Below are 60,948 nucleotides of genomic sequence, written 5' to 3' on the forward strand. Positions count from 1 at the left end.
TTAGTGTCATCCGCAAAAAGACAAACCTTACCTTCTATCCCGTCCAGCAATGTCGCTCACAAAGATATTGAACAGGACCGGTCCCAACACCGATCCTTGCGGTACACCACTTAAAACCGCTCTCTCTTCAGAGAAGGTTCCGTTTACCGTCACACATTGTCTTCTGTCCGTCAACCAATTGCAATCCCAGGTCACCACCCTTGTCACTCACTCCCAAGCTTCTCGTTTTATTCACCAGTCTCCTGTGCGGAACCGTATCAAAAGCTTGCTGAAATCCAAGTATATGACATCGAGCGCTCTTCCTTGGTCCAATTCCTTGGTTACCCAGTCAAAAAAGTCAATCAGATTTGTCTGACAGGATCTTCCCCTGGTGAATCCTTGTTTGCCTCTGGTCCATCAATTCTCCGGACTGTAGATAGTTCACTATTCTCTCTTTCAGCAGAGACTCCATTACTTTCCCACCACCGAAGTGAGGCTAACCGGCCTGTAGTTGCCAGCCTCCTCCCTGTTCCCACTCTTGTGAAGCGGGACCACCACCGCTCTTCTCCAGTCTCTCGGCACCACTCCCGTTTCTAGGGATCTATTGAACAGGTCACACAGCGGACCCGCCAGAACATCTCTGAGCTCCCTCAATATCCTTGGATGAATCCCATCAGGCCCCATGGCTTTGTCCACTTTCAGGTTCTTTAGCTCTTCCCACACATTTTCTACTGTAAAAGGATTTTCATCTATTCCACTTCCCTCCAGTTTCTTGTTGTGTAGAGATGGTCCTTCTCCAGGGTCTTCTTTAGTGAACACAGAGCTGAAGTATTCGTTTAATATTTCTGCCATTTCTTCGTCTGTCTCCACACATTGATCATTACCACCTTTCAATTTCACTATACCACTTTGGACCTTTCTCTTTTCGCTGATGTATCTGAAAAATGTTTTGTCACCATTTTTTATCTCCTTGGCAATCCTCTCTTTCTGCTTGATTTTTTGCCAACTTGATTGTTTTCTTTCTTCGTCTCCCTCAGTTGATACAAATATTCTTCTTTGTGCTCCTCCCTTTGGGATCCTTTATATTTCTTGAATGCTGTTCTTTTAGCTTTAATTTTGTCAGCCACCTCCTTTGAGAACCAGATAGGTTTCAATTTTCTTTTGCTTTTCTTTATGTTTCTAACATATAGAGCAGTTGCCTTGGAGATTGCTCCTTTTAGATTGGTCCACTGCTGATCCACATCTCTCTCGTTCTCCCATCCTTTAAGTTCTTCCTCCAGGTACTTTCCCATTTCCTCAAAGTCTGTGTTTTTGAACTGTAAAACTACTCGGGTCTTTGTGGTTCTTTTCCCTATTCTATTAGTGATATTAAACCATACCGTTCGATGATCACTGCTGCTGAGGTGGGCGCCCACCTGGACATCTGAGACATTATCTGCATTATTGAGCAATAAGTCGAGTATAGCACCTTCTCTCGTGGGTTCCAACACCATTTGTTTGAACAAAGATACTTGCATGGCATCCATTATTGCTCTACTATTTTTAGTTTCTGCAGATGGGATTTTCCAGTCTACATCTGGCATATTAAAGTCACCCACGATCACCACTTCTCCCTTCTTACCTATCTTATGGATGTCTTCAATCAGATCTCTGTCCAGCTCTTCCTTTTGGTTTGGAGGCCTGTAAACCACTCCAATATAAATGGACACTCCGTCATCTTTTTTTAGGTCGACCCATAGAGCTTCTTCTTTACCCCAACTTCCTTGTAGCTCAGATGCTTGGATGTTGTTTCTGACATAAAGAGCCACACCTCCCCCTTTTCTATCCTCTCTGTCCTTCCTTAATAAGTTGTAGCCTGGTATTGTATCCCATTCATGAGATTCTGTGAACCATGTTTCTGTGATAGCAACAATGTCCAATTCTGCCTCAGCCATTAGGGCCTGCAGATCTGGGATTTTATTTCCCAAACTATGAGCATTTGTGGTCATAGCCTTCCAGGTACTCTCTTTAAGGTTATTGCTTTTCCTGGACTCCTGATGAGATATTAGTTGAGATTTGTTATTCACTTTACTCTTTCTGTTTGTAGTTGTGCCACTGTTGACAGAGTTATCCATCTCAATTAGATTTTTCTTTTGGTTATGGATCTTGAAATACTGCATGCATTGTGTTTTTTCTCTCTTTTCTGGTAATACTGCAATGTTTTTCTCAAGAACTTCCTCAGTTTTTAATATAGAGAGGGCTTGTTCTTTTTGCATTTGGTACATTGTGTGTCTCCTTATCACAGGTCTAATTCTACCAGAGCCCACTGTAATCCTGGATTGTAAAGAATTTCTTAATGACGTGTTTGAGTGGGAGGGTGTACCTGTTGGCTGCCCATCTGTCAAGAATGGGTGACTGTGGGTCCTACCTGAGCCTAATGGATCTCCTTTTCTTGACTCCTGGTTTTTCTGTGATATTGGGGAATTATTATCTGTGTAATGCAATGTGGGTGTAATACTTTTAATTGAAGCTAATTGAGCTTTTATCTCAGTCAACTCCATTTTCAAGGAAGAGAGTTGTGCACAAATTGGGCAAGCTCTAAGTTTCCAGATGCTTTCCCTCAGAATAAAGGCTCTACAGCAGTTACATTGGATAGTCCTCATCTTGGTAGTTTGTGATTTGTATTTCCTTGACTGTTACCAATGTACTAATTTATCTCGCTGCCAATGGGAAGTTAGGCAGTCTTTATTAGAAAACAAGCCCCAGGGGTGGGTGGGTAGAGGGGTAGGGAGGGAGGGAGTCAAACAGTTTAGCCTGGGACAAGCTGGGTAAAGTAGGGCACTTCTGGACTGTTGCCTTTGCTTTGGTCAATTGTTTTAAAAAACAGTCTTTATGCCCCAATTTTTTAGTTTGAACCGATTTTTTGTGCCAACTAACTCCAAGGGAGAGTTTAAAAGGTGTTTTAAAAGCTGGAGAGCTGTCTACTTGGAGGTTTCTTTTTTTGGTTTGTTTTTTTTTTTTTTTTCCTTCTAGCTTTATTCAAACAGCAAATCAACTACTAGATTAATAACTTACTATAAAGAGATGAAACACAGACTATAGGCTCCCGAAGAGCGGGTACCTTAAGTTCAATTTCAGTAATCAGGAATGAGTACTGCGAAGTGAAGAGAAGCTCTCCACAGGCGTGGAATCAGACAAGACGGAAGTCCTTGCTAACTCGCTGGATGGTAGAAAGCGTAGGGTTTAAATACCTCTTGGTGGGTGATGTCACAGGTGGGAACGCCCCAGAGGTTCCCGCCTTAAAGGAAATTTATTTATTTATTTATTTAGCATTTTTATATACCGACGTTCTCGATACAAATATCAAATCAGGTCGGTTTACATAAAACAAAACAATCGCGGTGAGGCGTTAAAATAAACGGAGTTTCAGAACATGAGAATAAATATTAAATAAACAACAGTGACTCATCAAATGACGAGAATCTATATAGTAAATAACATGTAATAAAATAGATAATGGTGTAAATAACTAACTTGAAATAAAATAAATAATAAATAGAATAGTATAAAATATATATGTAAAGACAACAGTAACTCGTTATGATATGTGAAACATGTAGAGAATAACTAAGAATAAATGATGTGTTAATTTGGGATATACAGGTATCAGGGACCAAAGTTTATGTGCCTGGTTATGAGTAATGCATGGGCTAAAGAATTAATGCATCCACAAGTGGAACAGTCAAACAGGTGGGCTGTCAAATAATGTGGATTCATGTGGAGATAACTAAAAATAAATGATGAGCTGAACAGTGACCAATGTTTATGAGTTTAGATATCAGTAATGCATGAACTAAAGAATTAGTGCATCCACGCGGGAGGCTTTCCCTACAGGTGTGTTGTAAGTGGGTTGTCCAGATGAGGTGGCTTTCACTACAAGTGGGTTGTAAGTGGGTTGTCCAGATGAGGTGTAATCGGGCCTTGAAGAGGTGTGGGCGGTCGTGGAACTTGAGGTGTGGTCATGGAACTTGTAGTGAACTAATTTTACTCTTTTGCTCTTTGGCCCGTGTCAGAGTGTTCCTGCGATTCTGGAAATGCTTGCCGGAAGAGCCACGTTTTTAAATTTTTCTTAAAAGTTATATGACAGGTTTCTTGGCGTAGATCCGGTGGTAATGAGTTCCAGAGGGTGGGCCCAGCTGAGGAAAGTGCTCATTTAGATCGTGAAGTTTTGATCGGGGGAGCGTATAAGGAACCTTTGTAGTTGAATCTGATAGGTCTTTGTGATGTGTGAGGTCGGAGTTGCGAGTTTAGGTTTAGGTGTGCGGTGCCCGTAATATCCTTGTGGATCATTGATAATGTCTTGAATGTGATTCTGGCTTTTATGGGTAGCCAGTGCAGACTGTAGAGAATAGGTGTTATGTGGGCTCTTTTATTTGTGTTGGTGAGTAACCTCGCGGCAGCGTTCTGCACCATCTGTAAGGGTTTTGTAGCTGTGATCGGTAGACCTAACAGGAGCGAGTTGCAGTAGTCTAATTTGGATAGAATTATAGACTGCACTACTAGACGGAAGTCACTGAAGTGGAGGAGAGGTTTCAGATTTTTGAGTACTTGAAGTTTAAAATAACATTCTTTTGTTGTATTGGAGACGAAGGATTTAAGGTTGAATTGATTGTCGAGACGCACCCCTAAGTCTCTGACGGAAGGGGAGTGGTTAATGGATGATTTTGCGAATTGAGATGCGCTTTGGGAGTTGATGAGAGTATGGTTTTTTTCGTCAGGTGAGATGATGAGGATTTCTGTTTTATTTGAGTTGAGTATGAGGTTCAGGCTGGATAACAGAGTGTTGATGGATTGTAAGCAATTGTTCCAATGTGCCCATGTTTTTTGTAGTGATTCTGTGATGGGGAGGAGTATCTGAATGTCATCAGCGAAAATATAATGCTTTAGCTTAAGGTTGGAGAGTAGGTGGCAGAGTGGGAGCAGGTAGATATTAAAAAGGGTAGGGGAGAGAGATGATCCTTGTGGTACTCCTCGGATTGATTTAATGGGAGGTGATTCTTCGTTGTTGATCTTGACTTTATAGAATCTATTCTCCAGAAACGATTGAAACCAGCTATGAGCCTCTCCTTGAATTCCTATATCGGATAGCCGCTCGAGAAGGATGGCATGATTGACTGTGTCGAATGCGGCAGATAGGTCGAGAAGAGCGAGAAGGTATGGTTGGTTTTTTTCAAGATTGAGGAGTACGGTGTCAGATAACGATGCCAGTAGGGCTTCTGTGTTTTGCGATTTCCTAAAGCCGAACTGGAAAGGGGAGAGTATATTGTTCTCCTCTAGGTATTCAGACAGTTGCTTGTTGACGAATCTTTCCATCACTCTTGAGATAAGGGGAAGGTTGGCGATGGGGCGGAAGTTTGCGGGGTCAGCCGTGGAAAGGTTAGGTTTTTTTAATAAGGGTTTCAGAATGGCTATTTTGAGTTGATCTGGGACCTTTCCTTGAGTTAAAGAGCAGTTGATGATATCTGCTAGTGCTTTGGATATAGTGTTAGGAGTTGATAGTAGAAGGTTGGAGGGTATGGTATCCAGTGGATGCGATGAGGGTTTAAGCTTGTTGAGGATGGTTTCAATTTCCAGTGATGATGGGGTCTCGAACGATGATAGGCTGTATCCTTTATTATGTTGTGTGGTGCTGAGGGGTGTTGGTGTTGGCTGTTGGGTAGAGATTGGCTTAAGGAGATTGGTGATCTTTTTATCAAAGTAGATTGCTAGTTCCAAAGCTTTGTTGGCTGCTTGTTCGTCTGGGATGATAGGTGGAGAGGGTTTAGTTAAAGATGATACAAATGAGAATAAGGCTTTAGAGTCAAATGCGAAATTGTGAATTTTTTTTGCAAAGAAGTCTTTTTTGGCCTTGAGGATGGCTAGTCTGTATGAGTTGAGGTGGGATTTGTAGTTTAGGGTTGTGATGATGGAAGGGGACTTGCGCCAACTGTTTTCTTTTTTCCGAAGTTCTTGTTTAAGGATTTTGAGTGTTGGAGTGTACCATGGATGTCTGTTGGTTTGGGGTGATTTCAAGGATTTGGAGATGGAGGGGCAGGATAGGTCTGCGACCTCGTTTGTAATCTTGAGCCAGGAATTGATTGCTGAGGATGCGTCTGTGAGTTCCAGTCTGTCAAGTTCTTTAGAGAGCAGATTATTGAGACTGTCTATGGAGCAGGGTTTCCTGTATTGTATAGTGGTAGTTGGGTAGATGGGACGAGGCTGATCTTTGATATGAAGTTCGGCAGAGATGAGGTGGTGGTCAGACCATGGGACAGGGACGCATTTAGGGTTATTATTGAAAGTTATGCCGTTGTTGAGAAATATTAAGTCTAGGGTGTGTCCCGCTTTGTGCGTGGGGTCTTTGACAATTTGATTGAAGCCAAGGTGATTGAGTGCTGTGATAAGTATGTCGCAGTTATTGGTTGGACGAGCGCTGTTTACATGTATGTTAAAATCTCCCATCAATATAGCTGGTTTGTCCTGCTTGAAATGTTTTGTTGTGAATTCTATTAAAGGTGAGGGGTCTGTGGCTAAGGTTCCTGGTGGTGAGTAGACTAGGGCTATTTGTAGATGGTCCGATTTGAAAAAGGCAATTTCAGTGTTGTTTATAGTAGTAGATAGTTGAAGTGCGAGTCCAAGGCCCTTTTTTGTGGCTAGCAGGATCCCTCCACCCCTTTTTTTGATTCTGGGGATTGAATGAAAGTCGTAGAGATGATTGGGGAGTTGGTTTAAAAGAACTGTGTCTGTGGGTTTGAGCCATGTTTCCGTAATGGCGCAGATACATGTTTCCGTAATGGCGCAGATATCCGGGCTGTTGTCTGTCAGGTGGTCGTTGAGGAGGTGGAGTTTTTTGGTGATAGATTGGGCGTTAAATAGAGTGAGCGTGAATAGTGTTAATCCTAGCATTTGAGATATGGGGGAGATCATAATTGGAATCAATCTCTGTTGTCGGAGACCTAGAATCCTGGGTTTGTTAGATGTGAGTTTGGGAGTGTAAGGTATTGTAGGTTTAGGGATAGGGTGCATGATGAGGTGCTTGTGTGATGGGTTGTGTCCTTATTGGGAGTCGGGGTTGTGATCCTTGTTTGAAATCCGGAAGTGTGTCTGCTGGATGAAGGATGGATGAGTGGCTGCTGGATGAAGGGTGGATGAGTAGCTGCTGGATGAAGGATGGATGAATGGCTGCTGGATGAAGGATGGATGAGTGGCTGCTGGATGAAGGGTGGATGAGTGGCTGCTGGATGAAGGGTGGATGAGTAGCTGCTGGATGAAGGATGGATGACTGGCTGCTGGATGATGAAATAAGAGAAAGGCTGATGTGCGCGCGCCCTAGGTAACTCCGTCATCAAGATGGCATCTGGGCTCGCCCATGCCGTCCCAGGGATGCCAGGGAGAGCGGCGTTTCCAGGCTTAGGCCAAAAGAATCCTTGAAATCACTGGAGCAGGCAAAAGAGAGATGAGCAACAGAGGTTGCAGCCGTACCCCCCTTCTTAGGGCTCGTTTCGGGTGGTTTTGGCTTTCTTGGATGAGTTAAGTGAAATTGTCGAAGAAGATCCTTGTCAAGGATGTTAGTGGCTCGCTCCCAGGTATTCTCTTCAGGTCCATAACCTTCCCAAGATATGAGGTATTCCCAAATCTTTCCTCTCTTCCAGACGTCCAAGATACCATCAACTGTGTACGCGATGTCCTCTTCAGCTGAAAGAGGCTGTGGGTCTGGAGTCTTTTTGGAGAATTTGAAGAGGATGAGTGATTTTAGAAGTGATCCATGGAAGGCGTTGTGTATCTTCATTGATGAAGGGAGCTTTAGGCTGTATGTTACTGGTCCCAGGCGGCGCTTGACAGCAAAAGGGCCAATGTAGTGAGGAGCGAATCGGACGGATGGCAATTTGAGATGTATGTATCTGGTACTGACCTTGTGTCGCAGTTGGAATTGAGGTGCAGCTCTGTGATGAGCATCATAACATTTCTTGGCCCATTGTTCTGCCATCTCCAGAAGGCCTTTGGTCTGTCTCCATAGTTGATGAAGTTCTTCAGCAGAGGCCTGGGCATCTGCTGAAGAACTTCATCAACTATGAAGATGATACTGACAAGGGTAGTGGTAAAGGTGGTAGTGGCTGATGGCCATATACAATCTGGAAAGGTGAAGATCCAGTGGCAGCAGAAGCATGAGAGTTTAGGGCAAACTCAGCCCATGGTGTTGCGATCCCCCCTGCTGCTGCGCTACAGGAGGTCTCTTACCTTCCTCCAGAGGCCGCTCTGAAGCCAGGGCCTCGCCTACGTTCCATACGGGACTTGCTCCAGGGCCTGAGAGGCCTAGCTGTGCCTGTGGCTTGCATGCCTCTGCATTTGGACTTCCTGTCTGGCGACGCCCTTCTTCTAGGGGCTGGCCCGCAGCTCTCTTCCCCAGTTATAGGACCAGCGGTGGGCGGTCCTGGCAAGCTCCTCCCAGGGAGTTGCCTTCTACCTCCAGTATTTAAGGACTTTCTGTTCACTTGCAAAGGGCCTTCGGATCGGGCTCTACAGTCGTCTGTAACTTTGCCGATCCAGGTCCCCCGGTTTCGCCTATGCCTTGATGGGTTCCTGTCCTGTGTCTCTGCCTAGATGTATGCTCCTGTTCCTGCCAGCCGTAGGGCTTCGGATGTCAGTATCCCAGCATCGGAGTTCCTGTTCGCCTGGGCCTTCCCCGCACCCTTCTTCTCAGCGTGGTCCGTGACCAGCCTTCCTGGGCTGTGAAGGGCGCGTCTGGGACAGGGTGGTCCGCGACTCAGTCCCACAGGTGGGCTGAGTAGGGCGCCCTGATGGACAGTGCCATGTTTCCGTCCAGCCTTGTCTACATGTTTTGCTTCAGCCCTTGCCCGGATGTCTTCGTGTCTCTGCCTTGACCTACGTCCTTGTCTGGTTCCTGAGCCTTCTGTCCTGTTGGGCCCTGGAGTGGCCAACAGGAGGGATTCGTCCCACGGGCTCTTGAGCTTCTGCCAGCCGAAGGGGCTTCGGATGTCAGTATCCCAGCATCGGAGTTCCCGCTCGCCTGGATCTTTTCTACGTCTCGCTTCAGCCCTTGCCCTGATGTCTCCAACGTCTTGCTTCAGCCTCTCTTGGATGTCTGCTTCAGCCCTCGTCTCACGTCCTCAGTGTAAGGACTCTGTCTGCCCTCACCTCTGTCCGGCCTGCTGCCCATTGCCGTTCCCTGCGGCAGGTCCGAAAGGGCCGGGAACAGTCGGAGGACCGTTCATTAGTCAACTTCCCCGTGTTGGCTACCATGGGCATGCAGGTCCGGCTGAGGGTCGGACTCCCTGCTTCTGTTCCTGCCTGCCTGCCTGGCTCACCAAGCCTGCTCAGCTCACCTCCCACGGTGTGGCTTGGGGCTCCTCCTTGAGTCCTGCTGTGGCCCAAGGGCTCACCGCGCGCGCTCGTAACACATGGAAGTAGTTCTGCCCAATCATTCTGTCTTGAGTTGACGTATGAGTGTAAGAATTGCTTGAGAGTTCTATTTTTTCTTTCGGTTTGACCATTCGATTGAGGGTGGTATGCTGACGTTAGATCTAGAGAAATGTCCAACCTCTTGCAAAGAGCTCGCCAGAACTTGGCTGTGAATTGCACACCTCTATCTGACAGGATGTGCTTGGGTATACCGTGGAGGAGGAAAATATGCTGAATGAACAACTTAGCCAATTCTGGGGCTGATAGTAATCCTGGCAATGCCACGAAGTGCGCCATCTTCGAGAAGTGGTCTACCGGTACCCATATAGTGTTATTTCCGCTGGAAAGAGGCAGATCAACAACGAAGTCTGTCGCGATGTGTGTCCAGAGTTCCTCGGGTGCTGGCAAAGGCTGCCATTCTTGAGCCTTTAGGACTTTAAAAATTCAAGAATAATGGGAGTTCAGTGCCCTCAGTCTGAGCTCCTTCAAACTGAATCCAAAAACCAGCAGAATCGGGGTTAAACCATTCCCGCATACAAGATGACCTTGTAGCCCAATAATAACAGTGCAGGTCCGGCAGACCCATACCACTTGCCCCTTAGGTTAAAGTATTGGGTGGTAGATCATAGGGGACATGTTAAACAAATATAAGAGCTTGGGTAGTCTGCACATTTTAACCAAATTGATACAGCCAGAACAAGGGAGAAAAAAAATCAGGCCAATCCTTTAAATCCTGACAAGTTTTTGCAATCATAGGAGTATAATTAAGTTTAAAAAGATCCCACAAATCAGGGAAAACACAAACTCCCAAATATATAAATCCTCCAGCTCCAAGTTGGAGTCCACCAAAGCATTCAGGAAATTTATTAACTGAACTAAAAGGGAGAATTTCAGATTTAGTGTGATTCAATTGTTATCCAGACAACCTTTCAAATTCGGTTAGTAAGTGCATCAGGCTAGGAGGACAACCTATTAAGATATGTTAAATAGATCAAGACCTCCTCAGTGTAATCTAGAAATCTTATTTTTAACCCCATTCACCCTTACCCCCTCTGATCCCAATACTTGCCCTTACTTCCTGAACTAGGGGTTCTATAGGTAGAACCAAAAAACAGCGGAGAGAGAGGGAAACCATGGTACGTACCACTAGATATCAAAAAGCTTTCTGATGGGACATGCTGGGGGAGCCAAGATGGCGGTCTGACCTGGCTGAGCTGAGCGTCTCTCTATTTTCCTTGTGTAATTTTTCTTTTCTTCAAGCATTAATGCCTCATTCAGGCCATAAACGCCGGGCCTGGGAGAGGTTGGCTTCGGAAGCTCTCCCAGCAAGTCGGGTGGTCGGCCCGCTGGACGCTCTCATTATGTGTGGAGCTACTTACCCAGGTGAGAAGCAGTCACTAGACGAGGGCCAAGAAGGCATGGGGACATCGGACTCTCTTCTTGACTCGATAACCTCACCGTCCCCGGTGCAAAGAACACCTCCGGAGAAGCCCGCGGTAGTGAGAACAGCCACTTCGACGGCTATCCTGTCGCTCCCTGATGAGGTCAGCGACATAGGAGTCCCGGGACCAACTTCGAAGCTCACTGCGGCTGAAGCCACTAGCAGCAGCGTCTCTGGAGAAATCACAGAGGAAGGACTGTCCCAGTTCCATGCCGATATCGACAGCACTTTGCCAGATTCTTCAGAGTCTGAAGCGAAATCACTACCACTGGTAAGACCTTTGGTCTTTTCGTTAGAGGCACTTTGGGAAACTCTGGTAATTCTTAATAGTAACTTAACATCTCAGCTGAAGCCCTTAACAAAAAAAGTGTTGGATATTGAATTTCAAGTTAAAAAGATACAAGAGGAAGATATAAAGCGGGATTGGGCATTAGATTGTATTAGCCAAGATACAGTGAAATTGAATGAGCAACATACAACCTTAATAAGGGAAAATCAATATTTGACTAGAAGAATGGAAAATCTAGAAAACCAGCTACGTGGAAAAAATTTAAGACTGATTAACTTTCTGAAAATGCCACTAACCTCAGCTAAGGAGATGTGGATTAAGTATGCAGTGGAAGTTCTAAAAATTCCTCAGCAAGCACTCCCACCACTGACGAAAATTTACTGTGTACCTTCGTGGAAGATAAATCCTAAGGAAGGACAGGATTTTCAAGTATTAACACCTTTGAACGTATCTGAAATATTAGAGTCTTCGGACTCACTATCTGCCCAACCCGCCACTAAGATTGTTTGCTTTTTACTTGATACTAACAGGGAATGGGTATTAATATATTTTAGGAATCGTAAAGAAAGATTTTTTCAACTGAATGTTCAGATATTTCCTGATGTATCTAGGGATACCCAAAAAAGAAGAAAGTTTCTAATTATGAGACCTAAAATACTTCAAATGGAAGCCTCATTTACTTTGAGGTTCCCTTGTAAATGTTTTATTATATATCAGGATGTAAAATACATTTTCTTTCAACCATCAGACTTTAATTTTCTTTCAGCCATCAGACTTTAATCTGCATGTAGACGCCATTCCCCTATCATACACCTGTGAAACAATCTTAGCCTCTCTCCATGCCATGGGATTCCAACAGATCATAACTAGTCCCACGCACAAAGCAGGTCACTCCCTTGACCTAATCTTTACAAACTCCTTAATCCTTCCTGACCCCCCCCCCCCCCAATCCTACACCCCCATCCCTTGGTCCGATCACTTTCTCATCCGCACCTCCTGCTCTATAAAAAGCAATGCACCCAGGTCAAACACAAAAACTTCCATCCACTTTAGAAAAACTTACACCAAAGATGAGCTTATAGATGCTCTCTCTGACCAGCTTGAAAAACTTGACTTAACCAATACAGAATCTGCTCTTTCATCTTGGAACCACCTTATCTGCAACACTGCCAATAAGATCTGCCCCTTAAGAACAAAAGAAATAAATCCTGCACACAACACCAAAAAAGTCCTGGTACACCTCAGAATTAAAAACTCTGAAACACAATCTGAGAACACAAGAAAAGAAATGGCGCAAGGAACCCTCACCCACCCAATTAGCGAAATACAAATCCCTCCTACACTCCTACTGTGAAAATATTCTTAAAACCAAAAGAGACTTCTATGCGCTAAGAATCCATGACCTACAATTTAATCCCAAAGCCCTCTTTTCATTTGTGGCCGACCTCACCAAAACCTCAACAACCTCTATCCCAAATGAGGAAGCCAAAATAAAATGCGAAGAACTGGCAAAATACTTTGACAATAAAATATCAAAACTCACAACACGATTCCCCACAGCTACATCCCCTATTAAAGCTCCCACTAAAACCCACAACGCCGAACTAAACATCTTTGAGACCACTGCCTCCACTGAAATAGAAGCCATTCTATAAAAAATGAGATCATCCACACACCCATCACACACAATCCCTTCTAAATCCCTCCTTTCCATCCCTAATATAATTGCCAAACCCTTAGCCAACATTATCAATAGCTCCATCACCCTTGGAATTGTGCCTTCCCCCCTCAAACAAGCCATTGTCAAACCAATACTTAAAAAACCCAAACTTGACTCGACGAACCTGGCCAACTACCATCCCAATCCAATCTCCCATTCTTAGCAAAAGTCCTTGAAAAAATTGTTAACCATCAACTAACAGACTACCTAGAACAACACCACCTTCTCTTTGCATCTCAACATGGATTTCGCAAACATCGTAGCACAGAGACACTTCTGACTTCCCTTACTGACTATCTCCTGAAAGGTCTAGACAAAGGACATTCGTACATACTGGTCATGCTCGACATTTCCTCAGCCTTCGATACCATTAGCCACAACTTGCTAATCAAATGGCTATCTGAATTAGGCATCTCTGGAATCCCACTGCTCTAGTTTAAATCCTTCCTAAGCAACAGGAATTACAAAGTCAAAATAGGCACCAGCGAATCCAAGGCAATTAACATAACTCGAGGTGTACCTCAAGGTTCCTCTCTCTCCTCTACCCTTTTCAACATTTACCTACTGCCCCTTTGCCACTTCCTCTGAGAGCTCTCTCTTCCACATTTCATATACGCAGATGATGTGCAAATAGTTATTCCCATCAAAGATTCCATACATTAAGCCCTCGAGACGTGGGATTCTGCCCTGTCGGCCGTCAACAACCTCCTTACCAAGTTCCATCTTGCCCTCAACACTAACAAGACAGAACTTATGATCATTGCCCCCAACACAACTCTATTAATATCATCCCAACCAACACTCGCCTGCCCACTTTCAACTTCTCCCCTCACTTACGTGATCTAGGCGTCACCCTTGACACCCATCTCTACTTGAAAAAATGTATCAACTCCACTCTAAAAGAATGTTATTTCAAGCTGAACACTCTAAAAAGCTCAAACCCCTACTGCACCCAAATTACTTCTGCTCTGTACTTCAATCCATCATTCTATCCAAAATTGACTACTCCAACAGCATCCTCCTAGGCCTCCCCAAAATCACTCTAGCTCCTCTACAAATGCTCCAAAACGCTGCTGCACGCATCCTGACCGGTACACACAAAGAAGAGCATATCACCCCCATCCTCAAACAACTTCACTGGCTCCCAATTTCTGCCAGAATTAAATACAAGACACTCTCCCTCATTCACAAAGCGCTTCACAATCCCAACATACATTGATTTAACGACTCACTTCTATTCCGCCCCACCAACAGACCCACTAGATCACAATACTTAGCAACACTACAAACTCAATCATCCAAACTCACCCACCTTACGTCTACAAAAGAATGCTTCATATCTATTGCTGGACCCATATTACGGAATACCATGCCCCCTGATCTACGACAAGAAGCATGCCCCAAAAAATTCAAACAAAGACTCAAAACATGGCTGTTCATACAAGTCTACAGAAACAACACGTAACCCACTTTCTCTCCCTCTCTCCGGTCACAATCTTAAATAGATTCTCCCTGCTATAAGTGACTTTCCGATCTTATGTGAGCTATTTGCCCTACCTTCCTGCCCCAATTTCAACCTATCACTTTTCACTAAACTGTAAATAGCCCCCGCCCCTGTAATTAGTGATTCACTATTCTGTAAATACTCCCAGTCCCTGTTAATTAGTAATTTGATGCTCTTTATGCAACCTTTTTGATCTTTGTAATTGTTATGACTTGCTTATCCCATTATTTTCCTGTGATTGATTGATGTGACTGACCTGAATCACCTTTTACATCTTTCCCAACTTACTTTCTGCCTACTATAATTTGCTATCTGCTTTCTATAATCCCCTCGGTTATAGTTTCAATAACTTGTTGTTGCTTGTTATAATTACCATGTCATAGTTTTAAATACCTCTCCCCACACCCCCCTGTTTCAAACTTGTTCGTTGTAAAGCTTTGTTACGCTGCATTACTAGTTCTTTGTTGTTGCATTACTAGTTCTTTGTTGTTGCTTGTTATAATTCCCATGTCATAGTTTTAATTACCCCCCCTCACCCCCTGTTTAAAATCGTTCATTGTAAAGCTTTATTACACTGCATTGCTAGTTCTATGGAAACTGATGTGATGTTCCGAACGAATGTCGATATATAAAAATGTTAAATAAAATAAATCTCAGCGTACAAAATTTATAACTGATAAAAGTGTTGTCGATGGACGTGATTTGGAGACTCCTTAGAAGTTGTGATGTTCTTTATAAATGAGAAAATTGTAACTCCACTCAGTCGGGTCAGCTAGAATTATTTTTGTTTGTTGATTATTTGAAAAAATTTAGCCTTCTATATGTTATTGGATACCCCCATTAGAGGACTTTGATATATAATGGCTTGATATATTTATTTTTATTTTATTTATTTAAACGGTTTTATATACCGACAGCCGTTTGCACATCGTGTCGGTTTACAAGTAACTTACAACCAAAGTATATATAGGCATTGCCTTTACAAAGAACATTAAACAATGGAACACAATAACAAAGCAAGGCTAGCTAAATTAGAAAGGAGGAATTCAGGTGGGGGTGACAAAGGTGGGGGCAGGGGGGGGAGTAAAACAATGACACAAGGGGAAAGGATATGTACAGAGTTAAGCGAAACATTCGTTATATACAAAGTTGTGTACACTGTTATATAACCCTGTATATAACACTCGTTACACAAGAGGTTATATAGGAAATTATATAACATACGTTATTTACAAGGTTAAGTAAGGCATTTGTCTTTATTGTCGGTTCTTGCTTAGAAGATACTATATATGTAAGATTGAGATATCTTTAAATTGCCTATGCCATATAATTTCTGTTCTTTCAAGGATGTACTTGATTGTGAAATTGTTAAATTGCAATAAATTAAAAATTAAAAAAATTAAAAAAGCTTTCTAATAAACGTCCATTCACCATGATAGGAGCTCTAAGGGGGTCATTTTCAAACACTTATCGCATGTGATAAGCTGTTATCGTACGCGAAAAAATCCCTTTTCGTGTGCGATAGCATGCTGGGGGCGGCGAGGGGAGGAGTTGGAGTGGCAAGGAGGCGGACTCCGCGGTGTCTATGCTGGTGGCGATAAGGTAAGAAACTTTGTCGTAGACAGTAGCGCGCCCAATACCACCACCTTTCACAGTAAATCGCAGTAATCCAACAGTTAAACTCTTCTGGAAACCCAAACTCTATAGAAACTCTTAACAAGGAAGGCCATAGCACCCTATCATAGCACTTTATTGGCATCCAAGGTAATAACCTTAAGTAATTTGGTAATATGAAGAATGTTAAATAACCTCCTAATATTATATACAGACTACCTTCCCTTCATAAATCTTGATGTCTTTGAGATGAAGCTATAAGACCTTAGCCAGAATTTTATTATCAGTGTTAATTAAAGAAATAGGCCTCTATATATTTGTGTCTTCAATTCCTCTATGCCATTTGAAGACTTTGTCTTGATTTTTGTTTTGATAATTCATAAATAAAAAATAATAATAAAAAAGAAATAGACCTATAAGATCCCCCATCTTGCTTGTCCCCTTTCATTTTGTGTATAATATGAAACAAATTACAGAAGACGGATTGAGTTGTAAAACATTTAATAATTCCAATATGGAAAGGATAAGTAAATCTATCCATTTATTACAGAAATCAGCATGATACCGGTCTGGACCATTGCTCTTGCCGGCCATCGCTCTTCTAATTTCACTCTGTAATTGGTGACAAGTTTTTCTGCTATTTCGGATATGGAAATGGCAGTTTTAACATGAAAAGATGACCCAGTGCAAACATTGCAGAGAGAAATGTAAGCACAGCCAGAAAAGCTGAAAACCTGTTTCTTTAAAGTTTGATGAGGATTTCTGTGCAAGCTGGGCTGGGTCAAGCCTGGGGGGGAAGCTGATATCTGCCCTTCTCCTCCAGCCCTGCACTCAGCAGGGTAAATAAGGGATTTTTCTTTTAGGGCAGTGTGGGGGAGGGAGAGAATGAACTAAAAATCTCAAAACTTGCTGAACCTTAGGAACTCTGCTGGCAAGTCCTTAATAAACTGGAGTAATCAACTTGGCCATTACGTTGTAATAAAGAAAACAAATATTCTAGGAAGATCATCTCCTTGCGACCTCTGAGAAAAAGAAACTCCTGCTACAACGTAAAACATCCTCTGTGATGTCATCAGTCTGCGTGTGCTAAAGCTCTTCTTCTGGTATGATGTCATCACTGTGCTCTCAGTGTACATCTCCCCCCATTCTCCAGCGTGATGTCATCACTCTGTAAATCTCTCCCCGCCTCCAGTGTGATGTCATCAGTCTGCGCCGAGCTGGAGGTGGAGCTGTCCTGCTCATGTGCAACGGTTGAAAGTCAGATCCCGGAAGAAGAGCCTCGCTCCCTTCGAGCTCTGAAGCTCTGATTCTCAGCTTTCCTCTTTACCTGTAAGAGCAAGAGGCAAACAGCTCTTCCCCAGCCCAATTAATTTCTAATTCCGAAAGCAGCAAAAGCAGAGAGGAAAATGCCTGCAGGAGCTTCTGCTCAGGTAGGAGATTGCCCCCAGCTTCCTGCTCGCTCTATATAAACAGTAAGAAAATAAATGCCAGACGGGTCAGAGCATTTCTCCATCCAGCCCTGCACGCTGTCTCCAGCAGTGTCCCCAGAATCACCAGATGAAAACTAGAGTTCAACTAAGTATTCCCTGTAGATCTATAAAACTGTGAAGCTGTAACCGTCTGTTTTTAATCAGTAAGGAGGTCCAGACAACTGATCCGCAAAGATAGACTTTTATTGCTAGCAAGATGCAGCTAAGACAAAGGCTCAGTACAACTGCATGCCACGCCCCCTTCGGAGCAAACCCTTATACACTTTACAGTTCTTATCTTTCACACATGCGTTCTGGTTTTGCTGAATAAACATTTTACAACTGCTGAGCGAGCATATTCCGGCTGAAGGGGCTACTGACCCCCTCCCTAGACACCCTGGAACTTTCGTGAAACTTCTCCCATGTTCTGCAGGAGAGGCTGCTGGGACTTGCAGTTCTGGAAAGGAATTTGCGAGTCTGCAGTAATACAGCCCATCACATAATACATCCATTGTTCTAATCTAGGTTACAGCAGTGAAAGCTTATCAGAGAATAAGAACAGCGAAGCCAAAAAAAAATGAAAATGTGCAATGTGCTGACAGAGAGTTTCTCAATGTCCTAATTACAGCTGTATTGCAGACTGTAAGTAAACCCGTCATGAAGCAGGGAATTCTGGTACATGAAGTCCTTTGTCAGGTTGAAGCGTTCAGACTCCTTCATTCCCCCCTTTGATACTTCAACTTCGGTAAGAAGGCGTAAGTATCACCTTCATATGTGAAGTAACTGAAATGACAAGAAAATAATTAGTACCATAATACTGAGTAGGGCCCTAAATTGTTTGCCAGGTCGATGGTGTCTTCACCGGTTTGAGACGGATGGGCCCTATTGGCTCCACCCCCCTTTGTAGCCGGACTTCACCTGAGCAAACAAGGTGGCCGTATGTTTCAAATTAAAAATTAGTGTCATAGTAAACTGAAGATTCATCTTCTGAGTCTGAAGAATCACTGAAGGGTAGCGAAGAAATTGAAGCGTACTGGTTCAGCATCATAATTTGGGCTGCTGCTCGTCGATCAGCGATCTTCTCCATCATAGACGAAAGGCTCCTGAGGAAAAGAGGGAAACACATAGGGAGGAGTGCACAGGATAGTAAGAAAAATAATAAAGGGAATAAAAGTTCCCTGAACCCAGGAATAGATGTAAGCCAGGAAGGTAATGAAGCTGTCCAATCCAAGGCTCCGGACCAGGATTGTACCGGAACATGAGCCAACCGCACCATACGGTCTGTGATTTCTTCGATGACTTTACTCTTATCATCGATCTGCAAACAACAATTGGAAAGGTTAGAAGGGCATATGATAGTTAGAGCGGTTACCAGGAGGGTACTGATAACCCACTTCCAGAGCATTGAGATCATATGCTTTTGATGCCTGCGAGAGAAGAAAGAAACAAACAGGTTATTAGTATTTCTGTGACTGCATTAGTTTCTATAGTAGGTTGACCTTTGCTGTATTTCTAGTAAAGCGCAGGGTGCTGTCACCGGTCTTGGAGACCTGCCAAGTTTCGGTGGCTGGTTTAACTCGGGTCCAGTGGATCCAGGTGGGACAACCGGATACTTTGAGAGCGGAGGGTGTGGTTAACAGCACAGTGAATGGTCCCTTCCATCGAGGTTTAAGGAAGTCTGATTCGTCCCATTCCTTGATCCACACAGAGTCATCCACCTGGAATTTATGGATAGGATTGATTAAGATTAGTGGCTCTGTCTCACAGGTATATTTGCGAATTGCTTCCACAGTATTGTAGAGTCCTTTCATTTGGTTGCTGAGTGACATTTCCCCTTGGACTTGTAAGGATTCGGGGAAAGAGGGCAACGGTGGCGGTCTTGCGTACATCATTTCATAAGGGGTTAGTCCTGATTGTCGTGGAGTGCATCTGATGTTGAGCAATGCCAATGGTAGCATTTTGGGCCATTTGGTTCTTGTTTCTTGACATAGCTTGGCTAATTGACTTTTCAAAGTTCTGTTAGCTCGTTCAACAGTCCCGCTACTTTGAGGTCTCCATGTGCAATGGAGATGCCATTTGAGGCCCAATATTTTGGTGAGGTATTGAGTTGCCTCGCTTGTAAAAGCTGGGCCGTTGTCTGAGTTGATCTGCCTTGGTAATCCATATCGTGGTAAGATTTGGTTCAATAAGAGGGAAACGACTTCCTTTGCAGTTTCTGTTCGCGTAGGCACAGCTTCAATCCATCCGGTGTAGGTGCATACTGCCACCAGCATGGCTTTGTAACCTTGTGCAGGGGTCATGTGGGTGAAATCAATTTGACAGACTTGAAATGGTATAGTTCCCCGGAGAACGTGTCCCGGTGCAGGACCAGGTCCATTGCGAGGATTATTTCTTGCACACGTAACACATTGATTAATTGCATGTTTAGTCAATTGTGTGATTCGGTTTATATAGTATGTTTTTGCAGTAGTTTTGCCAATGAATCACGTCCCAGGTGTGTATGACAGTGTGCTTCTCTTACTATTGTCCACGCAATAGTATCAGGTATCCATATCGTCCGTCTGATATGATCCACCACCCATTCTGTTGATGGAAATTTTCAGCTTTTGCCCAGTCGTTTTCTTCGGCTGAGTAGGTGGGTACTTCAGTTGGAAACTGCAAGAGGGGACATATGGTCATTTTTGTTTGATAAGGGTCTTGGGCTCCTGCTTTGGCGGCAGAATCAGCTTTCTGGTTTCCCCGAGCGATAGGATCAGATTTTCCAGAGTGTGCTTTGCAATGCATTACGGCCACTTTGTGTGGTAGCCATACGGACCTTAACAGTTCATGGATCTCTGGCGCATTTGCCAATTGTTTTCCTTCGGCATTGAGAAATCCTCGTTCCTTGTACAATGCTCCGTGTACTTGGATGGTTAAGAAGGCATATTTAGAGTCTGTATAAATATTTACAGTTTTCCCTTCTGCCAACTGAAGAGCTCGAGTAAGGGCAATTAATTCAGCTTTTTGTGCAGACGTTCCTGAAGGCAAGGGTCCAGCTTCAATGATATCATCTTCAGTTACTACTGCATAGCCAGCCACTCGTACTCCATCCTTTACCTGACTACTTCCATCTGTAAATAAGGTCCATGCGCCTTGCCAAGGCTGATCTCTTAAATCAGGTCGACTGGAGTGTACTGTAGCCATGACTTCTTCACAATCATGGCTTACTGGTTCAGGTGCTGGCATTAGAGTGGCTGGGTTTAAGTTTTTACTGTCTTGTATTTGAATTTCAGGAGTTTCACATAGTAAGGCTTGGTACTTTACAAGACGTGAGTTGGTCATCCACTTTGGTCCATGTGTTTCGAGCAGTCCCTGAATAGTATGAGGAGTTGTTACTTGCAAAGTTTGTCCAAATGTCAACTTGACTGCTTCTGGAATTAGTAAGCATGCAGCCGCAATGCTTTGAAGGCAACCAGGCCATCCTTTTGCAACATTGTCCATTCCTTTTGACAGATATGCAACAGGTCTTTCCCATGAGCCTAGAGTTTGAGTCAATACCCCAATGGCCATGCCTTTCTTTTCATCGACGAATAGATGGAATGGTTTCATTACATCTGGCAATCCTAGAGCAGGTTGTTCAATCAAGGCATCTTTCAGTTGTTGTAAGCTTGTCAGCTCATGGGTTTCCCACTGAAAAGGCTGAGATTCTGCCTCCTTTCCCCGCAGCTTGTCGTACAGGGACTGGGCGATAACAGCGTAGTTAGCAATCCACAGCCTACAGTATCCTGCAGCTCCAAGGAACGCTCGGAGCTCTTTCTTGCAAGTGGGTACAGGTTGACCTCGTATTGAACTGGTACGGGATATTCCAAGGCAACGGGTACCTTCCCGGATTTGGAATCCCAGGTATTCTACTTCCAATTCACAAATTTGCACCTTCTTTTTACTTGCACGGTATCCTTTTGAGTACAACGTCTTTAACAAGTGGAGTGTGGCTATAGCACATTCGTGATACGTTTCACGAAACAACAGAAGGTCATCCACATACTGTATTACTGGCCCATACGTGACTTGGTACATCTTCAAGTCTTTTGCCAGTTGCTCCCCGAACATCGTGGGTGAGTGCTTAAATCCTTGCGGTAAGCGAGTCCATGTGTACTGCTGCTTGATTCCAGTTTGTGCATTTTCCCATGTGAAGGCAAAGATCTTCTGGCATTCTTCTGCTACTGGAACGGAGAAGAAAGCATCTTTGAGGTCAATGACACTGTACCACTTGGAGGTAGGGGAAACTTGAGCCAAGATTGAGTATGGATTTGGTACGAGGGCTACTAGATCTGCTACTTGATTATTCACTTTCCGTAAATCTTGTACAGGTCGGTAATCAGAAGAACCGGGTTTCTTTACGGGCAGTAGAGGAGTGTTCCAAGCAGATCGGATTCGCCGGAGAATTCCCAAATCATACAATCTCTGCAGGTGTACTTCAATTCCTTCTCTGGCCATGTATGGAATGGGGTATTGAGGTTGATTGATCACCTGTGCATTCTGTTTCATCTCTATCCATATGGGGGTAGCGTCGATAGCTATTCCTCCCGGGTTCTGCTCGGACCATACTTGGGGTACACTATCCATCAGTTGTCTGCGCTGTTCGTTAAGAGGGGTGTTGTTTTCATCTCGATGTTCGATGGTTCGTTCGACTATGGGAAGATGTAGTCTCCATTCTTCTTGGAGGGGACAGATGAGTATCACTGGATGGTCCCCGAAGGAGGCTTTAACTTCCCCTGTTGGTTGAAATCTCAATGTGGTCTGAGGCTTACACAGCAGGTTCCATCCGATAAGGGATACCATAGTCCCGCCTACTTGTATACTTCATTCTTTCTGCAGAGGGGCAGTGAGTACCTGACCTGAGGCACCCACTATAAAAACAGTCTCTTTCGTCGGGGGGGCCGATTGGTGCAGTCATGACAGATCGTTGGCCTTTGAGTCCAACAGGCCCCTGATTTTTGTTGTGTTACCTCATGGATCTCCACCAGAGGGTCAGTGGGGATTCTTCCCTCCCGATCTCTTCAGGCTGTATGCTCCTTGTCGCCTCCCCCGCCATCTGCCAGTGGGGGTTGTCCAATCTCCTTCCTCCTCGGCCCCTTTGTGTCGGTGCAGGTCCATTTTTGTCGTTAGTATTCACTGCAGGGCTCCCGTATTTCTTTTGCCATTCTTCACAGTCTCTCTTCCAATGGCCTTCATTTTTGTAGTACGCACACTGATTCTTTCCCAAAAGGGGGGGGGGTCTTGTTCCCCCTCCTCTTCGCGGTCTGCCATTGTCTTGGCTCCTTCCCGTCCGCGTGTCCTCGAGAGCGGCGGCTAACAGTCACTTTCTCCTTCATGTCTCTACTTGCTTCTCTCTTTTCTCTTCCACTTCTCTATTTCCACATACTCGGTCTGCTATAGCTTTTAACTGGCTGAGGCTCATGCCCTCAAAGCCTTCGGCCTTCTGCAGGTTCTTTCGGATGTCAGGTCTATTATTAAGTTCCTGGTTGCAGGGACGGGCCCCTTTTCTTCTCTTCCTGATCCTTGTTCCCATACATCTCAAAATACGATGAAAAGATCACAGTCCATCTGGGAATTGAATAGGTGACCTGCGCCTGGAGGCAAATCAATTCTGACGAGGCTGAGAAGCTGCAAAACATTGCTTCCTTCATACTTGTAAGTTTGGCATTGGGTTAATTCAATAAAGTCAACCTGGATCTGCAGGCAAGGATCCAGGGGGGGCGCTTTAGGTGTGCAGGAGTGATGATCAAACCCTTGGAAGCCTTGTACCAATTACATTGCAAACACTAAGAACATATGGTAATAGCCAGAGCCCAGCCCCCACCAGTGGTAAAAGAACATAATTGCAATATATATATATATATATGTGTGTGCTACTACTTTATCATTTGGGCCGACTCATATTTGCTCTTGTTCCTAATCTTGCATAGTGGCCCCTTTTCTTGCCCACAACTTCCAATAATCCTTATCTTGCGCCTGCCACTGTGGATGTATCGAGTGAAGGCGCAATGAATTTGCTGCTATAAAATGTCTTAAAAATAGCCCGCATCATAAGGCACTAAATGATTTGTAAGGGACCCTTGGTTCTGGTATTTCTTTGCAAGTAGCAATCCTTTGTCAGATTACAGACAGTTTTAGCAAGGACCTTGGAGAATAAATTTAATCAGCAGAAACTCGGAGCTACAATCTTCCTTTCTTTTAATTAACATACCACAAGTCTATCGTTATTCACATACGCACACCATGAACTAACTTTCAATAATGTTCTGTTAAAACAAACGAAACAATTTTCATTCACCCAGGCTAGCCAAATGTCCTTTTTTTTTTTTTTTTTTTTCTCTCTGGCTCGATCCCCGCCTCTCTCCTGTAATTATCTCTGCCGTTAACCCTTAACTGCCATCAAGTTCTAAACTTCAACACCAGTAAATGCATTCTCAGTAATCAAATCAGTATTTTAACTTAACATTGTAAATTAATTTGTTGTATAGTAGTCTTGTGCAGCATCTGTAAACCAAAATCTCTTCTTATTAGGGTTTAAAACAATTAAAACAATTAAAAAAATCCCTGGTACATGTGCTTGCAATTCACAGATAGCAGTTATCAAAAGAAATAATGCATTTGATCACAAAAAGAAATTTGTCTAACCGATCTACCACAGTAGAATTTTTTTTTTTTTTTTTTCAGGTACCTTACAGACAGACAGACACTGGGGACTTCCGGTTCCCCAGGGCAACCCGGGTTCCCTTCTCGTATGACTATTTTATGGACCCGTGTGGCCGTTTGGAAATTAAAAGTTCCTGTAGGAGGCCAATTTACACAGAAACCGGGCCATTTATGGGTGCATCGTTGAATCATTCCGGGTTTTGTACATTTATGTTCATCGAACACTTCGCTATAGTGTTCCGTCATGACTTTTAACGGAGTCGACCCGCTCCCTCCCATTAGGATAGAGTTCACAGACAAAGGAGGGAAGGGAAGACGGATAGGTAAGGGGTCCGTATCCGTCAGACACAAAGGGTCACAATTGCCCCGACTAGAACTGCGAGGCCATTCACTCTCTTTCACACAACAAGAAACCTATTCCCAAGATTTCTTTCTGATTCCCAAAATTCAAAAATTTCCGAAATTCCAATTCAGGTTTTCAGTAACGAGGTCTTCGGAGGGGGAGCTCCTACTAACCACGCTGTGGGGTTTGATCAACGCCCCCTCGATCCATTTCAAGATCGGCTGGTAATTTAGCTGTATCTGGTTTCTAATTCAGGTTCCCCTGTTTCTTATTCCCGTGCAGATAAAAGTATACTTGCCTGAAACGTTCTCTCGATCGCGAAGAAAGCCTTCTTTTCGAATCACCAGCCCAGAGGTCTCAAGAAGTTCCTTGTGGAACGGTCCCCTCAGAAACCTGATCGCTGAACTCAGCGGTGGCCACTCACCAAGTAAGTCTGGGGGATCGCTCCGCCACCAAACCACCGGACCAGCTGGGGGGCTAAAATAGCGTCCCCGGCACCTCCTGGCTGGCTCGCCAAATGTAACCGTCTGTTTTTAATCAGTAAGGAGGTCCAGACAACTGATCCGCAAAGATAGACTTTTATTGCTAGCAAGATGCAGCTAAGACAAAGGCTCAGTACAACTGCATGCCACGCCCCCTTCGGAGCAAACCCTTATACACTTTACAGTTCTTATCTTTCACACATGCGTTCTGGTTTTGCTGAATAAACATTTTACAACTGCTGAGCGAGCATATTCCGGCTGAAGGGGCTACTGACCCCCTCCCTAGACACCCTGGAACTTTCGTGAAACTTCTCCCATGTTCTGCAGGAGAGGCTGCTGGGACTTGCAGTTCTGGAAAGGAATTCGCGGGTCTGCAGTAGTACAGCCCACCACATAATACATCCATTGTTCTAATCTAGGTTACAGCAGTGAAAGCTTATCAGAGAATAAGAACAGCGAAGCCAAAAAAAAATGAAAATGTGCAATGTGCTGACAGAGAGTTTCTCAATGTCCTAATTACAGCTGTATTGCAGACTGTAAGTAAACCCGTCATGAAGCAGGGAATTCTGGTACATGAAGTCCTTTGTCAGGTTGAAGCGTTCAGACTCCTTCAAAGCCACTTGGCCTCCACCCAGTCTCTAATACCAGTTTATGCTCATGTTTTCCATGAAGTTGTGTGCTATGCTGTGACAACATTTTAGGACAGCAGATTCCACAGTTTAGCCACCCCTTGGACTAAAGAAATAGGGGTAGATTTTAAAAGATGTGTTGATTTTATAACTTACACGCCCAATTTTACGTGGTGCGTAAGGGGGGATTTTCTTAAAAAGTGCACAATGCAATTGGAATATCCCCAGTTCCCTAACCTTCCTTCCTCCCTTTTCCCCTCTCTTCCCTGATCCCTAAACCCTAGCTATCTACCCTAATTTTTTTTGTTGAAGAACTTACCTGCAGAGACAGCCGGGACAGCACCATTAGGTGCTGTCCCGGCAGGCCCCTAGCCCGCCCCTTTTTAAACCCTCTCTCTTCTGCACGTACCAGCAGTTAAGCGCATGGTCGGGCTATTTAGAAAATGCGCGCAGCCCGGCCACACGCGTATCTGCCGGGATTTGCGCGTGCCGGGGATTTAAAATTCCCCCGATAATTTCTTGAGGTCATCTTGAAATTACTACCATGGGATCTTCTTGGTGTCTTCTTGGGTACTTGCCAGGACAGCATAAACAGCTGCTAGCTTGTGGTTTGTTCTTTTGCATTCATGATTTTGTAGACCTCTATCATGTCCTGCCTCAATCTTCACTTTATCAAGGTAAAAAGCCCTAATTTGTTTTAGCTTTTCAATGTTTGAGATGTACTCCAATCCTCTCCCCATTCCGGTTGCCCTTCTCTGTACCTCCTCACGCTCTATCACATTCTTTTTGAGATGGGGTGACTAGATCTGTACACAGAACTGGCCATTCAGTCCGAATCACTGCCACCTTTATTTTTGCCGGCTAGTCCAGAAGTTTCCAGCATAATCTCTCAAATACCTTTTTAAAGTCCAGATATATTAGGTTGACTGATCCACCAGCTTTGGTATGCCTAGTTACCATTTCAAAGAATAAGACATGACTCGCCTTCCCAAAACCCATGCTGACTATTCCTAATTTGACCATTTCCTTCTATGTTTTTTAAGATTTTGTTCTTGATAATTGCTTCCACTATAGTATCTGGTATTGATCTTAGGCTTATAGGTCTATAATTTTCTGGTTCCCTCCTGGAGTCACATTGGCCACCTTCCAGTCCTCTGGTACAGTAGTTGTTTCTGACAGATTGTAAATCAGAATAAGTTTGTCTGCAGTTTCTAGTTTCACTTCATTTAGAACTCTGGGTGGATTCCATCCAGCCCTGGCGACTTCCTTATTGTCTTGCCAAACCAGTCTAGACAAATGGGTTATGTCCTCTGACCAGCAGTCAGAGGCAGAGAACAAAAAGCTCAATGCTGATGTCCCTCCCCATATAAGAGTCTGGTGCTGCCTTAGCTCCCCAATTTTTTTCTCTGCCTCAGCAGATGTGCAGACGTATGGATTGGTGCTGGAGCTACACAGAGCAAACATGGAAACGTGGTTCCAGGGCAACAGCCTTCCTAAGGTCACTTTCCCTAAGATAGCCGGGGCTGGGAGGGGCCCCACTGACAACAGTCCTCATAGAGCTGATTTTCCCTTCCTCAGAGCAACCAGGAGGGTTGGCTCACCGGGGTCTCATGGAGCTTAATCACTGAAAAAGGAAGGCTGCACTGACGGCTGCCTCTCCTTCCCTTCCCGTGGAACCTGCTCGGTGGAGTTTGCGTTCTGGTGCCCAGGAGCGAGCAGTGGCAGGGAGTTCCCAGTGGCAGGAGCAGCAGATGCTTCCGGGGCGACAGGCCTCACGTGACTCTGGTTTCCCCTGGTGGAGGGGGTGACATGGTCAGTTATGGCACTGTTTCCCTGGTAAGGCAGGAGCGGGGGAGGGATAAGGAAAACCCTGCATGTAAGTCTACACAAATCCTCTTGCTTCTCCCGTGACCGGGTACATGGCACTTCACCCTCTGTTAGCATGATGTATGCTCTATAGCTTAAGCAAGGCTGGGTGCGCTCCCCAGTTCATGCTGGCACCCTGTAGGGAGACAGCAGGGCCAGTGCTGGTTTCATAACTGATTCCGGTGAACCAGAGGGCCTCAGGAAGGAGCAGGGTGGTGGCTAGTTGTGTAAAGCACCAGCCCTAATAGACAGGAGAATCCTGGGTTCAGATCCCAGGAGTGTCTGTCTTCTCACTTCACAGCAAAGAATCTCATATTTGGTGAAGAAAAAACAAACCCTGGAAAAAAATGACTCATTGCAGGGTCTGAAGCCATTGATTGGCACCGCTGTGAGAATCTCCTTGATGACTGGATCACAGCAACAGCAGGCAAGCCCAGTTAGGGGTGGAGCAAGTGAATAGCAACCCTAATTATTGGGCTTTGCAGCTGGGGGCAGGGGCCGCTACCTGCCTTGCACTCCTGAACAGGTGATTGGTAGCCTTGGCTGCAGCTGATTTTTGGGAACCTGGCTTGGCTTCAAGGCCACCTCAGATATCTCCCTACCCACCAGGGGTAGGGAGATATCTGAGGAGTAATAGAAAGAACTAAACCTCCAAACCCCGGAAGGTAAATGTACCAGGCTCAGCAGTTTCTGTACTGTTTCATTGAGGCTATCAATAAATATGTGGATATATATATATGTATGTATATCATCTACAAACAGTTATGTAGAGGTTGTAAGAATGTATTTTCAGGCACTCTCTCCCTATTCCCTCCCACACTCTATTGGAGAGGAGCCATCAGGAGGGCGACAGTCTGGCCTATAAGGACAGACGCCTTACGGCCTGCAGCTGGCGGATGCCAGGCACACGGGAGCGCTCCTCTCCCCCTCTCCTTGGGAAGGAGGCAATGGAGGGTGCTGCCCGTGGAAATTAGCGGTTGACCCCTTCCTAAAGGGGCTCTTAAGATCATTATTTCAAGAGCTGTCAAATGAATGTAGGTTATGAAATATGGCAATCCACTTTGAGTGGAGGTTGGTAATTGTGCAAAAAGATTGAGGAACCTTGCATCAGCAAGGTGATTGAGGGTTTGTTTTTTTCTGACTTTAGCTACCTGTCTACCTATGTCTAACCAGCTGGTATTCTTGTTCCAATAGGGAGAAACTGGAATCAATAAATGAGCGTTGCCTTCATCTAGGGAGATTATAGCTGGCAGAGAAGGGTGGACTGCTCATGGATGCCCAGGCCAGATAGGAGACTCCGCTTAACCTGGCTTTCCCCCTCTTATTCTCTCCCCAGGCTACTTTGGAGGAAGGGTTTGCGTCTTAAATCCTCCTGTGTTGGGTCCAACATCCCTCAGGGAAGGCCGGAGTGAACTTCCCCACAGGTGTGATTCGACAGAGAGTGCGTATTTGCGTGGGTACTTGTGTGCGTAAGGCCACGACTTAGATTGGCGCGCATATTTGCACCGGTACTTGTGTGCTGAGACTGCAACCTAAACCTGAGCACAACCTAAACTTGTGCGCATACGACCATGGCCTGCATGAGCGCACATTTGTGCACGTGCTTGTGTGCATACAACCGTGACCTGGTCTTGAGCGCGTAATTGCGTGCGTCCTGGAGGGAGTTTGCATGTACGCCCGGGTGACATTAGCGTGCGCGCAGGAGGCCGCCTAGAGCCGAAGTTCAGGAGAGCTGAGCACTGGGGACGAACAGGTCCAAGCGCCCTTGCTGTCTGTGAGGCTTTCTATCTGATAGTAATTTAATCCTCACTCTTATCTTTGTTTGTGTCCGCGCTGTTTACAGGCTCAAAGTGATTTGACTACTATAGCTTTTGCCCACGTTGGGACATCCCCTCGGCCTATGGTGTCTCTGGAGTGGGAGGCGAGGCAATGGTCAGTTCTCCTCCTCCCTTGTTCCCAAGGGCAGAAGCTTCCCCAAGAGATAGGTTGGAGAGCAAGTTTGGGCCTGTGGTCTCCGGTATAGATGCATCCTCCTCCTCCTCCTCCAGGGCCTGCAGACTTTTCTGCAGGGGCGCCCAGCGAAGGCGAAGCAACCAGTATGTAGGGATCCCGTGCTCGGGCCTCCCTTTTGTCAGTCACGGTGGGCAAATGTCACAGGGAGGCCGCCCCTGGTCATGTTCAAGGGGATGTGGATCATGCGACATCGGAGGATCCTGAGGGAGAATTGGCTTTCTCACCTCTAGAAGAGGGAGAAATTGTATATGACTGAGAGCTTCTTCAGACTCTGCTCAGATTTTTTTTTCTTTTTTCACAAAGATGTCTTGCTGGGTTTGTTGGCTCAGACCCTGAACGTGCTCGGCATGGCCCGAGTCTGTTGGCTCAGACCCTGAACGCATTTAATGTGGCCAGAGGTCAATTTTAAGTTAAGCGTCCTGTTTCTATCCCTCCTATATCCAGTTCAAGAGATATTGGATTCTAAGAAGCTTAACTGCGTCTTTCAAGGATCCCTGTTTCTGCATGGAAACTCTGAGGTCCGTCTTAGCGGCGGTACGCAAGGGAGAGTCCTTGGCATCTCTCGACTTGACAGAGGCCTATGTGCACATAGCCTCAGGCCGGAGCACCAGAGATTCCTGAGGTGCATGGTCCTAAGGGAATGTTTTTTGGTTTCGAGCCCTTCCCTTTGGCTGGCCACGGCTCCACAAACCTTCACCAAGTTGAGGGTGGTGGGGGCAGCCACATTGCAAAAGGAGGGGGGGGGGGTTGGTGCATCCGTATCTGGAGGACTGGCTCATTCGTGCAAAACCAAATGATCTCTGTCGACAGTCGGAACAAAAGGTACCGATGCGCTTGAAGGTCTCTAGGATGGGTGGTGAACCTGACAGAGAACCATTCAGTCCGCTTTCAAACTCTGGGGTATCTGGGAGCTCCAGTTCAATGCGCTGGTGGAGAGGATGTTTCTCCTGGATAGAGAGATTGCTGGAATTGCAGCGTCGGATTAGGCTTCTGCTAGAGCTTTCGGTGCCCAGGGTCTGGGACCGTTTTCAGGTCCTGGGTTCTATGGCATCGGTTTTGGAATTGCTGCACTGGGCATTCACACGTATTGCGGCCTCTGCAGGGGGCTCTTCTCTCCCGCTGGTTTCCCTGATCGGAAGAATCTCATCTTCCTCTTCCATTAGAGGGGGAAGCCAGGGACAGTCTTTCACCTCTTTGTAATGCGGCGGGGTCCAAAGAAGGGGAAATGACACGTCTAAGGCTGCAGTTGTGCGGTGGCTGAGGGAAGCGATGGAGTCGACTCACGTTTCTAAAGGGCGGCCCTCGCCAGGCAGTTTAGGGATGCACGCGACGCGTTCTCAAGGCACGGCCAAGGTTAGCCGCAGAGTTTATGCCGCCAACTCTGCTGCTCCCCGAAACGCCTCCTGCCTGACCCTGTAATGCCCCCAACTTATGCGGCTAAGGGAATGGATGTAGAAGCTTTACGTATCCTTTCAAAAGACGAGCTCCATTTGTCCTCCGTCACAGCCTGACCCAAGTCCTTTTCTCGGGGCCCTAAGACGCGTCGGGGTATCAGTTGAGTTCGCATTCAGAACCGCATACGATTTGGATACTGCCTCCCTCATTTTATCAGCTTGCTGACAAGTACTTTCAAACATGGTCTTCCCCAGGGAAAGATGAGCGCTCTGTCCTTTAATTTTCAAAGAGCGCCGCGGTTATGTAGCTAAGAATTCATCCTTAGATTATACCTTGACTGTGGTTTTTTTGAAAGACACCATTTCCTCCCCAATTCCCAGATGTGCTTCATCTGAGTAATTCCACAAGATTTCCAAACTTGAAATTTATTTATTTATTTATTTATTTAAGTTTTTTTATATACCAACATTCAGGACGATAGTCCCATCATGCTGGTTCACAAGAAACAGGGGTGTAATAATAATAAAACTTTACAATTTGAACAATAGTGCAGAAAAAGCAGTTACATATAACAAGGAAATCAATAACTTGGAGTGAGAAGGAAAATGAAGATCAGATAATTATATATAAGTATAGATAGCATTGAATAAATAACATTTATTAACGTTATTACTAGCGAAACGTGTTGATTGATGGGAGATTAAATAATGTTGGAGTTAGGAAATGCCTGCGTGAACAGCCAGAATCCTCCCCGGAGAGAGCGCCGTGTCAGGAAATAAGTCCTTCAAGTAGAAGTGCTCGCTCTTGCCCCCACTCCCGTTAATCCCCCTCTCCTGTATATTTAAAATGCTCCCGGTACTCGGAGCCATCCCTGCCCAGGGGTGCCAGGTGCGGGGTGGCTGCCGTAATAAAGCCGATAGAGGCCCAGTGCCCGTCCAAGCCTGTTCCGTGGACACCCGAGGTTTCATGTCTTTTGTTTTGTGCCAGTCTGCTGCCACGTAATACCAGCCCAAAGGAGGCTCGCTAGGACCGCCCGAATCCTTTTACGCAGCCGGAGGGGAGTTCTCCTTCTCCAGATAAAATAAAACATCTTTGTCTGCCATCCCTTCAGCATTCCGTTAGGGACGCCAGTAGGCAGAGTTTGGAATAAATATCCTGTCCTAGGCAGAACATTTCATTTTTTTGTATTTCCGCAGGCCTTCCCAGCCAGGAGAGCGATGATCTCTCCCTCCTTTCGAGAGCCTTCCAAATTGTATGTATTAAGGGGCGGGTAGTTCAATGGAAATAAATCTTCTGCTTTTACCCCCAGATAGTTAATTTTATGAGAAGCCCACTTAAAAAAAAGATGAGCCTGCTTCAAATTATCGGGACACCTTATATTCAGAATTTCTGCTTGGCCCCAATCACGTTTAAGCCCCGAAGCCTTACTAAAGGTAGCCATTTCCTTTTCCACCCTGGGGCTCCATTAAAATTAAAAAGAATATCATCGGCGAACAAAGATAGATCATACGTTTCTTTTCCTAAGCTAAATCCTGATATGGTCGGAATTGCTTCTTATCTGATTAGCGAAAGGTTCAAGGAAAATAGCCAAGTTCCCCTCCCATCCGGGAAATTGTTGGCGCAACCCCCCTTAACTTTAATGCAGGCCAGAGGCGAACGGTATGATTTTTGCAACCGAGTCAGAAATTCACCACCAGAACCAGTTTTTTCCACAGTGCAAAAAAGAAAGGGCCCCTGTACCACATCGAAAGCTTTTTCCACGTCAGCAGTAACAGCGAAGAAATGTTTTCCTGTTGCGCCCACCACGCGATATCGGTTATTTTCCGCACGTTATTGGAAGCCATCCTCCCTGGTTCAGAGTATGTCTTCTGCCCACTTCAACCTATCTGCTAATATTTTAGCCAGTTTCTTTAAATCTAGATCAATTCTCTTCGGTTTCCTTCTAATCAGCTTCCTCATTCTTTCATAAGCCCTCTTCTTGAAATTCAGCTTTGTTCAGGACTTTTATTCCAATATGTGTTTGATATTCAGTGGATGCTGCCCACTGACTCCACCACTGTAACTTCCTGCACCCCACTTGAGGGCCAGGTTTAGGGTAGCCCCTTGTGTTGCAGGTCATCCTCGGCACCGACAGTTTATCCCAGGTAGGAGCTCACCACAACTATTCCTCCCGGGGGAGCCTCGCTGTAGTTTATCCCTTATGAGAGCTCCCTGTTACACACTCTCACACATACTCTTGCATGTTGAGATTCCAGGTAATAGCAGCTGGTTTATTATGAGCTTGATTAATAATGTATACCATGGTGGTAATGTAATAATTTATTTATTATATGTTTTTACCTTTATCCTGCCTTTCAGGCACTTCAGAGCGGATTACGTTCAGATACTGTAGGTATTTCCCTACCCCAGAGGGCTTACAAGTCTGTCTGTACCTGAGGCAATGGAGGATGAAGTGACTTGCCCGGGTCACAAGGAGCAGCAACGATTACAATAAGTCATATAGCAGAATAAATAAAAGCTTACACTGTTTACTGATCTGAAGGGCCCAAGGAAATCTGTCGCTTCTGGAAGTTCAGGATAGCAAATGTTCTGAAAAGTGGCAGCACTGTCCGCTTTTATGTGTGTCCGTGATAGAGCTGAGAGTAAGCCACTGGAGGGGGGGCTTTCTCTCGGAAATCTAGTTCAGTTATTTCATTTGGTAGGTTTGAACTACCCGGGATACATCCATAGCTTCTTCCTCGTTCCTTGGAGCTGTTTATTCTCTTAGCAGTTCCTCTTATATATTTTGCAAGCATTGGCAGTTAGTCTTATCTTATGGGTGTGATACAAGGTGCTCTAAGGCCTGTTGCTGTGGATTCATTCAGTTAATCTGGAGTTGGCCAGACCCAGACGAATTCCATTACGCCTTCCCTCCTGGGCTTTCAGACCAACTGCTCCAAGAAGCAGAGGAGACATTCTTGCAATTGATGATTGGGTAATTTATTATTGTGTCCTCACTTTCTCAGCTCATTTGCTCTCAGCATACATTTCCTTCATTTGGTCTGGAGGATGGTAGTATACCCCCACTACTAAACTGTAGTGCTCTATCCTGGGGAGCTGCAGAGGAACCCCGAGCAAACCTGGGGTGCAGAAAAGGCACTTAAAGAGAGAGATTTTATAACCTGGGTTCTGTGTGTAACTGGTTTCTACCTGCTATAGTCCTGCTCTGGAACTGTGCATTCTGTGACTGTGATTTATATACACAGGAAACCCTCCCCCTGCTCCACTGAGCCCCAGCGCTGGGAGGTCTCCTGATGTTTCTGGTTTGTGTTTCAGGACCCAGTAACCTTTGAGGACGTCGCTGTCCGTTTCTCCCAGGAGGAGTGGGAGGGTTTAGAAGAATGGCAGAAGGAGCTTTACAAGGAGGTGATGAAGGAGAATTATCAGACCCTCAGATCACTGGGTAAAGGAATTTTCTTTTTTTATTAAGTTACTTTCGGAAGGGAAGGAATAGAATATTATTTCATTATAAACTGAATAAAAGGTTATAGTAAACAAAGCCTTTATCCATTATATTTCTCCAAATGAAAGCTTGAGAGAGAAAAGAATGGATGACATCAATGACAAGAGAGAGCAGAAGGGGGCAGGGAGAGAGAAGGAGACAGCTCTGGGGATGGGACGGAGATAGGGGACAGGTCAAAATTACTGAAAGGTGTAGAGAAAAAGAGAAGACCACGTAAACCAGTAACTAAATGCATGTTAGAAAAGCCGTCAAAAGTCAAAGATTAAGAAGAGTATGTACCCAGACCAGGCCACTAAAATATCCTCAATTAAAAGTCTGTCAAAATAACTCATTCTTCACAATCCAGGGACTTAAAATAATCACTCACTACGTAGTCTTTTCTTGGCCTGGTATTCCAATAACATTGGAAAAAGAAGGGGTATGAGGGAGGGCCACTTGTCTTAATCTCATAGTATGAGCTGGACTACTTAAAACCAATTGTTGTCTAAGCTGGTCTAGTCCTGGCCCATTTAGGACTTGTGAGTGGTGCTCTGAAAATCAACGAGGGATCTTGCATGTTTTTCTCTCCCTAGAGGGTATGGGGATGCAGCAAGGGATGTCCCGGGGTTGCAGAGTAAGAATTTTCATGCATGCATTTGCTTTTATAAAGTGTAGCTGTGTTACTGTACTCGCAGATCGTTTCTCCTATGCAGGGGCAGGTGTAGCTTGATGCACGTAGGTGCCTGCACGCACCGGGACAACCCTGAAAATTTTCCAAAGAGAACTTTACCTGCATAAGTGTGCAAGCTGTTATAAAATCCCCTTCTTAAAGCTTTCAAAGTGAAAATGAATGCTTAACATTGGGCCTGGAAATGGATTGAGAGCCAGTGAAGCTAAAGCTGCCCCTGAACTGATAATTTGAGAAAACTCTTACCCCGGTATTTGGAATCGCTCGTCCTTCCCCAGTGTTCACAACGTTGCAGTCGTCCAGTCCTGAGGTCATCAGAGCCCCCATTGCAGTCGTTAAATCTGATTGGCCTAAGGTAAGGGCCAAGTCTCAGCATCATACACAGTGACCCAAAGACTGATCCTAGAGACCGCCGCAGTCTGACCAGATGGGCAGGCAAGACAGGATCCCCCCAGAGTATCTTTACGGTTGGGCTGGGGTTACCTGTCTTACCTGCCCAGAGAATCTTTGTTGTTTTAGTCCAGAGTTGCCCAAACTTTTCATGTGAAGAAGCGTACAGGGAATTTAAAATCACAGAGAGGGGAGGGAGGAAGTGACGTCACCCGCCGAGATGGCTGCCTGAAGCCCGAGCTCCTCCACCACCAGATGCGATATCGGTGAACATCCACTCCCAAACTTCATCAAAACCCGGCGAAATTGCTGTTTATACCAAGCAGGCACCCCCGATGGCTGTGGAAAAAAAAAATCACCGACCTGAAGCAATTTTCGTTCACAGCAGCGGCGGATCTCCTAAAAACCAACATGGCCGACCACGTGGAACCCGAAGACTCTGGCGATTCCCCATCGGTCTCCGAGAACGGAGACACACTCAGGTCAGCTGGGGAGTCTAGTATAACTCGTGCTGACTTCCAAATATGGTTTGGAGAGCTTAAAGAGGGGATGGGGAACTTAAAAAGTGAGATACAGCAAATAGCTGCAGATCTCCGGCGTGACTTTGCTGGCCTGGGGGAACGGGTGGAAACCCAGGCGGAGGAGCAGGGCTCAGCACTTTTAGGCGTACAAAAAGAAATGGAGCAACTAACCAAAGGCTTAAATGATCAATCTTGCTGGTTGGAGGATCTGGAAAACCGTTCCAGAAGGGGAAACCTTAGATTTAGGGGAATACCTGAAGGTGAAGGATTCCAGGACTGTGACAGAGTTATCAAGGACATATGTGACCAGTTGCTACATCCTCTGTGTATAGAGGGCACAGTCCCAGAGATCAAATTAGACAGAGCACATAGAGCCCTATCCAAACCCAGGGGCAATTTACCAAGAGATATCGTGGTGTGCTTTCACAGCTATGCACAAAAAGAAAAGATCCTGCAACAAGCCAGACAAATGGAGGACTTTCAGTGGCATGGAGCCAAAGTGGAGATTTTTCAAGACCTTTCTCCCATTACGATTAAGAAACGGAGGGAGTTCCGTGAAGTGCTTCAGATATTAAGAGAAGGAAACTACAGATACAAGTGGCTATTCCCATTTGGACTTCAATTCGCAGTACAGGGTGTCTCCTCCAGAGTGAGAACCGTGGAGGAAGCAGCCAAAAACTACTTCAAGCAGCTGGCCTTATGAAACTTCAACCAGGTACTGATCGCCACCGAGATGGAGGTCACCAGCCGGGAGCATCACAGAAATGGCAGAGAGTTACGCATGGAGGCAAGCGACTTCGCCGGCAGTCAGGAGACAAGGAGCCTTCAGAGACGCTGTGTCGTGAGACCTTTTTTTCAGACCTTTCGCTGGTCTTAGATATCATCTTGCCAGAGTGGGATAACTGGAGATTGCAGTTCTTTCGTTGAGTTGAGACACTATTTACTGGGTTTCATCATTTGCAGTATTTTCATTATAAAAGTGTTCCCTTGGGGGCCTTGGAGGCTGGGAGCAGGTTATAGTTCAGGTTTTGTAAATGTTACCATGTTCTAGATAGAATGTTTACAAGGAGGGGAGGGGAGCGGCTTGGGGACGCTGGACCGGACTGTTATGGCGTTAGTCCTCCCAATGTGGGAGAGTCCTAATTGGAGGAGGGAAGGGTGTGTGGGGGTGGTGGTTAGGGGAGGGGGGAGACCTCAGATGGAAGAGTGGATGTGCGACGCGTTGTGTTACACTTTTTAGCTATGCAATGGAGGCAGGGGTGACACAGTTTCATACACCAGGGTCAATAGTGTGCGTTGTAGGAACGGGGAGTCTAATACCCTGATGGGGGACATACGTCTATTATCTTGGAACGTTAAGGGGTTGAACTCCTTTCACAAAAAGGAAGCAATTCCTGCAAGATGCAGTCAGGGAGAAGGTACAAATACTACTCTGCCAGGAGACTCATCTCCGAAAGAAATGGGAGAAATTGATGGTGTCCCAGCAGTTTCCATCTCAGTTTTACGCTGCGGCGACTGTGGGACATAAATATGGGGGTGTGGGGATATTATTCTCTGAAGACTTAGCAGTAGATATTGTTCTCTGTTATACGAGATACCGAGGGTAGATATAGTTTGGTTAAGTTTAAATTAGGACAACACATTTTCTCGGCTGTAAATGTTTATGCGCCCAATACAGGTGGTCAGGGCCCTTTCCTTGAAAGTCTTTTCTCGTACCCTTCAGCAATGGGTGGAGGGCTCCCTCCTGATTGGAGGAGATTTCAATTTAACTAGATATCCCTTTTTTTGGACTCCACTGGGGGAGGTGGGAGCTACTCATGTCGACATAGGAAGGGGCTGAGAGCCCTCATGAGGGAGTGGAATCTGTTGGATGGGTGGCGGCTTCACCACCCTGCAGATCGTAATTATACTTTTTACTCAAAGACGCATAAATCATATTCGCCCATAGATTACTTTTTGGTAGACAGAGATCTTACTAATAAGACTAAAAGCTCAGAGATACTCCCTATCGCGTGGTCCGACCACGCGGCTATCTCTATCGCACTTCATAAACTAGGAACTCAATCAGGAGAGAGATTTTGGCGTCTCAATGACAGTATTACTCACAGACACTGAATATAGTGCACAATTGCAGAGGGAAATGGAAACCTATGTTAAGGAGAATGACACAGGGGATGTCTCTGCGAATACGCCATGGGACTGTTTCAAGGCGGTTGCCAGGGGTAAACTGATTTCGCGAGCCTCTTTCCTGCAGAAACTTAGAAATAGTAGACGCATGGAGATAATGGAGAAATTAGGTAAAATAGAAATTAGGCATAAGAGGACAAGAGAACCAGGCCTCGCAGATCGGCTAAAAGAGTTGAGGGAAGAGTTGCAAAATATATCAGTGGGCGAGATTGCTTTCCAGATGGATAGGGCCAAGCAAGAATTCTTCGAGGGAGGAAACAAAGCTGGGAGACTTCTGGCCCGTAGGCTCAAAGCCCGAGCCACCCAGAATCAAATTTTAAAAATTAAATCCGAAACTGGAGAGATGCTTACTGATACGGATAAAATACGTCAGAGGTTTATACAGTTTTACCAACAACTTTATACCCGGCAGGAGGAGATTTCCCAGGTAGACATAGACTCATATCTTGAGGACATTTCTCTAACACAGGCGGATCAAAAACAGCAACATTATTTAAATAAACCTATTTCTGAAGAGGAAGTTTCTAAGGCGATTGCAGGCTTAAAGGTGGGAAAGTCTCCGGGAATTGATGGATTCACGGCAAGCTTTTATAAATCCTTGGCTTCCACGGTCGCTCCCCTGTTAGCTGCGGCCTTTAATAATTTACTGGTGGGAGGGGAAATCACTACGGACACTAACAGAGCGGGGATCACCATACTAGCCAAACCGGGGCGGGATACCACTTTGTGTGGATCATATAGACCTATATCTTTAATCAATCTAGATCTGAAGTTATTAGCGAAGATTTTGGCCACACGTTTAGGGCATATAGCACCATCCATAATTCACCCAGACCAAACAGGATTTGTACCTGGGCGGTTGGCAGGGGACAATGTTAGGAGGGTCATTGATTTGATATGGCATGCACGTTCAAACTTACAACCCCTAATTTTGTTCATCGTAGACGCAGAAAAAGCGTTTGATCTTGTGCACTGGGAGTTTCTATTTTCAGTTTTACATAGAATGGGTCTGGGAGGCAACTTTTCAGCTTTGATCCGGAAACTATACGCTAACCCAAACGCCTGTATAAAAGTAAATGGGGGCTACTCGCCCTTATTCCTGATTGAAAGAGGAACTAGGCAGGGTTGTCCTCTCTCTCCACTACTGTTTGCTCTTTATTTAGAGCCATTAGCTGAGATCATAAAGAAGGGAAGGGGAGATAAAGGGGGTCCAACTGGGAGCTCAAGAGTACAAACTTTCTCTATTTGCAGACGATGTGCTCTTTACGGTAGCAAAACCTCTGGACTCGCTACCACACCTAGTAAGAGCTTTGAATCGGTTTAGTGGGGTTTCGGGGTACAAACTGAATATGGACAAATCAGAAATACTTAATATTTCCCTAAGTTCTACCGAGGTGCAGAAAATACAGCAACTTTTTCCTTTCAAATTAGTCAAGCGATCCCTCAAATACTTGGGCGTGCGAATTGGGGCAGATCTGGATGACCTATATACTTTAAATTACGACCCTGTAGGGCACAATATTAAGGCTGATTTACAGAATTGGGAACGAATAGAACTCTCATGGTTGGGCAGGATCTCTACCCTTAAAATGAATGTTCTCCCACGGCTCTGTTACTTATTTCAAACCCTCCCGATACCGATTCCTCAGGTAGATCTTAGATTATGGCAAAGACATTTGTATCGTTTTCTGTGGAGGAGACGGCCTCCTCGGGTTTGTGGCCGGGTCCTACAGTTACACAGGGATAGGGGAGGTTTAGGTGTACCTTGCTTACAATACTACTATATAGCCGCGCAATTGCGTTATATTATAGATTGGCATATGGCAGGCGCTCATAAGCGCTGGGTACAACTCGAAAAGGATAGTCTGGATGGTATTCACCCAAAAGTATTTACCTGGTTACCCTCCCAAGCGAGAGCATTGCCGTCACAAGTTGCTCCTTCCATTGCTCATACTCTACGCACCTGGGACAAATGGAAGGGTGATATTGTAGGAGATAGGATCATCTATCATAAATCCTCTATTTTTCATAATAAGGCATTTACACCAGGCATCTCCAGAGATGGGAATCTCTAGGCTGTACTGCTATTGAACATGTGTGGGCCCGGGGGAAAATTAAAGAATTTACGGAGCTCGCAGAGGAGTTTCATATCCCAAAATCTGATCAGTATTTTTATATACAACTTAAACATTATTTATCACAGCAAACAATTAGACTTGACCTCAATAGAGGCAAATCACTTTTTGAAGGCTTCTGCGACCATGCAGACAACATTAAGAAATCTCTTTCCAAGATTTACACCTTACTTAATAGGGATTTGGAGACTCCACTCTCACATATTGTACAATGGGAAAAAGATATAGGCCATAAGCTTACCTCACAGGAGTGGACAGACTGTTATAATGCTGCTAGGAAAGGGATGATTTCTGCTACCATTATGGAACAAAATTATAAAATGTTGTATAGGTGGTACTTAACTCCAGCTAAATTGCATAAATTTTACCCATCGTTAACCGATAGGTGTTGGAGGGGATGCGGAGTTGAGGGCACCTTTCTGCACATCTGGTGGGATTGTATCCCTATCCAGGGTTTCTGGGCGATGATTAGTAACCTTATTTCTGATATTATGCAGGTACAAGTACCCATGCATCCGAAAATATTTCTCCTGAACATTTACCCTTCTGTGTTACATGAACAGAATATTTACGTAATACAGCAGATTATCCAAGCTGGCAGGGCAGAAATTGCAGCCCTTTGGCGGCAAAAGGAGATACCTTCACGAGCTCGGGTGATTCAACGTTTAACTAAAGTTTGTTATCTCAACCATTTGACTGCCGTCAAACGGAAATGTTTGAAAAAGCATCAGCTCCAATGGTCCAGTTTTGAGCGATGGAGGGAGATACAGGCGGCTACTCTGCTGCCTACTTCAGGCCCATGAAGAACCAGTTATGTCTTTAATTGATATCAGATTCTTACTAAAGTGTACATGGGTATTTATAGGACAATTGCCTCCCTTTACTTGTTACCTAACATTAAGTTCCATGTAACCCTTGCACAATTGGCCTACTGACCACATATATCAACCTCTGACCTTGGATATGTACCCCATTGCAGTCATGGTGTGGTCTACTTTAGATCTAATGGCTAGATAGTTGGTCACTTAATCAGTCTCATTTGTTTTTTCGCTATATAAGTTACAGCTCTTGGGTAAGGTCCTCCGGGTGGGAGGGGAAGGGGGGGGGGGGAATGGGGGAATAAAGAAAAGACACACTACGCATATTCTTGTATATTTGCATATTTATTTGTTCGACATGTTTGCAATGTTTATATCATATGTACGATATGCAATGCTCAAGTTATTTGTAATCATATGCTTAAAATATAAATAAAAAAAAAAATCACAGAGAGGGTTGGATTTTATTGGGGGGGAGTGGGGGAAACGCCCCTTGAAGGAGTGTTTGCTGAGCAAGATGGTGGGGACTGTAGGGAGAGGGCTCGAGAGGGAGAGTGTGCGCCCCCCCACACACACACTCCACTCTGTCATTCACCCCCTCCACCCCTCACTCCCTCAGAGGGGCATATGTGGGGGGAAGGGACGAGGTGATCTGTCACAGGCCTGTCCTCCGCCTCCCCTCTCCCCCAGCGTTGCACATCAGCAAAAGGATTGGATGTAGTCCTTTCCCCTTCGAGGTGGACGCCAAACCAGTCCAACCCCCCTTGGTGATGTGGGAAGGGAGGATGCAGAAGGCAGGGTTCCCAAGGACGTGGCAGGGAGGCTGGGAGATGGGGGGGATGGTTGTGTACATGGGGCGCTCACTCTCACACTCAACCACCACATATACTTCCCTTCTCACACAGTCCCCTCTCTGCTCACCACCTCTGCCTCCCTTTCTTTAATCTCTCCTGTCCCCTCTCTCACTTGCAAACCCCCCCATCCTACAGTCCGGGAGGCCAAGGGAGCCAGAGGCCTCCGTGCACACTCCTTCTGCATAACCAGGGGCAGGGAGACCCAACAGAGCCCCACTGAACGCCCCGGAGCGGTGGAGGCTCAGCTTGTAACAGGCGAGAGCTGGGGCCTGAGCTGCAACCACAGGGACAGGAGAGTTTTGGGCAGGCCGGCCTTTCACAGACACCTCGTTCAGTAATCCAGGTCTCTAGAGGGTAGTGGCTGCTCCTCTCCCTTCTCCCCTTCTCCCTGGAGTCGCTGCCACTTTCCCAGGAAGGAAGAGGATCAGAGCAGTGGGAGAGGAGGAGGGGGAGGGCCATCAAGACTGAGGCTGAGGATCACCGGGGCAGTCTGTGGCAGTGGGGTTTGTCTCCCACTCTGAAGTTATGGCACACTGCTGGGGGTCACGGAGAGGTCTTGGTATCCTTCCACCACCTAGGAGGCACTTTCTTATTGTGGCTGCAGCAAGATGGCCTTATAGCCTCTCCAGCTTCCCAGTTTGCCACCTGCCCCTTCTGACGGCCCGGGCAGTTTGGGCTGAAATGCAGGAAGACAGGTGGGCTGGATCTGACCCGTGAACAGGGCAGGCATGGAGGGTCGGAAAAAACGTTCTTCCTGTGCTGCAGATTGAGGAACCATGATTTGGTCTCTCCGTGTTATCATTAGAATTGTCCTCCAATAGTAAGCAAAGGTGAATATCATAGGCCTAGCGAATTTCTCAATAACGTCTCATGGATATCTCCAATAAGCAAACAGAATGTTAGGAATTATTAGAAAGGGAATGGTGAATAAAACAGAAAATGACATAATGCCTCTGTATCACTCCATGGTGAGACCGCACCTTGAGTACTGTGTACAATTCTGGTCGCTGCATCTCAAAAAAGATATAATTGCGATGGAGAAGGTACAGAGAAGGGCAACCGAAATGATAAAGGGGATGGAACAGCTCCCCTATGAGGAAAGACTAAAGAGGGTTTGACAGCCGACGCTCAATTTTGCTGGCATCCGGTTTTCAAGCCGTGGGCCTATTTCAATTTTTTTTTTCCAATTTTTTTTAACTTTTGGGACCTCCGACTTAATATCACCATGATATTAAGTCAGAGGGTGCATAGAAAAGCAGTTTTTACTGCTTTTCTGTGCACTTTCCTGGTGCCCGGAGAAATTAGTCCCTACCTTTGGGTCGGCGCTAATTTCTGAAAGTAAAATGTGCGGCTTGGCTGCACATTTTACTTTCTGTATCCCGTGCACATACCTAATAGCCCCCGCAACATGCTTTTGCATGTTGCGGGGGCTATTAGGTTCGGGGGGGTTGGACGCGCATTTTCGATGCGTTCAATCGCGGGTTAACAGTGCCAGCAGCCTGCTTCCCTCTGGATAAAGCGGAGTGAATCCTTTCAGAAAAGGCCCCCTTCTCCAAAATATGCTCAGTTCCTAAATATGCTCAGTTCCTAAAATCCTAAAATCCTCTTCCCTGCACCATCATCTCATTCACGCATTGAAACTCTGGAGCTCTGCCTGCCTCTGGGGTCCTGCACGTGGAACAGGAAGCATTTCAGAGAATGCCACCCTGGAGGCTCCAGATTTCAGCTTTCTACCTAAAATCCTAAATTTGGCTTCCAGAACCTCCCTCCTCCACTTTCCTATGTCATTGATACCCACATGTACCAAGACAGATGGCTCCTCCCCAGCACTGTCTAAAACCCCTATCTATGTGATGTGTGAGGTCCGCCACCTTTGCACCAGGCAGGCAAATTACCGATCAATCCTCACATCCACCAGCCACCCAGCTATCAACCTTCCTAATAATCGAATTGCCAATTACAATGGTTGTTCTAACCCTTCCCTCCTAGAGACCTACCTCGCTGCGAGAGGATGCTACATCACCTTGAGGACAGGTCCTAGCTACAGGATTGTTTCCTCCTCATCAAAGTGATGCTCTCCTTCAGGGTGACCTTTCTCCTCCAAGGCAGCACAGGGGCTACCAGATTGGAGGTGGGACTTCTCCACTACATCCCTGAAGATAAGAATATAAGAACATAAGAAATTGCCATGCTGGGTCAGACCAAGGGTCCATCAAGCCCAGCATCCTGTTTCCAACAGTGGCCAATCCAGGCCACAAGAACCTGGCAATTACCCAAACACTAAGAAGATCCCATGCTACTGATGCAATTAATAGCAGTGGCTATTCCCTAAGTATAATTGATTAATAGCCATTAATGGACTTCTCCTCCAAGAACTTTTCCAAACCTTTTTTGAACCCAGCTACACTAACCTCACTAACCACATCCTCTGGCAACAAATTCCAGAGCTTTATTGTGCGTTCAGTGAAAAAGAATTTTCTCCGATTAGTCTTAAATGTGCTACTTGCTAACTTCATGGAATGCCCCCTAGTCCTTCTATTATCCGAAAGTGTAAATAATCGAGTCACCTCTACTCGTTCAAGACCTCTCATGATCTTAAAGACCTCTATCATATCCCCCCTCAGCCATCTCTTCTCCAAGCTGAACAGTCCTAACCTCTTCAGCCTTTCCTCATAGGGGAGCTGTTCCATCCCCTTTATCATTTTGGTTGCCCTTTTCTGTACCTTCTCCATCACAACTATATCTTATTTGAGATGCGGCGACCAGAATTGTACACGGTATTCGAGGTGTGGTTTCACCATGGAGGGATACAGAGGCATTATGACATTTTCTGTTTTATTAACCATTCCCTTCCTAATAATTCCTAACATTCTGTTTGCTTTTTGGACTGCTGCAGCACACTGAGCCAACGATTTCAATGTATTATATCCACTATGATGCTTAGATCTTTTTCCTGGGTGGTAGCTCCTAATATGGAACCTAACATCGTCTAACTACAGCAAGGGTTATTTTTCTCCTCTCTGTCTCCCTTAGCGCCTGCAGGTCTGCCACTCCAGCCTCCAGAGATCACTCGTTCTCTGAGAGCTAGGAGCTCCTTGCACCTCGTTCCCAAACACAAACCTCTCGCCAGCTGGGAGATAATCATACACGTGGCACTCAGTGCAAAAGACTGGGAAGCCTCCCTCCCACTGCTGGACTACTTCCTGCATCTTAATTTTGTTTTGTTATCAGGTTCAACAGCAGGGGAGCAAGACTGATACTTCACTTTCAATGCAAAGCCAGCATCGCTCTCTGCTTCAACGGCAGGGGAGAATGAAGAAAGGTGGATCTATATTCAGGCAACAGCCAACAAGGACTGAATTACATAGTCTGGATAAACAGATAACCACCGCAATAAGCAAGCTACACCCATGCTTAATACTCCTAACTAATTACGCTATTTCACTTAGAGGCAGTTCCAACACTGCTCTCTACATTAGTGGTGGGGGTGGAAGGGAAATAGAACCAAATAGGTTACTAAGGGCCAAGAGAAACAAATAAGTATGAGAGAGAAAAAAAAAAGTGCGAAGCTTGCTGAGCAGACTGGATGGGCCGTTTGGCCGCCTTCTGCAGTCATTTCTATGTTTCTATAGATTAAAATTTCTAAGGGAGCAGGAATGTAAACGTAACCTAAAGTACTTTTACTGTATACATTTATTTTATATTTGTCTGGCCATAACCCCTCAAACACTACACTTAATCTACCTATATCTTCCTAGTTACCCATCTTATTGCTGTTGCATCCGCCGGTCTCTGATGGCTTCGACCTCTGTGCCTCGCCTTTCTTCCTTCTCTCTCCTCAAGCCTTGGGAAGATGGCTGCCGCCGCGTCTTCATGCCGCTCTCCCCGGCATCCCCGGATCGGCGACGGCGTTCGCCATGTTTTTCCTGAGGGCCTCTAGGGTGCGCGCATGCACGCCATCCACGTCTATATCCACGTCATGGCGGGAACCTCGGGGGGCGTCCCCTCCAAGTGACATCACGACATCCGGGTATTTAGCCTGCCCTTCGTTTGCTAACAAACTGAGTTAGCAAGGATTGGAATAGCTCCGGTCTAAGCTGCTCTGCCACTTCCCAGCTACCGCAGGAGGCTCTCTCCGCCCTTCGGGGTAATTCTACTTTAACTTGGGTACCCACTCCTCGGGGGCCCTTCTGCTTTCTTTCAGGTGCCTATCCTGGGATACCAGGTACTCGCTCCTCGAGGGCCTGCTCTCCCTAACCTGGTGCCTGCCACTCTACAACTTCTGCCTGCCAGGACTCCAACGATACAGCTTCTGCTTCAGTGAGTACTAACCTATCAGTCTATCTCACCTACAGCTTCCGCGCTCTACATCCGGGACCTGTTCCTCTTCCACCACGCTGTCTCCAGCAACTCTAGAGTGAGACGGGTCCTCTCGGCTGAGGATCCCTGGACTACCACTGCTGGAGCTATCTTCCACTGCTGTCCGCTTCCTGGGCAGTGTCACCGTGCTGTACAATAAAACTACTTCTCTGTGCCTGTGTGTATAAGAGTCTAGCCTGGTATTTCAGTTCCTCACGGGGCTCCTCCCCGTGGGAGTGGCCATCGTCGCAGTACCCAAGAATCCACTCCAACACCTCACAACCATAACAATTGCCTCTTGTTTTGAATTAAATTCCAGAAGAGGACCAGAAGCATGCACCATCAAACCTCCTTATGTAGTCTGTCCATTTAACTTGCAATACCTTATTTGGTTTTATTTGCTTTTATATTTTTTTTTATTTTACATTTAATAGGAGTAATTTGCTACAGATTTTATAGAGAAGGAAAGGGGCCTTTGGAAGCTGGGGCTGTGGAGATTGAAGCCTGGATCGCTCGCTACGGCCTCTGGAGGTCCTCTCCCAGGAGCTGCTGGGAACAGTATGCAGATGAGACTTCGGTCTTCTTCCGCTGCCTAAATCCCACCCTCCACCCTGCTCTGTAGCCCTTTTTTTTTTCTTCCAGTTAGGCCTGTTCTGAGGCTCAAACACTAGGCGGTTAAGCAGCTACAGCTAAATGTTAATGAGCCAGGATGAGTCTGAGTCCGCATCTGCTGTGCTCTATACATCTAGGAGGGAATCGGGGCCACTGCAGGGCCTGAGAGCGGAGCAGGCACTGACGCGGCCTCACATCAACTCTTTAACATTCAGCTGCAGCTGCTCCCTCTCTGAGATCAGAACTGGCCCCAACTGTGAAAAAAAAAAAAAAAGTCCATGGGGGTAGAGGAGGCCGTAATTTTAGTAGAGTTGCTGACTGGCTGGGAGGGAGGGAGCGAGGGTTCTCCCCCCCCCCCCCCTCGTGGACAATACTGTTGGCTGGTTGGGGGAGAAGGAGAGGGACTTTAAGAGCAACTGTTTCCCAAAACAAGGTATGACATTGACTAGTTACCTCCTTAAAATAACACAGACCAGCTGCCAGGCTGACTCATGACATTAAAGAGTGGGTGGGGGAGGATGTATTTCTACCACCAGTCCTACCACCGGCCCACAGAATTTAAGGAAAGTAGCTAGCCGGCCCCTGGCATTCAAAAGATTGAGAAACACTGGTCTAGTTCATCCATGAATGCTGCTTTATACCCCTGTTCCCTCTGAGATGTTAATGCTGGGTAAACCCTGACTGCTGTCACTGTGAGTCTCCCTCACATCAAGTAATGTCTGTCCTTTGTTTTTTTTATCCAGAGATTGAGTCCAAGAGACAACACGAGGAGATGCATCCTGAGGAACCCACTAAAGAGCTGGAAGTGACTGAAACTGTAGGGGACACTTGTCTATGTTGTGACTGGAGGAATAACATCTGGACTCAATGTAAACCAAAGGAGAGGCCAAGAAACTCTGCAGGAGATTCTGCTGAGAATGTGACTCCCTGTGTGAAAAGTACTAGTGATAACCCTCACACTATGGAGCAACAGAAAAAAATGAAAATAGGAGACGAGTATGTGTGTAATGAATGTGGGGACTGCTATATGGATGAGGGATCTCTAAAATCTCACCAGAGACTGCATGGAGGAGAGAGACCACATACAAGTACAGACTGTGGTAAGATCTTCTATCAGGAACAGCAGTTCACAGCGCACCAGAAATTCCACACTAACCAAGATAAATCATTCCTTCAGAAAAAATACCTGGAAAAACACCAGAGAATGCACTTGGAGGAAAGACCATTTCAGTGTACTGAATGTGGGAAAGTCTTGAGGCTCAAGGAATCTCTAACAAAACACATGAGTTTTCACAGTGCAGAGAGAGAATTTCCTTGCACCGAATGTGGGAAAGTCTTCAGGTGGAAACAATCTCTTATGCATCACCTGAATGTTCATACTGGAGTGCGACCCTTTCCTTGCTCTGAATGTGGCAAAAGTTTCCGGGTGAAGAGGAATCTCACACTGCACCTGAGTATTCACACTGGAGAGAGACCCTTTGTTTGCACTAAATGTGGAGGAAGCTTCAGGCTGAAACAGTATCTTACACAACACCTGAGAATGCATACAGGGGCAAGACCCTTTTCATGCAGTGAATGTGGAAAAAGATTTGCAAATGAAGAAATATTAAAAGCTCACCAAGAGATTCATCTTAGAGAGAAACTATTTCCATGTAGCGAATGTAATAAAAGCTTCCTTTATCCATCAAAATTGAAATATCACCTAAAAAGTCACACAGGTGAAAGATCATTTACATGTACTGAATGCCATAAAAGCTTTGTGTCGAAATCAGAACTGGAAAAGCATGAAATGATGCACACAGGAGAGAAGCCATTCACATGTTCTAAGTGTGATAAAAGTTTCAGTAGGAAACTGGAATTGAATATGCATCACAGGATCCACAGTGGTGAGAAACCAGTCACAAGCATGGAGTATGATAAAGATTTTGGGCAGAAATGTCAATTGAAAATGCACCAAAGGTTTCGCACAGGCGAGCAACCTACCACATGGACTGTACTGCATAGGGTGCCATTGGCCTGATTAAGAATTTTGAAGCAGCCCTCGATAAGTTGGTTATATATATATTACACCCTATGAGCTCCAGAAGGAGGCACTTCTTTTTGGCACAATGCAAGCATTAAAAGCTGAATTTTCAAAGATTGTACATGTAAAACTTAGCACTTGCATGCATAAAATAGCATCCACACAAGTCCATGCTATTTTAAAAATCGCAACTTACACGCATAAATCAGGGTTCACAAGCAAATTTGCTTGTTTATAAAAAAAAAAAAAAAGGGGTGGGCTGGGGCCATTCCAAGGAGGGGGCCAACATTTATGTGAGTAAGTTGCTATTTTACAAATCTCCAAAGTGATGTGCATAAATCTTTTGCGTATGTGAAAAACAGGACTGGATAGGGATCTGGGTAAAATGAGAGGACTTCGGGCTGAAGAGCCAGGACAGTCTTCATGGGCTGCAGACGTATTGGGTGAACTGGTAAGCTGATTTGGTAAAACTGGTGTTTTTCATTGCTGCACGCATGGCATAAAATCCCCGGACTTAACGCAGGTAAAAGTCGACTTAGGGGGCAGTAAAAGCATCGGATGAATGCAAAGAAAAAGTCTACTTGTGAAACCTTTTAAAAGGTGAGGTACAGATATCACTTTGCACACTTAGCTGGGCCAAATTCCTATTTATCTGGCTAAGTAGTGCATTTGTTGTTACTTAGATGAACAAATGTGAGCTTATTTATTTATTTTATTTAAATTCTTTTACTATACTGATACTCAAGACGAGGTCTTATCGTACCGGTTTACAATAGAACAGGGGGAAACCAATTAACAACTATATAGAAGGTAAAGTTACATTAAACAGGGAGCGAAAACATGGGAGCTGGAAGACAGGAAAGATTTTAAACGATAACAACTGGAGAGTGATAAAATGGTCAATGAAAAACAATAGAGTAGCGAGACATAAACAGATTAATTGAGCTCGGCAGTAGAATTATCTTAGGCGATTATTAACATAATATATCTTGTGGAAGGAGGAAACATGGAGAGGTAAGCGTAGCCAGATAATTAGCGGCACTTGTCCAGTTCTAGTCTCATTTATCTGGCTCAATAGCAGCAGGCGCTGTTTAGCTGGATACGTCTGAAAAGCACTACTTCTCCGTCGGAGTAGCTCTTTTCAGAATTATTGCACGGAGTACCGCTGCTTGGCTGGATAAATCCAGCATTTATCCGGATCTGTCCAAACTCGCCCAGCTTGTGCTTTTTTACAGGGTTGAGAATTTGTGCCCGCATACGTCCTCTTATTGTATAACCCACACCTATAGTTTCCATGCCAGTTATAAAATGCAGTGGCAGCTTTGTGTGAGCCCATCTACACACGTAAATGGGCACATGCAAACAGTTTTGAAAGTTATCCTCTTAAGAGCATTAGCAGTAAGTTTAAGGAACGGAGATCATTTCAGACATAGCTGGCTTAGGAATGAGATTCAGTTATGGAAAGTTCAAACGCACTCCTTACTAATGTATCCAAATTGACCCTGCCATGATTACATTTTTGGGACCATCAGAAACAAGCTTGCTGCCATTTTGAATGCAAAGACCTAATGTTTCAATCATCAGGTCGGTCATGATAAAGTCTCATGGCTGAAATCCAACATTTTTAGAATTTTTTTTTATACACAAATAAATTTAACTTGAACACTAAGGAAACCTCCCAGTACTGGCCATGTTTCTGAATTTCTGCTGCTGGGGGAGTAATTGTCCGTAGCATTAATCGCAGGCGGCCATCTTGTCTTATCTTGTCAACGAATTTGCTGTAACTGATACGAAAGCCTCGAGTTAGGTATTTAAAAGTCAACAGACCAACCATAGCAAAACATGTCATATACAAACATAAGAATATGCCATACTGGGTCAGACCAAGGGTCCATCAAGCCCAGCATCCTGTTTCCAACAGTGGCCAATCCAGGCCATAAGAACCTGGCAAGTACCCCAAAATTAAGTCTATTCCATGTTACTATTGCTAATGGCAGTGGCTATTTACTAAGTGAACTTAATAGCAGGTAATGGACGTCTCCTCCAAGAACTTATCCAATCCTTTTTTAAACACAGCTACACTAACTGCACCAACCACATCCTCTGGCAACAAATTCCAGAGTTTAATTGTGCATTGAGTAAAAAAAGAACTTTCTCCGATTAGTTTTAAATGTGCCCCATGCTAACTTCAAGGAGTGCCCCCTAGTCTTTCTACTATCCGAAAGAGTAAATAACCGATTCACATCTACCCGTTCTAGACCTCTCATGATTTTAAACACCTCTATCATATCCCCCCTCAGCCGTCTCTTCTCCAAGCTGAAAAGTCCTAACCTCTTTAGTCTTTCCTCATAGGTCTGGAGCTGTTCCATTCCCCTTATCATTTTGGTAGCCCTTCTCTGTACCTTCTCCATCGCAATTATATCTTTTTTGAGATGCGGCGACCAGAAGGCCATTCTAGAGCTTCATTCAAGCCTGCGTGATGGCCGAAGCCTAGTAGAAAAATCCTAAATTGTTCCCTATAGTTGAGCAGTGCAACCAAATTGTCACCTTGAGCAGTTGGATAAATCAATTCAATGACTCTCCCTTTGCAAATATGCAAAAACATGTTCCAAAGTCAGTGCAATGGCTGACAAGAGGCAGTGGTAATGGTGTTCAGTTAATCTGATCTTGACTGCTTGCTTGGGATGCTCCACATGCACTAATTGACAGGGGGAAATATGGATTGACAGGTTCTCTACTTCTTTCTCCGATATTTGATATTAGTAACCGGATGAGACCATTCAGTCCCTTTAAGCATTTGAGCACAAAAAGAGCAAGTGCCACAAGTAGAATGTCCTCATTATAAAGGACTGACCCCATTATCTTCCAAGGGAAGAGCAGAGTGAATGCCAAGGTCTCTTATGTTTTTCCCCCCATCTATGCGTGATGCAGGATTGCTGAGAAGAAAACACAGAATGCACTGGGGGGAAGAACATAAGAGACCTCGTCATTCACTCTGCTCTCCCCTTGGAGGATAATGGGGTCAGTCCTCTATAATGAGGACATTCTACTTGCCGCACTTGCTCTTTTTGTGCTCAAATGCTTAAAGGGACTGAATGGTCACATCCGGTTACCAATATCAAATATCGGAGAAAGAAGTAGAGAACCTGTCAATCCATATTATTTCCCCCTGTCAATTAGTGCATGTGGGGCATATCAAGCAGCCAGTCAAGATCAGATTAAGCCATGCCCGAGTTTTAAAAATAATAGATGCAGTGTCAGTTTGGAGACATTAGTAAAGAGTGTCTTTCAGTCTTCCATTATTAGTTTTGCATTCTTTTGGACTTTTTGTGGGTTGAGATTTCATTTATGTCAAGGTAAAAGCAAAGCAAACTCATTTGGAGACATTGCCCCCTCCCCAGAGAAACTGTTCACAACTCAAAATGCACTGGTTTGAATTGGCTTTTATTTTTTTTAAACTATTTTACTTTAGCAGTGAGAGTAGAAGATATTTGGTTTATTATTTTGTTTAGTTTTGTTGTTTTATGTTTGCCTTAGCAGTCGTCGTCCCCCCGCTACTCCCTTTATATCATCTAAAAACTTATTTCCTTGTGATTCCCAGTGATTACCGACTCTCTACCCCTACGTATCTCTACGTAGTTAAAGAGATCCTTGTATAGTTTAAACCTCTGTACCCCCTCCCCGCCCTACTCACCTTGCCCCTCCACTACCCCCCTTTGCTAACCCTTTTGACCCCGTTTCCCTTCTATGCCGCCCATCAATTCCTCCCAACCCCCATCTTATTTCATATTTAAGTGAATACTTTTAAGTAAATGTCCCCCAATACCTCCTTAGCTCTACAATTTGATAGTGACTGTGTGTACCTATCATCAACTGTATATAGTTGCATCTATTCATGTTCTCTCACTCCTATCAGTCCAACCTTTGCCCTTCCCCTTAGCCCCCCCCCTCCCACTCTTCCGTTTTCCTCCCTTCCCACTCCCCTCCCCTGTATTATTTCTCTATTGTTCTATTGTTTTATCTATTTATCATTTTTACTGTTTTATTGTTATATTGTAACTTTCCTCCTTTGAGTTTTTTGTAAACCGGCATGATGTGTTTCACGAATGTCGGTAAATAAAAGTTAATAAATAAATAAATTTATTTTATTATTGGTTTTATTATGTATGTTGTCATTTGTTGTGGCAATTTTGCATATTGTAACTTGTAATCGTTATGTATGTTTTATTGTGAGCTGCTCAGACTTTTAGATGATGTGGCATATACATTGCATTAAATAAATAAATGGGCAGAATGTGATGAAAATGTGGAACTGAACATGCACCAAAGGATCCATGCAGGAATACCTAAAGAGGAAGAGAAACAACAAAAAGGAAGAGATACAGTTACGTGAACCAGCAAAGCCAAAAAGGGGATAATGTGCTGCTATTGTTATACCACAAATCCTATCTTTAAATAAGGGGCTTTACAGAGAAAGCACACCAGATGGACAGGCTCTTTGGCAAAATGCAAATATGCAGAAGGATATTAGCAGTGAATTTGAGGGACTACAGTCAGACCCGGCATCACTCTGGCTTACAAGTGCAGTTCATGACTCCCAAGTGCCTTTTCTGTACCACATCTAGAAAGAGAGGGCTAATAGTCAAGTACCAAAAGGTGCCATCGGAGGCCTAGGAAATGTGGTGAAAGATACAAAAATAGTTCCACTCGTATTGGGTGCCACTGATCACAAGGCGCCCGTTGAGATGTTGCCTGGTCATATAACACCTTATGAATGCCAGCAGGAGTCTCTTTGGCACAATGTATTAATGTGAGCACGGCAGTAAATTTGAGTTCTTGCCCAACGTACGAGTGAGGTTCACTGCTGTCATGGAATGCACAGAACAAACCGCATTGGAGACGTTGCCCCATGAGAGAAACTATTTCTGTTCACCGTGGGGTGGAGAAGCTTCCAAAGAGAGAAAAATCTTAATGAGACACCGGACAAAGCACACAGGAGTTCTGGGGGGGGGTGTAGAATTATCAGTCTCTCTCTCTCCAGATTCGCCGAGCGCCTTCACAGACTGACCATGTTGTATTACATCTAGAGCAAATCGCAGTTTGAAAAGAAGTCAAAAGAATTATTCATAGCGGCTGCACCCTCACCCAGGATACAAAGGCGCCTCAGTGCAAAGACTAATGAGGGCGGCAGGGACAGTGCAGGAGCTGCAGCGGAAGAGAACACCCCTGCTGCGGTTATAGGCCCCGGCGAGCCCCTTCGTGGAGCCAGTGCACTTTTAAAGCCATAGGCCGGATGTGTGAGGAAGGGGGCCAGCCACCTTGTACCCTAAATGAGCTGCAATTTGGGCCTCAACACTGTGGCTGATTTTGAGATTAAGAGGGCAATTTTCAAAGCCGGTTCAGTCAGTTAAAAGCGTTTTTCCCTGTGTTGAACCCCCTGTATGCAGGAAGGAGCCATGGGTGAGACATTCCCAGGGTGGGGTTAGGTTGGGGCACAGGTCACTATGTGACACTATGTGTAGTTTTGGTGGGAAAGAGAATCCTCAGGGAAATAAAAAAAAACAAAAAAAACAACGCACAAAACACTGCGGGTTCTTTTACTCTTGTCAATTTCTAAAGCACGCCCCTTTATTGCAGAGCGGGAGTGAGCCCGTGGCCATAGGGCGCCACTGCCGTAACACTGGGCCGCTCCATGGGCACAGAAATTGTCAGAGTGAGGAGAAGGAGACAGGAACATCTGTCCCAACGCCAACTCTGCTGGATCCTGTGGGGCCAAACAGAAAATGCTCTGCCATGGGACCCCCCTCCCTCCCTAGCCAGCTAATGTGGGGGCTGTAGAAGCTGCAGCCACCAGCTGAGCCAAAACACGTGAGCAAGCTGCCCCAGCACACCCCCAAGGAAGACTGACTGGGGCTGGCGCCTTCCCCTCCCTCTCAGGCCCTTCAGGATTCGAAGCACGGGGGAGCTCCCTAGAAATCTAAGGTGCACCTCGTGATTCAAACTGCTTCTCTGAGCGTAAACCACGGGGGGAGGAAGAGAGAGGCATCCAGCTTGGGCTGGGCCGGAGGGAGTGAGGGAGGGGAGAGGAATACCCAGGACAGTAGGGAGCCGAGTGGGGTCAGGTTTGGGAGAAGGGAAGGCCACACCTGGGACATTTGAGGACAGTGTGGGGACCGGGGGTTAGGAGGGGGAGGAGAAATACCTGGGGATCTGGTGTGGGAGGGGAACAGTTTGACTGTGAGGTTGGGAGGGGATGAACATGGAGTGGAAGACTGGGACTGGACGTGGAGAGCATGGATTGCGGGTGGGAGGGTTTTTGGGGAGAGAGGTGAGAGTAGTGAGGAAGGACTGGGAGATTAGGAGTAGAAGGCGCAGTAAATGGGGGATGGGGACTGCGGGATTTAGCGGGGAGAGCAGCACTTGGGCCACTGAGGAGGAGAGGGGGATTTGTGGGGACTGAAAGATTGGGGGTGGATGTCTAGGGAAAGCAGAAATTGGGAGGTCAGTGGTGGCTTTAGGGGGCTTGGGTAAACGGGGACTGGAGGGAGTCAGACTGGGAATTGGGAACCTGAGCGAGGATGTGTGGGACGGAGAGCAAGTAGTGTGAGCAGTGAATATGATCTGCAGCTAGGGCATGCAGGTGGTGGGGTGGACATGGAGGTTTAAAAGTGAGGAATGGGCAACAGAGACGATCTGAAGGTCCCGGAGGACTGGATAGGGGAGGAGAGAGATGGTAAATGGGGGGATAAGGAGAGAAGGAATGGGAAGCTGGATAGGGGATAAGAGACAAGAAAGGGACTAGAGCTGGGGAGATGGGAACGGAGAAGGAGTTTGAGCAGGTGAGGGGATGAAAGGCAGAAGAAAGCTGATGAGGGCTGGGGCAGGGGTTAGTACAGAGGATAGAAATGGGGGACTAGAGTAGGAGTGAAAGATGGGGAGAAACATGAAGCTGGGAAAGGTGTGAAGTGGAACGGGAGGGCTAGAGAAGGGGATACTACTTGCGTTTAACCAATACATCCATATGTAACATTGTGTAACTACATCAAGGGTTATTTTTCCCTATATGTAACACCTTGCACTTGTTCACATTAAATTTCATCTGCCATTTGGATGCCCAATCTTCCAGTCTCGCAAGGTCCTCCTGTAATGTATCACAGTCCGCTTGTGATTTAACTACTCTGAATAATTTTGTATCATCCGCAAATTTGATAACCTCACTCGTCATATTCCTTTCCAGATCATTGATATATATATTGAAAAGCACCGGTCCAAGTACAGATCCCTGAGGCACTCCACTGTTTACCCTTTTCCACTGAGAAAATTGACCATTTAATCCTACTCTCTGTTTCCTGTCTTTTAACCAGTTTGTAATCCACGAAAGGACATCGCCACCTATCCCATGACTTTTTACTTTTCCTAGAAGCCTCTCATGAGGAACTTTGTCAAACGCCTTCTGAAAATCCAAATACACTACATCTACCGGTTCACCTTTATCCACATGTTTATTAACTCCTTCAAAAAAGTGAAGCAGATTTATATATATATATATATATATATATATATATACATAGAAATGACGGCAGAAAAAGACCAAACGGCCCATCCAGTCTGCCCAGCAAGCTCCCACACTTATTTTCCCATACTTATCTGTTTCACTGACCACCAAGTTCAGGGCCCTTGCTGGTAACTGTTTGATTCAAGTTTCCTGCCATCCCCTGTCATTGATGCAGAGAGTAATGTTGGAGTTGCATCAAAGGTGAATCGTAAGCTTAATGGTTAAGGGGTAGATTTTCAAACGAGCGCGAACAGCCTACTTTTGTTTGCGCTCCAGGCGCAAACAAAAGTACGCTGGATTTTAGTAGATACGCGCATAGTCGCGCGTATCGGCTAAAATCCTGGATCGGCGCGCGCAAGGCTATCGATTTCGTATAGCCTGCGCGCGCCGAGCCGCGCAGCCTACCCCCGTTCCCTCCTAGGCCGCTCCGAAATCGGAGCGGCCTAGAAGGGAACTTTCCTTTGCCCTCCCCTCACCTTCCCCTCCCTTCCCCTACCTAACCCACCCGCCCGGCCCTGTCTAAACCCCGATCCTACCTTTGTCGGGGGATTTACGCCCCCCAGAGGGAGGCGTAAATCCCCGCGCGCGAGCGGGACCCCTGCGCGCCGGGCCGCGACCTGGGGGCGGGTACGGAGGGCGAGGCCACGCCCCCGGACCGCCCCGGGGCGTAGCCACGCCCCCGTACCCGCCCCCAAAACGCTGCCGGCACGCCCCCGAAACGCCGCGCAATCCGGCCCCGCCCCCCGACACGCCTCCCGACACGCCCACTCCGAAAACCCCGGGACTTACGCGAGTCCCGGGGTTGTGCGCGCGCCGGTGAGCCTATGTAAAATAGGCTCACCGGCGCGCAGGGCCCTGCTCGCGTAATCCGCCCGGTTTTGGGCGGATTTAGGCGAGCAGGGCTCTGAAAATCTACCCCTAAGGGTATTAACCGCCGCATCAAGCAAGTTACCCCCATGCTTGTTTACCCAGACTTCCATTGGGTAAATCCATGCTGACTGTATTCTATTAAACCATGTCTTTCTATATGCTCTGTGATTTTGATCTTTAGAATAGTTTCCACTATTTTTCCCAGCACTGAAGTCATGCTAACTGGTCTATAGTTACCCGGATCGCCCCTGGAGCCCTTTTGAAATATTGGGGTTACATTAGCCACCCTCCAGTCTTCAGGTATAATGGATGATTTTAATGACAGATTACAATTTTAACTAATAGATCAGAAATTTAATTTTTTTAGTTCCTTCAGTATCCTAGGATGCATACATCTGGTCCAGGTGATTTGCTACTTTAGTTTGTCAATCTTGCTTACTACATCTTCCAGGTGCACAGTGATTTGGTTCAATTCATCTGACTCATCACCCTTGAAAACCATCTCCAGAACCGGTATCTCCCCAAAACACTCATTAGTAAACACAGAAACAAAGAATTCACTTAGGGAAGAGAAGGCCATTGCAGAAAAACTAACAGCTCCTTTAACCCCTCGGTCATCTAACTGTCCAACTGACACCCTTGAAGGCTTCCTGCTTCGGATATATTTTTTAAAGTTTTTATTATAAGTTTTTGCCTCTGCAGCCAACTTAATTTTAAATTCTCTCTTAGCCTGCCTTATCAGTGTTTTACACTTAGCTTGACAATGCTTATGCTTTTTCCTATTTTCTTCAGATGGATCCTTCTTCCAATTTTTTAAGGATTTTTTTGGGCTAAAATAGCCTCTTTCACCTCACCTTTTAACCATGCCGATAACTGTTTTACCTTTCTTCCACCTTTCTTAATGCATGGAATACATCTGGATTGCGCTTCTAACATGGTATTTTTAAACAATGTCCATGCCTGTTGTACACTTTTAACCTTGGCAGCTGCACCTTTCAGTTTTTTCTAACTATTTTCCTCATTTTATCAAAGTTTCCCTTTTGAAAATTTGGTGTTAGAGCTGTAGATTTATTTATTGTCCCTCTTCCAGTGTTTAGTTCAAATTTGATCACTATTACCAAGAGACCCCACCATCGTTACCTCTCTCACCAAATCCTGCATTCCACTAAGAATTCAATCTAAAATAGCTCCCTCTCTAATTGGTTCTTGAACCAATTGCTCCATGAAGCAGTTGTTTATTACATCCAGGAATGTTATGTCACTAGCATGTCCTGATGTTACATGTACCCAGCCAATATTGGGGTAATTGAAATCTCCCATTATTATTGCACTGCCAAATTGGTTAGCTTCCCTGATTTCTCTTAGCATTTCATCATCTGACCATTTTGGCCAGGTGGATGGTAGTATACTCCTATCACTGTACTCTTAACCAACATACATGCGATTTCTACCCATATAGATTCTACTGAGCATTTAGTCTCTTGTATGATCTTTATCCTGTTGGACTCTATACCCTCCTGGACATAAAGTGCCACACCCCCACCAAGTTGATCCTACCTATTATTGCAATATAATTTGTACCCTGATATAGCACTGTCCCGTTTGTTATCCTCCTTCCACCAGGTCTCTGAGATGCCAATTATGTCAATCTTATCATTCACTGCTATACACTCACTCTCCCATCTTACTTCTTAGACTTCTGGCATTGGCATACAGTTACAAATCCATCTTATGCTGGAGCCATATCAGTTTTATCTAATTTAATGACTCTCCTGCATTCACTAGGGTTTTTAATAAACTAGAAAAAGTCTTCTCTGATTCCTTCTCAGAAACTACAATTTACAGGAGCAATGCTAGACACAACCTTATAAAAAGCTTTTCTTCTGAGGAACATAATCTTGTCACTTACAGTCTACAGTTTGTTTGTAATACAAAGGAAGCAAGTCTCCGCCAGGCATTACATGAATATGTTAGGACATATGGCAGCCGCAATCCATACAGTTCCATTTGTACAATTACACATGAGGATAACACAATGGACACTTTGTTCGCAATGGATCCAGAACAGACAGTCTCTCTCAACATTGATCCAGGTCACAAATTTTCTCAAACAGGACCTCCAGTGGTGGCTGAAGGACTTGAATCTTACAATAGGCAGCTCTTTCAGATCTCCCTTACCAACACAGAGATGAACAACAGATGCATCACTGACAGGGTGGGGTGCTCATCTCAACGATTTATGCACTCAAAGGACTTAGTCATACCAAGACTCTTGGCTTCACGTAAACTTGTTGGAGTTAAAGGCAATTCACAAAGCCTTAAAGGTATTTTCCCGCTCCTTGAAGACCTATGCGTTGCAAGTGAACACGGACAATCAAGTTAAATGTTTTATGTGAACAAGCAAGGAGGAACCAAATCCCTTCCGCTGTGTGCAGAGGCGTGCAAGCTGTGGAAATCAGGGTTACAGAAACAGATCACAATTACAGCTGTGGACGTACCAGAGGAACAGAATCAGCTTGTGGAGAAGCCAAGCCGTCAAATTGCTCATCATGAATGGGAATTGAACAGCAAAGTACTAGGCTATCTGTTCACAGTTTGGGGCAAACCAAAAATAGACCTATTTGCATCACCAATAAACAACAAGTTAGAACATTATTGTTCAAGGATAAATTCGACCACTGCTCTATCATCAGATGAATTTCCTATATACTTTTCCATCAATACCTCTGTTGCTGAAAACACTACTGAAGATACAGAATGACAGGGCCAACGTAATCCTCATAGCAGCAGCATGGCCTCGACAAGTTTGGAAGTCCATCCCTAGGGCATCAGCGAGGAATATGGTATCAAATTCTACCGCTAATCCCAAATCTCATCTCCCAAAATCAGGGCACACTCTTGCACCCAAATCTTAAGTCTCTCAATCTCACAGCATGGCGGGTTCTTTCGAGGACTTGGAGAACTACCCCAATGAAATAAAATCCATGATACATGCTGCAAGAAAACCATCAACCTGGAAAGCGTATGAATTTAAATGGAAACGCTTCAGTGCCTGGTGCTATGGCAAACACTTAGTTCTGAAGGAAGCTGAAGTGGTACAGATTCTGGGCCACTTACTTGAGTCGTCTAAGTCTGGATTAAGAACCATCTGAGTGCCAGAGCAGCCTTCCATGGGGGGGTTACATGGATAAGTCAATAGCTCTTCACCCTCATGTAACCAGATTCATGAAGGGACTATTTAAATTGAAACCCATTCCACAGTGGGCCTTATCTCTAGTTCTAAAATGTCTCAATAGACCGCCATCAAGACTCTAACCTACCATTTCTCACCTGGAAAGCTCTATTTCTCATCACAATAACATCTGCAAGAAGAATTAGTGAGCTGCAGGCGTTAGTGACTTATCACCCCTATATTCAGTTTTTGCCAGGCAGAGTAATCCTTAGAACTAATCCAAAATCTCAGCCCAAAGTAGTCTTGCAGTTTCGCATTAACCAAGTGATCCACCTTCCTGTGTTTTTCCCAAAACAGCACAAATCCAAACAGGAACAGGACTGGCATTCCTTAGTCTGTGGGAGGGTACTACTTTTTTAC

At 45.3% G+C, this 60,948-nt stretch overlaps 1 protein-coding gene across 1 annotated transcript; it reads left to right on the top strand.

Annotated features, from left to right (window-relative positions):
- The first annotated feature begins 17,207 nt into the window (after positions 1-17,207).
- Positions 17,208-50,898, top strand: LOC115083794 (zinc finger protein 501-like). Its single transcript, XM_029587814.1, has 3 exons — positions 17,208-17,415; positions 34,179-34,305; positions 47,652-50,898. Exons 1-3 carry the CDS (start codon positions 17,392-17,394, stop codon positions 48,926-48,928), a joined length of 1,428 nt encoding a protein of 475 aa, XP_029443674.1. The 5' UTR covers positions 17,208-17,391; the 3' UTR covers positions 48,929-50,898.
- Positions 50,899-60,948: the final 10,050 nt, after the last annotated feature.

Source organism: Rhinatrema bivittatum, chromosome 2 (assembly GCF_901001135.1).
Source record: "Rhinatrema bivittatum chromosome 2, aRhiBiv1.1, whole genome shotgun sequence".
Lineage (NCBI taxonomy): Eukaryota > Metazoa > Chordata > Amphibia > Gymnophiona > Rhinatrematidae > Rhinatrema > Rhinatrema bivittatum.

Bases quoted from the DNA above. Each gene is read 5' to 3' on its own strand.
- LOC115083794 (XM_029587814.1), top strand. From the start codon at position 17,392: ATGCCTGCAGGAGCTTCTGCTCAG. The intron at 17,416-34,178 runs GTAGGAGATTGC...TTTGTGTTTCAG, and splicing joins CTGCAGGAGCTTCTGCTCAG to GACCCAGTAACCTTTGAGGA. The intron at 34,306-47,651 runs GTAAAGGAATTT...TTTTTTATCCAG, and splicing joins TCAGACCCTCAGATCACTGG to AGATTGAGTCCAAGAGACAA.